General features: G+C 39.7%; 1 protein-coding gene across 2 annotated transcripts; it reads right to left on the bottom strand.

The window, feature by feature from the left end:
* Nucleotides 1-12,827: 12,827 nt before the first annotated feature.
* Nucleotides 12,828-31,326, bottom strand: MLN (motilin). 2 transcript variants are annotated; one of them, XM_081949237.1, is made up of 5 exons: nucleotides 31,284-31,326; nucleotides 19,336-19,459; nucleotides 18,501-18,587; nucleotides 13,761-13,970; nucleotides 12,828-12,965 (listed from the first exon to the last, which is right to left on the bottom strand). In XM_081949237.1, exons 2-4 carry the CDS (start codon nucleotides 19,450-19,452, stop codon nucleotides 13,809-13,811), a joined length of 366 nt encoding a protein of 121 aa, XP_081805363.1. In that variant the 5' UTR covers nucleotides 19,453-19,459; nucleotides 31,284-31,326; the 3' UTR covers nucleotides 12,828-12,965; nucleotides 13,761-13,808. The 2 variants fall into 2 exon arrangements, with proteins under 2 accessions (XP_081805363.1, XP_081805362.1); XM_081949236.1 differs by lacking the exon at nucleotides 12,828-12,965 and having other exon boundaries at nucleotides 13,684-13,970.
* Between the last annotated feature and the right edge of the window lie 40,763 nt (nucleotides 31,327-72,089).

Raw genomic sequence — 72,089 nt, forward strand, 5'->3', positions numbered from 1 at the left:
AGAGCTTTGATAAATTATCAGCATTCAGCATCTTTTCATTTGCATTCACTAAAAGTGCTCTGAAATGATGAGTTCTCCCACCTATACATTTTATATTTATATTTAAAATTGGGGAGCTTAGTTTTCTGTCAGGTTTTTATTTGCATTTATTTATGGGGTTTTATATTTTATTCTCTTTCTATAAATTTAAATGCTTACATTTTTTGAGAATGATGGACTCCTGATAATAATTAGATTATAGGAGATGTTTAAATTGATTCGTATTCTTCATGAAAGCTATTAAAGCTATGAACTATGAGTCATTGTTTGCAGTCTGCATTGTCAACACAAAGAAAAAAATGTATAAAATGCATAACCTTAAACCACTAAATTGCATTTTCTTTTTTGTATTAGGTAGAGATGTTAATATGTACTATTCATTACCCTGTCTTGCTATAAATCTTAGCAAAAGAATTATTGGGGAAATATATAAAATATATACGGTGGATGGGTCTGAAATCATAAATGACTCTTAACATACAAGTTTATTGCTATTATTGATTAAGTTGTCAATCTGGAGATGAATTGCTCCATGCTGGGATACAGAACTGCTGGTATTGTTTCTATCACTGGTATATGGAGAAGTGTCTTTCTACACTATCTAAGGCCCCTAAGAAGGATTGTGGCTCAGTTCTCATGATTTAACCAAGATTCATGATTTAACCAAGATTCAATCCCCTGTATCCCCACATAGGTGTAATAAAACTCCAGCTTAAAACCCAGAGAACTGTTTCCAATGGAGTGAATGGTTCTGACTTGTTATTAGGCAGTTAATAGATTTTTATGCAAGAGTCTGCTGAGATTTCCTGAATCAGTGTTTTTCAACCTCAGCAACTTTAAAGATATATAGACTTCAACTCCCAGAATTCCCCTGTCTGGGGAATTCTGGGAGTTGAAATCCATACATCTTAAAAGTTGCTGAGGTTGAGAAACACTGTCCTGCAGGTTAGCTATTGAGGTCACAAAATCTGACCTCTCTATGGAATTCAGCTCCTTTAAGCCTTGCCACTTTTAAGTCCTGCCAACAAAAGTGTGTATAATCAAGGTTATGGTTTTCCCAGTTGCAATGTATGGCTGTGAAAGTTGGACCATAAGAAAGGCTGAGTACCAAAGAATTGAGGCCTTTGAGTGAGTCCCTTGGACTGCGAATCCCTTGGACTCTTGGGGATCCCTTGGAGTCCTGCGAGTCCCTTGGACTGCAAGGCGATCAAACTGGTCAGTTCTAGAGGAGATCAACCCGGACTGTTCTTTAGAAGGCCAAATTCTGAAGATGAAACTCAAATACTTTGGCCACCTAATGAGAAGGAAGGACTCACTGGAGAAGAGCCTAATGCTGGGAAAGATTGAGGGCAAAAGAAGAAGAGGACGACAGAGAATGAGGTGGCTGGATGGAGTCACCGAAGCAGGAGGCATGAGCTTAAATGCACTCCAGAGTATGGTAGAGGACAGGAAGGCCTGGAGTAATGTTGTCCATGGGGTCGTGATGGGTCAGACACGACTTCGCAACTAACAACAACAAAGTCTTGCCAAATGAGAATTCAGCACTAATATTAGGCAGAACATTCATTAAGTAAAGATTGCTGGAAGCTTACCCAGGCAATTTCAAAAGCATACTAGTTTGTTCCCAGCATATTAAAAGAGGAAAAAAAATTAAAAAAGAGAAAACCTTGCATTTTTGAAAATATTCAGTCTTAGAAACATAGCAGTAGGCCATATTGCCTCATTTTATAGATTCTTTTCAATTATTCATTTAAAACATCCTCTATCTATTCTCCCAAGTTATATAAATTGTAATAATTTTAAATGCTGCCTCAGGGGGAATAGAATTGTACATGCTGTATGTATTATTTAGCTTTTATATAACACCCCTTTGAGTCATCAGAGCAACTCAGACTTTTAGCTGAAAGGTATCACTAGACTGTTGTAATATTCCATCAGCGGAGAAATATCCATCTCCTATTAATATAGTTTATATTTCTGTTTAAGAAGTGTGATGATCTTCGAGGCATGACAAATGTCATTGCATTTTGCTTGACTCAATTGTAAGATGAGAACATAGAGGCTTTATAAAATTACATCAGCTGATTAAAAGCTGCTTGTTGATGCTACTTTCATGAATAGTTCTCCCTTCAACTATATGAAATACATTTAGAATAAGAGGAGGTTGGCTGTGTGACTTCTGATTCCTTAGGCCCACTGGTGAAATTCAATTTTTTTTAGTATCGGTTCTGCGGGCGTGGCTTGGTGGGCATGGCAGGAGAAGGATAATGCAAAATCTCCATTCCCACCCAACTCCAGGGGAAGAATACTACAAAATCTCCATTCCCACCCCACTCCTGGGGAAGGATGCTGCAAAATCTCCATTCCCACCCTACTCTGGGACCAGCCAGAGGTGATATTTGCCGATTCTCCTAACTACTCAAAATTTCTGCTACTGGTTCTCCAGAACTTGCCAGAACCTGCTGAATTTCACCCCTGCTTAGGATCCCTTTGGTCTTAAGTTGTATTCTGATTTAAGATATTAGATCAAGCCTTATTTCAACTTTCTTTACCAAAGGGAGTTTTGAAAAAAAAAAAAACTTCAAATGATACACTTAACCATCAGTTTTGTTGCTATGTTAGTATACTTCAGGGAAGCTAGCTTAAATATTTCTTCTTGTTTGAGGGGTAACCTAGAAAGAAGTCTGAAGCTTGTAGGCTTTTGTTAAAATTACAAAGGCAGCATCAAGCTATTGCAACATGACTTCCTCCCCTTTAGTAGAGTATGCACACAATTCAATAACAAAAGCTGTGAAGCTTTCATCATTTAACTGCCTCTATTCCTCATGCCTCTGACCAGCCTAAACCTATATAATATCAAATTGGAATAGGTAAATGGTGACAGCTAATAATATGGAACAATCATGCTATACATGTAAAATTAAAATGCCTCTTCCATTTCAATAAGTGCAATAATTAGACCTACAGCCTTCTAAGAGCCGGAGTTAAGCAGAGAACTAGAGCCAAACTAGCTATTCAGTGTGGAAGAAGATGATGACCAGCAGCAAGGTGTATGGATTCAATTTCAGTGGTGGTAGGTGTACTGTTGGAAGACCTCAAGTAGTAAGTTAGGGACAAATAATCATGTGCTTTCTAAGAATCAACACTGACTTGATGGCACCCAATCAATCAAATATGCAGTATGTTTTCATATCTTTTCTTTTTATGACTCTGTAAATCTCTTAATTCACGGTAGAGTTGGGGCAGTTGAATGGAGCTGGCTGTTTATTGGCCAGATGCCCTTCCTGATGTCTACACAGAGTTTGCAGTAGATAGTTTCTCTGCGTCCTAAGCGAGACACATCTGGCACTATCTAGGATTGAATTCACAACCTTTCGAATGGGAGGCAAGTGTCTTCACCATTAGGCTACATAGTCACATGTTTTCAAATCTAATAAAATTTTATTCTAGAACTTCATTCTTTTTTTAATTGAAAAGTTTTAGTAGAATTTACAGATATTTCCCCTTCCCTCCCTCCACCCCAACCCTGCCACCCCTCCACCCCTCCCTCCCCCCAACTTCCCAGAGCAAAATACAGGGTATAAACATTTAACAATCAAACACTAACATAAGCTAACTAACTATAACATCTTACCTCTCTTTTATACTTTAACTCCCCTTTTATTAAGCTAAATTTGGATAAACTATAACATTCCTTATTCATTCATAAGCTAATTGAAGTTTAGTCCAATGTTTATTTGAATATAGTCAATCCATGTTCTCCATTCCAACTTGTGTTTCTCCTCTGAATAGTCTTTCCAATTTGCTGAAATTTTAGCCGTCTCTGCTAAATTAACTACTTTTAACGTCCAATCTTGAATAGTAAGCAATTCTTCCTTCTTCCAGCAATTTTGTCGCCATTATCAAATTCAGAATCAAATTAGTCTCTATAATTGTACAGTCTGTAATTATACCTAGCAAAAACAACTTAAGAGTGAACTTTATCCTCTTTTTAAGAATATTTTAAATAATCCACCATATTTTTATCCAAAATGCTTTAGCTTCTTTACCAATCCACCATACATAATAATACATACCATCAACACAATCACATTTCCAACATTTAAATTATAAATTGGGATACACACAAGCTAACTTTTTAAGATCTAAAGACCATCTATAAAACATCTTATAAAAACTCTCAATCAAGTTTTAATCTTGCATACATTTTTCATTTCTTACCCAAATCTTTTTCCATATTCCCATCATTATTAGACAAAATTATCAATACCTTTCTACCATTCTTCCATATTTGCATCTTCTTTTTTTCCCTTTTTAAAAAATCTTGGTATCATTTAAAGAAAAAATAAAAACTTAAACAAGAGTTTCATTTTACTACTATTATCCTTCCCAGCAAAAACTATTGTAAGTTCTCCCATTTGTCCATCTCTATCTATATTTTGTGCCATAATGGTCATAATTATATAATCACCCATTTAAAATTGTAATATAGAGTTCTAAGTGGATAACCTTTTTTACTATCTCATATCCTGTTATTTTTCTGATTCTTCTTTTGGATTTATCCTGGGGATGGTGGATGTCCAGCCTTTAGTACATTACTGTAAAAATCTTTTGCCTTCCAAACTGAATTAAGACAATATCTTTCTTCTAAATAATTCACCACCAATCCGGCTGGGGCATCCCATCTATACTGTATCTGGCGATTTCTAAGTTCATCAACTAGGAATGCATAATCCTTTCTGGATCTCAATATTTTATAAGGAATTTCCTTCAGTACTGCCACCTCCTGTCCTGCCACCCGTAGTTTGCTTTCGTAAGTCGCTTGTAATATTCCATTCCTTGTTTTCCTGGTAACAAAGTAGATTACAATATCTCTTGGTAGTTGTCTCTATCTGGCAATCCATGAATTAACATGATACATTTTTTCAATCTGCCAATCATATTCTGCTTTTGGTTCACCACTTAACTGAGTGAAAGTTTCTGTAAAGATTTCTTTCAAATTTTCTTGGTTATCTTCTTTCAGGCCTCTTATTCTCAAAGCAAATTCCATCGCTCTGTATTGTATCATTGTAACTTCTGCCTCTGATTTTTCAATCTTGATTTGAATCTCATCAACTTTATTCTCCAAATTCACATTAGACTGAGTAGTTTCTTCCACCCTGTCGTCCAATGATGTTACAAAAGCAAACAAACCCTTAAACGCATCCAATATATCCTCTCTTATTTGTTGATTGCGGGTTTGAATTAAGTCCTTAATTTCAGACATTTCATCAGACACATCTTTAAGGGCAGATGTAATTTTTTCTTGCAAAAATGAGGCTTGTGCTTTTAAAGGGCCTTGGAGAGTTTCAAATGTCACTGTTTGTGTATCCGCTAAAGATAATAAAGACTGCAATTTAGGTGGCTGGGCTGGGTGACTTCCAGCACTCTTAGAGGCACTTATTTTAATTTGTTTTGAAGGCATTTCTGAATATTCAAATCACACTTTCCAACAACCAAATTATTGAGTCCAAAAAGTCCACTTAATCCCCAAACTTGTTAAATCTTATAGGTCATTAGTAAACCAAAACTGTTTTCTTTAATCTTGAACTCTTGAGTCTTTTAATGATGTTAACAAACAATTAACAAATACTTTCCTTTTAATTTTTGCTTTAATCACACCCTTTGACTTGCAGAACCCATCTTTATTACCCTTTGTTCTCCTCAATCTTCACAGAAGGAAGTGATACTGTGTCGGAGTTAAAGTTTATACTTGCAATTATAATCGCTCCTGTCTTTGCTCTGCCTGCTTCTTATTCAAATGTAGATTAAAACATTGATTGCAGGGGTGGTCGTGGTGTTTTGTTTCTGCTGCAGCAGAAGCGTCCCGAGATGCGGAGCCTTGTCGGGCTGCTGGGGGGCTCTCACCCTTCGAGCCCCAGAATTGCTCCTGGGGGTCTATGGGGAACACTACCCTTGCCCAACTGCTCTTCTCCCCCTCTTTTCCCGGGGGAGAGTTTTCAAGCCGCTTGACAGCTGATTTACGCTGTTCTAGCAGCTTAAACGCGATCACGAGGCTGGCGTTCCCAAAGGAACGTCCTTCAACGCCTACGGTGCCACCGGAAGTCAACTTCATTCTTGACATTATAAATTGTATTTATTATTTATTTATTTCATTTGATTTCAGTTCTGCCTAACTCCAAACCAACTCTGAGTAGCTCATAATATAATTCTGCACATTCTACACAGAAGCAAATTCTATAAAAGTCAATAGGATTTACTGCTGGATAAACATATTGAGTAGCCTTCTCAACCTTCAACTTCCTTGGCCACTGGCCCATTTACTGTAAATAATATTGATAATTTGAAGCCCATGAAGAGAAAAAGTTAATAGATTGGCAGATCCAAGGTCCTTTGAATAAAAGTATATCCTTATTAGTATGCAGTCTGCTTTGATGTATAATAACTGACAGCATTTCATTAAGCTGACTGATACAATGTGTTTCTTTTAATTGGAATATACTTGTTTTAAGTAGTTTTGATCAATCTTCCTTGCAAACTCCTGGAAAAAATTAACAAGCTATTATTCCTGAACTTTTAGAGATATTTCCTTTCCTAGTCTGGGCTAAGATAAGCCTTGCCAGGAATGAAGAAATAGTCCTCTATTGTATAATATAAAATCAGTATTCAAAACAAAACAGCTGCCTCTGCTAAAGGCAGAGGTGGCCTGATATATTGTGGAAGTACCAGCAGTTGTAGGAGCCAGCCTGCCCTGACTAGTTTTTGGGCAGAGGTGTCCAGCCGATGAGAGAGAATATTCTAGCAATTCTTCAATACAGTGCCTCCAGACAATAAAAATAGAAGATGAAATAATGTTTTCATTCAATGTCACAGCACTCTTCACATCCATAGATCCAGAACTAGTGAAAGAAAACATGATAGTGGTACTACAAAACAAATACAATCTAACCAAATACATTAAGATTGAAATATCCAGAATCTCATAAACTTTTGCTTCATTACCTGTTTTCAGGTAATGGACAGGTGGACAAAGATACCACAAATCGGAGGAACATCATGGATCACTACTCTCAAGATTATTAGCAGAGATTGTAATGCAACATCTAGAAATTAAAGTACTTACCAAGCGCATCTAAATTATATTAAAGAAACAAAAATTTCTTTACAATCCCCAAGGCATGTCACAAGTTTTGAGCACCCACAATGTTTGGAAATTGAAAATTGAAAAATTTGACACACCCTAAGCCAAAAGTATGAATCTGGTATATAAACAAGGCCTATAGCAAAATAAAAAAGGAACAACTAGAGAAGACACATGTTTAAAGGAAACAAAAATCACAGAGGAAAAAGAAAACACTATGCTTATTGGATATTCTCAGAAGAGGAGATGATGGCAAATTAAACATGCAAATCTACTTAAAAATAATCCACACTAACCAAGTGCTCTGTTACCAAATTAACAACCCACTCTTCCACAAAAGGGACCGTGTGAGAACATTATTCAGACAAGCAGCAACCTGTCAATTGAAGATTACCTGTATAACCTTTAGCCCTTGCCTACTTCTTCATGAAATCCCATTCATGTTGCACTTGAACACTGGTAAGTTGACAAAAATGAATTTACAAGTTTCTCCACGTTTGTTGTATCATTTCATTTTGTTGGAAAATGAATGCTTTGTGTTGCAACATCAGGCTCATCTAAGACGCACATGGTAATTTCTATGACCATTTGTTCTGGTACTATTTCTCTTTCACTTTACCATCATTTTTCAGATCATTTTTATTGCTTGTTTTACTAAGCAGTATTGAGTGAGATATATTCTAATCTAATAGTATCGCTAGATAATAAAACCTCCTATTTACAACTGTAATCTCTTAATTTGGGGTACAGTCGGGACGAATGCATGGATATGAGCATTTACTGACCGGATGCCCTTCCTGAAGCCACACAGAGTTTGCAGGAGATATTTTTTTCTTTGTGCCCTAGGACAGGGGTTCCCAACTTCCAGTCCATGGACCGGCATCGGTCTGGAGCATGTCAGTAACTGGGCCACAAAATAAACAAAGTCCCATCTGCATGATGCAGGCAGCATGTGAAACCACTCCCCCTCTGATCCTCTCTCCATGGAACTGGTCCCTGGTGCCCAAAAGATTGGGGGCCATTGTCCTAGGAAACATTTGCTACCTAGTATTGAATGCTCAACCTTTCGAATGGGAGGTAAGAGTCTTTACAATTTAGGCCACCATGCCGCTCTATCAGTAGATATTACTCTGGGGCAAAAAGCGTGGAAAGTATACAGTATATGTCAGGAATTTCATGATTTTCTCCATTTTTCTTCTTTGACAATAAGGTGGTGATTTTAGGGAAAAGCAACTTGTAGTCTGCTTGAGCACAGATGAACTTTACATTCTCTTCCTCCACTTGAAATCTCAATGCTACTCATTGGTGTATGGAATTGGATTGTATGATAAACACACTGAATATTGTACTGGGTTTAGTAGCAAAGCAACAATTGCGAGAGGCAGGGGGAAAAACAGTGCCTCAAAAATGTGTAGGTCTTCAGTATGAATTGTATTTAACTGGAAAAATTACTGAACATTTGGTATGCTTCCTATGTTGTGTAACCCTTCACATACGACATAGAGGGGAAGATGTCTCTCTGATGTTTTGCTTTGTCTGATTAATTATTTTTAAAGCTGACGGTGAATGAGATTTTGCTTTTGTTTCCGTCTCCTCAGTTTGCTTTAGTGACATTTCTCTTTTCTTCTCCTTTGACTATCTGGTCTGGACAGAGGAAGATGAATTTCTTCAGTGGCCTGTTTGCAGCTACCCATGTATATCTTAGAGTAATGGAGTTTGCTAACCTGGAAACTGGATGAGCTGCTGCTGGTGAAAAAGAATGATTGGAACTGATGGGAGGACAATTGAATGCTGATGATTGGGAGAGAGGAAAAAGGAGTTTCTGAACAGCAAGCTGAGTTGCTTTGCATACAGATGGGGACTGCAGTCTGCTTTCTGCTGTGTCTCATTACAGGAAAAAGCACCAGAAAGAGGCAAATGGCAAAACTCAAAGGAAGAGGAACATTATGCTTATATACAAAAATGGCTAAAATATGACATCTTAAAGATGCAGTCAAGCCAACCTAATCTGAAGGGGCCAGCTGTAGCCAAAGAATTGCAAAAAAACCCCAACCATTTATGTGAAGTAAATAAGGATTAATATTGCTGGGCAGATGCACGGCTAAAAGTGATATTGTTTTATTAATTTCATTACATTACAATTTTTTTAAAAAAAAATATAGCATTTCAAATTTTTCTTCAACATTTAGTGATTTATACTTATGGTGCTAGATCCCTCCCCCCAATAAAAGCCTCAATTAATGTAAAAAACATTTGGGGGTATTGAAAATTTGGGAGTAGGGAAGATAAGATCAGTGATACAACTGGCTTAGATCAGTTCTGAAAATCTTAACCTGCTCTCCATGAGCTCCTTGCAGATGAGAAGTTGAGAAGAATAGGTGGGATTTCTTAGAAAAAAAGATTCAGAAAGATACAGGATCTGCAGACCAGGGGTCACCCAGTGTTCAGAGCCTGCAGGCACAGTTCAAATTGGATCTATGTTGGCAATAAAAGCTTATGCTAGAGGAAAGAATAAGAGAAGGGGCATTTCTTCACATTGCAAAAATCATTTATATTCATGAGAGTGATTAATTATATTCCTAATAAAAACTCTCTTTGTGAGGTAGGAGTTGGAGGAGACTCATATTATTTCATACTAGCTGATATTCAACCTGGCATTGTCTGGGTATTTATTTATTTATAGGGGAAAAATATTTGGACCAAATGTAATTTCTAATGTTGAATTTTCCCCCTTATCAGAGGGAGCCCTCTTGTGGAGTACTGTGAAGCCGTTACCATGGCAACTCCACTGCACTGTATAGAAGAAGCCATTTTACGGCATTACAGTAGAAGCCATTTGAAGGGACAACAGGCTGTATTGTAACAGAACACACACACCAGGGGGTGTTAGGGGTACCAACCAGTTGTCATCTTCAGGCTGGGTTTTGGGCTAAAAAACCCAGCCTGAAGATGGCGAGTGAGACCTCGCTGAAACGTTGCCAAGACAATCTCAATCTTACACGGGAAAAGATCCGAATACAACAAGACCAATATGCCTACACCCATGAAAATCTACGAAAACAAATATATTGAACATGGAAACAGTGCTATCACTGGTAATTACAGCTATCAGTTAGATACAAGCATTCCCTGAAAACTAGCATCCATACTAGAGAGCAAAAGTGCTGGGTATATGCTGTTCTGGCAGCAGTGCTCTGATTTCTCAACAATTCAGAATGACAGAAGAATTTACTTTAACTTGAAAGTATGAAATTGGATTGATTTAATCTGTGGCACCCATGTAATTTTTTCAAAGTTTGCTTTCTGTACCTTTCAAATGTTATTGCTGTGAAAACCGTGCCACCTAGATGGTAACAATTGTTCATCAGATGTCAAATAATGATGGTGTCAGCAATTAATATAAAGGGAAGTATTGATAGAAGAGAATATTTGTAGTTTAGGGTTGAACTGAGGGTGTCCTTGGTGATCTCTGATCTTAGTTGTTTTCTTGCAGATGTTTCATTACCAAACTAGGTAACATCATCTGTGCTAGTTCAGCCTTTCAAGGTGCTCAAGAGTGATGGTCTGTTCAAGCTCTTCCTTGAGATTTTCCATGGCGGGTTGATATTTATTTAGTCTTAGTGTGCATCCATGATCATGACCCGTATCATTTTTTGCCCACTCTTAGGCTATTTTCCATTCTGCTGGGCAGTTTATGGGAGGTCTGTATCTGACATTGATAAAGTTACCTAGTTGGTAATGAAATGTCTGAAAAAAAACCATTTTTTTCTAGAAGGTCAGACCTGAAACCAAAGAACTTAAAAGGAGAGGCACTGGGCTGTTTGGTAATAAGAAGCATGGTCGAGAATGGTGTAATGCTGTTCTTGAAAAGTTTGCTGTTCATTTACTAATTCTTGAGCAATACATCAGTCCCCACCTATCTCTATCTTTTAATAGAGTTGGAATACTGGTAACTTATTCCTCTTTTAGAAATTGTGTTAAAGACAAAATTTTTGACAACAATAGTTTTTGAGTAGCAATGCATAGTCTCGGAGTAACTAATCAAATCATATAAGACTTGGTTATTTTTAATTTTATATTTTGGTGCCAGCATCACTCTGTAAGATTGTATGATGCTACCCACTGGCTGAAAAGATTGCCTCTTTCTTAGAGGCTTGGTGTACATACTGTAAACTATAATGGACTCATTATAGTTTACAGTATGTATGTCAAGTCTCTAAGAAAGATCTGTTATTCCTGTGTTCATCATATCTTTGCAAGCGTGTGCCCAATGATGGATGCATGTCAAAGGCACTTTATTCTTTATACAAAAGCTTATAATTATTAATAATAAGTCAGTAAGCAGAACAATGAGCCATGCCACATCATAATCAGTTGCACTGGAAAACACTCAGATCTTATCTGGAAAACAACACATTTTTCTCCCCTATTGCCCCCACTATTCCTCTTTTTGAAACAGGAGCCTTCAGATAAAGCACTTTCAGTGGGCTTTGTAAATAATGGCAGTGGTATTTTGGTCAAAACAGACCAAAGGTCTTGAGCAGAACCAGCACAATAAAGTATGTAGCAATCAGTTCTAAATATGAGCTGCATGGCACATCTTTAGAGGCATGAAAAGTTTGGAGGAAACTTTCAATCAGAGTTGAACTTCTTGTTCTTTGGGAAATGTGTTTACCGCAAACCAAACCACCCATTACAATGTCCTTTGCTCCCTTTGTTTCTCTCTAGTCTCCCAAGAGGACTACCTTTCACTGCTATTCCATCTCTTTCCTCTCCTAGTTCCTCATTTGTTGGCTGAAGCTGGAAAAAGAAAAAGTCTGTTTTACAGATTCATGGGAATCTAGTATATGCAACCGGAATGCTGTTGGTGATATGCTTTGGGGCAGGGCATGTTCATAAAAAAAATAATGTGTGGGGTTTTTTATTAGTTATGTGAAAGTTTCATAAATTAGGGATTTTGAGGATGCATTGTCTAGTGAAAGAAAAAATGACTGATTCTTCTGTTTCAAATGTTCTATGTTGTAGCATAAATAAATAATTTTATACATACAAAAATACATACATTTTATATATTGTAGTATAGTCAACTGGGCATGTGTTAAGAGAAGGGTAGAATAGAAAATGTATAGTTCAAATAAATAGCAATGGAAAATAATTGTTGATGGCTGTATTATTGCAAAAAATTAATCAACAGGGATTGTATGAGTAGAGGGTAACAGAAGATCAGAAATGTTATTTAATTTGGGAAATTTCAGAATTATATGTAACACACCATATTGTTGGGTATTATCTATCAGATTAATTGATTTCATTGTCCTAGAAGTACAAGGCTATGAGATGACTGCTTAGAAATACAACCCATTGAATTATTGTAAAGTGGTCTGATTCAGTTATGATGAATTAAATATATGCATAAACAAGAATGCATGGGAATGCACCTGAATTAATATGGGTTTACAAGAGTGATGTGTTGAGTAAAAGTTATCTAGAAAAGAAATATAAAACTTTCTTTTGTATCCTTGGGTGCCTTTTTAATTTTGTCTGACTATAGACTGAGCAAAATAATCATATATTGAAGCTTCACATTTTATTAGTTTGCGTACACATTGTTATTTTGCAGTACAGTGCTTTACAATAGCATTTCCAGTAAATTGACTCTTGTATATTTGCATAAAATCTTCCAGTCTTCTAATTCTTAGAATATCAGTTAGCTACAGAGATGAAACAGCCAAAAGCCATTATTGTGAATTAATTCTGTGAAGACATCAGCTTGACTCATCGTGATCTATCAGTTAAAAAAGCAAAACAAAAAAGTACATGAAATCAGTGACATTATGATAGGAATCTTATGTGTATGATGGGCTGTAATTTTCCTTCTTTAGACTATTTTGCATACATTTTTAATTAAGAAACCATCATTATAGTTTAGAAGATCTTGCTCTGGCTATGGATCTGCTTAGAACACTTTGCTACAGCACACTGTAGAGACTTTTGATATAATTGTCCATCTAGTATTTCCTGATTCCTGGTTTTATACAATTTCATACCATTTGGATTCTAGTATACTGGCTTTTTAAATGATCATGTTTATGCCAAAGTACAGGAACTGAAAGATAATCATATTTTATTGTTATTTCCTCATCAAATGTATACACAATCTATAGCAACCTGCAAGCTTAGAGTTCATTTAACTTCTAAATTTGGTAACAATTTCAGTGAGAAAATGCAATATCTACTCTGAACCAGAAGATACCAAGTCATAATGCATTGTAATCACAGGTTTTAAATTTTCTTATAACTTTAGTGAAAGTTGCCTAAAATTACCTAGAAATGCAGTACAGAAGATAAAAACCGGCAGTACAATGTCTTTCATCAGACATATGATTTCTAACAGCTGAAAATCTTCCAAAGCACAGGGGCTTTCTGTTACTGATACAGATCTACACAGTTTCTACTTTTTATGCTTATACAACAATATATTTTCTAGGGGTGTACAGTAAGAAACAGTAAGTAAGTAAGTACAGTAGGGAAGTGGAGATATTTATTTCTTAAAAAGAAAAACACAGAACCTACATAGTACCTTATAAAATGTGACACAAGGCAAAAGGTATTTCTGAAATCTCAGGACTTAAGATAACTTCCAAGGAAAGAGAAATGCCAATTTTAAGATTTCTGTAGTGCCATTCTTAGTATCTGACAACACCTCTGTCAGGAGCTCCTTCAAGACATCTTGGTATTTTTCCAGCTGCTTGGAATTCAGATGTATTCCAATTTCCACTGGAGCAATCACCTATGAAGGAGAAGTTGGTTAACATGTAAGGCAAGCCAACATTTTAACCACTCATGTATACTAGATAGAATTCCCATAAATGGGAATTTATTATTGATGAATATTATTGGTAAAGAGGTTTCTCAATTTAGATTTTAGCTTGATGATGTTATCTGTGAATAGGGTTAAGCTGCTTTTCTCAAAGAGTGATTGTGAAACTCAGCTTCAGTATTTATTGTTCTTACAGGTTTTGATAGTTTATCCCTTTTTGAAGCCCTTGAGGCCGTAGTCCGTAGTCACAATGAGGTATGCATATCAATGACTGTTGAACTATTGGACTGTGATTGATTCAAACATCTGGAATAGCAAGAACATTAGATTTCATACACAAGAATATGGCGTTCCTCAAGTGGCATGGAAAAATCTCTCCTGAAAACAAAAACTCCCAATGTTCAGAGAATAGAATGCAAATAAAACAAACATATTTGCTCCTGTTGCTTTCTTTAATGGTTTTTGAACATTTTTAATAAGTAACACAGAAGGATTAAAGAGAATCATGAGAGATGCAATAATTTTGGGGTGGATTGGGACATTTTAAAGGGCTCTTGTGATTTGTATGCAGTCTTTTGAGAGAGAGAGACAAGATTAATTTTCATAATTGCATAATTGCACCCTTTGGATGTTATCTGCTGGGACTTGCTAACAGTGAACGGTAGATAGTATCGTCATTTTCAGAATAGTGTTGCTGGTGTTGCACAGATGAAACGGGAAGGAAGAAATAATGGACATAAATTTGGCCTTTGAAATGAAGGCATCGGAATTACCTTTTCAACATTGTTACAAATGTTCTATATCTTCCTTCATAGTGCTGGAAATGGTGTGATATATGTAAATGTAATAGTCTAGTGGCACAAAAATGTAGAGTAAATTCAAGGTGCATCACTTTTTCATCTAAAGCAAATATACAAAAAATAGTACAAGATGCACAAGTTGTCAGCTGAAGGCAATAGTTACAGGTTATCAGCATATTGCTGGTGGAAGAGAAGAATTGGTATGCCAAGCTTAAATTCAAATTGCACTTCCTTTTCCCTGTTCTGATTGTAAGAGAGCAAGGATACATTAATCTGAAGTGATATGGTTTGATCAGTGATGTGTATACCTTGATATGCCTATGTAACATCTTTATTCAAGAGTTGTAGTCAGGGGTGGCCTGCTGGGGGTTCGCAGGGTTTTGGGAGAACCTCTAGCTAAGATTCTGTTCAGTTCGGAGAACCCCCAACTCCCACTCCTGGCTGGCCCAGCCCAGCCCGCCCCTCCCAGGAATTTCCATGTGGCCTGTTTTGGATACAGGTAAATGCAGGGCTTGCACGGAGGCTCGTGGATGGCCAAAAATGGGACTACTGGAAGTTCGGGAATGCTGGAAATAGGCCCTTTTCTGGTCTCAAGAGGGCCTCCAGAGCCTGGGGAGGCTGTTTTTGCCCTCCCGGAAGCTTGAGGAAAACCTCCGGAGCCCAGGGAGGGCAAAAATGCCGGCCGTGGTGCAGGAGGCTGACTAGACCACGCCCACCCAGCAACTGGGCAGAGAACCCCATGGTAAAATTTTTGAAGCCTAGCCCTGGCTATTAGTTGATTTCTGGGTGCAATCCAGGGTATTGGTTTTCCCTTCATGGTTCAGGGCCTGGATATCTGTGGACCTCCTTCTCTCAGTAATGTCTGCATGCCCAATAAGATTAAGAGGGCCAGTCCCTTTTCTCATGAATAATAATCTGCGGGGATCTTGAAAGCATTCCTTTCTTCTTGTGGCTGCTGCACTTTGAAATAGCTTGCCTACTAACATCAAAATGGCCCCTTTTTCCTGGCATGCAAAATGTTCATTAAACCTGGTTACTTATCAGGGCATAGGGATTGGAATTCTACGACTACTTGGGAGAGAAATATAGTTTCTGTTTCTAATTTTGAATGCAGTACTTTTGGAGTTTACATCTACCTCCTTTCATTTGTCTTCAGATTTCAATTCCCCCCACCCCCCCGAAAAAAAAGATTGTTAACTGATAGAGGAAAGTCAGAAAGCAACAGTCTAAGGCAAATTAGCTATTTAAGAATAATCAAGTAAATGATCCAGTACAGACAAATGAAATTAAAGGAAAGTGGAAAGTCAGTATGGAAACCCTTTATAAACAGGATAAGAGTGTGATGGAAACAGTAAAAGACAGAATCTATTCCTGTGCCTGCTGCATTAGAAACCGAAGCACATGAGGCAGTAGATCTCCTGTCAAATAGGAAAACAATTGCTATAGATGAATTAGCAACTTGGCTGTTTAAAGCTCAGTATGGAACAGGACCGTGTGGCCTAAAGATTGTGAAAGAATGATGTACATACCCACACTGAATAATGGAGATACAATAGAATGTGCAAATTAGCAAGCCATTGCACTAATTTGTCTCGCAAGCAATGTTTTGCTTAAGATTGTACAAATAATCAGAGAGGAAGAGATAAACCCCACATAAACAAGCAGATTTTAGAAAAGGCAGAGGACATGAGGAAATTATTATTCATAAGATGGGTACTGGAGAAAGCAAGGGAATTTAATTGGTTTTACCTTGGCTTTTTTGAATAGAGTGAAGCATTGTTTTCAACAGCTCACGATACACTGCAGAATAAGGAATGGCTAAGGGGTGTGCCAGAACACATATTGATATATGAAAAATATATAGCATGAACTAGAAACTATTGTAAAAACTTGAGTTTGAAGACAGAATGTTTCACAGTAATGAAGGGAATAAGGCAAGAATGTATATATAGCAAATATGTTATAAAATGTACAACTGAACAAGACAACTGGCATTGAAATCAAAAGTCGTGTGAAATATTTGAAATGACTTCTCTTAATTGAAAATGTGTGTGTGTGTGTGTGTGTGTGTGCCTGTGCATGAGTGCATGGGCACACACAGGTGCACCTTTAAGTAAGCATTGACTCCTGGCAACTGTCTGGACAAGTCCATGCATTTTTCTTGGCCAGATTTCAGAAGTGATTTGCCATTGCCATCTTCCTAGGGCTTAGTGAATGTGACTGATACTAGGTCACAACAGCTGGCTTCATGCCTAAGGTGGGACAAAAACACACCAAACTGCCATTCTAGTTGACAGTAGAGAAATTTGACAGAGTTTAAGCTGAAAAGAAAAAATGGAAATATTCTGGTTTGATATTAAATATTAAGAGGACAATAGTAAAGTCAACCAACATTTGGTGCATCACAGTTGACAGTGAAGGTAGCAGTGTCAATGATAGTAGGGTTGACAATATAGAGGCAAGGGCTATTTGCTATAAATTCATATATTTTATATAAGATATGCAAGTCACAGACAACTGAGCAGGTGAAAGAGATGCAGTATTTATATCCAGTCATACTGGATTAAATTCCCTTAATTCTTTAGCACTCTGACTCCAGAAAGAGAAGATTTTGGGTTTTTTGGTATTCATTCACTGTTCTCTTGTTCTTTCAAGATGGGTGGATGTTCATATCTCTCCATTTCTGCTATCCTGTCTAGATAGTTTTTTTCAAGTTAGGCTGGAATTTTCCTGTCATTAAGGTTATGTGTCCGGTAAATAGTTTTCTTAGGCTGAAGAATAGTTAAAACAGAAACTTAGACAAGAATATGAAGGATGAAGATGTCCCCATGGCTACAAGACCAGAATGGTTGGTATTATGATTTTTCTAGTCATGATTTGGAAGATAAACATCTTCAAATGATGACTTTGGAGACAATAAAATAAACAACAAATGTAACAAACATTATTCCTGGCCGGATAAAGACTAGCTGCTCCTCTAAGATCAGCAAGTCTCATACTTGGAACATAGGATTCCAGAGATGATGGACTAGAAGAAAACTACAATGGTTAGTAAGACAGAAGATAGAAACAGTGGATAGGCAGGTCCAAAGAATATCCCTGGAAGATCAAAGGATTGTTCAAGATGGGGGTATTTGTCCATATTGTTGCCAGATTATTAACTGGATAATTCAGTATTACATATAAACGAACAAGTGGACTTTCTCCCCTTCTTTCTGATTAATGGGGGAAGTAGACTTTTCTGTCCCTGATTACTTGAACTCATCAATGATAACATCTGAGTCAAATGAACTGAACTTCATGTGAGCTCAAAAGAAAAGAAATGAACATTCATATTTGACTAGTGATTTATGATAATCTTTCTTTCAATCAACTCAAGTATATCTCATTTTGAAGACTAGAATGGTATATAATAATAATAATAGTATTTGTACTGCAAGGAAACTTTTATCAGCTAAAGTGTTTTTGGAAACCTACAGGATATCAAGTTGTGCAAAAAAGAATAAAGCAGATTTTGCCTGCAAATGTCTCAGTCTAAGAATATTGAAATAAATTTGGCTTGCATTAGGTTTCTCTGCATGTCCCCAGATACACTGTATGTAAGCCCCCAGATACACTTTCTGATATTTCAGAAAAACTGTCTTGCTATATATACAGTATATCTACCTGCTTAATTGTCATAATCCAAAGAATAGTGTACCTTGATAACTTGCCCTTCATCTTCTGCGAATTCAACAAAATCTCTTGTGTCAAGTGATTTCTTCTGGGCTTGATTTTTTTCTTTCTCCTGGAGATGTATGGAAAGACACAATAATCAAGTAGGCCAGCTTTTCCCTTGTTTTCATTATGACACTTTAGTACATATATCATACATGATTTAAAAATATATCATAATAGGCATTTCCTGAGAAAGTAAATTAAGCTTTGCTCAGAGAATTTAGACAGTTGGTCTGCTCAATTTTCCAGCAATTTTTTCTTAAATAAATTCTTATTATCTTGTCTCCTTTGAATTAATTTGGTAATGCACATGGGTTCATTTGGATGGTGTGACAGCTGCCTCAGAGACTGAACCCAACAATGCCAAGAGCCGAATAATCATAACTATTTAAGAAATAGACAATTGTTCTACTTCAGTGAAATTTGAAGGCAGGAAGCAAATCTAAATTATTAACCTCAAAGCCAAATTCTGATTCTATATTCTAGCTGGTTTCCAATGTTTAGAAAATAAAAATAGTAAAATATTGCTAGAGGAGGACAAAATAATGCAGTAAAATGTTGAACAGATGAGATTAGAAGAAGCAGAAGGAAATCCAACCACTAGAATATAAGTAGATATCCTACTCCAAGTCAGACATTAGTCCATTTAGCTCAGTATTGGCTAAACTGACTAGATATTAACCTTTGGCGTTCTGGATAGAAAAAGGACGGTCTTATTGTTCAGATCTTCTCAGAGATCCCTGGAACTGGATTTAAAGCTCAGCCACATTCAGCTACATATAGTTTCTGGTCATTGACTCATTTCTCAAGAGGCTCACCTGCATTCTTCTTAAATCTTCACGACTATAGAAGGCAAGATACCCTTCACTCTCTTTAGCCAACATGGCTGTTATGTAGAGGAGCAGAAGACTAGTTATCACCTTCTTTGGAACCATCCTGAAGCTTTAAAAAAATAATTTAAAGCATGTTAATAATAATGAGAAAAATGACACATCACAAAAGATAATGATCTTTCTTTGACTTCTGAGTCCATATTTGCCTAATATTTTCAACTGTGGCTGGATATTAGCTAGAAATTATTGTCTTAGTTAAAGTTAAGCAATTGTTTCTTGTTCCTGGCTGGAAAAAACCTTCCACAAATGTGATAACTATGAAATATACTTCTATGGCTTCAGTGCACTGTTTCACTGGGGTTATTTTATAAAAAACCCAAAACTTTTCTTTAGGCCTTTGGAATCTGCAATTTACAAGTCAATTGGCACATCTTTCTAAAGTAAGTTTTTTCTGTGCTCTGGATAGTGGCAGGGGCAAAAGAAGAAGGAGGAGCTTCCGGCGATGGCGGTCGCCTGTTTGAGCTCCTAGTTCACCGTGGAGCGCCCGATAGGGGTAGGAGGTTGCCGCCAGCCCCCATGGCAACGGGGAGCTGAGACTTGGATAGCCCGACCACCCTGGCATGTTTGGGGCTTATTTTAGTCCACCAGGGGTGGTCGGAGAAGCTTGGAGGCAAACAAGAGCGGAGCGGAGCGGAGCGGAGCTGAGCAGCCGAGAAAGGAAGCTGTGAGGCAATGGCGGCGGCGGCGGCAGCGCGGCGGCGACGGCGGAAGCGCGGCGCGAAATTTGAAAGTGGAAAGGGGAAAAGGCAAGACAGCACCAGGAAAGGCAAGCCAGCGGCACCAGAGAGGATGGGGAGACAATGGAACCTCTGGAGCCGCCCTACAACGCTAAAAAACACCAGAGGACATCGAGTGGTGAGCAGAATGGGGAGGCAACAGGGAGCGGCACTGGGAGATGGCTGCGGTATTGGGTGTGTGGAAAGAACCGCAGCCAGGGACTCCCAGGGACTCCCCCATAACAGCTGGCCATATCCTGGCTGCCCCCATGCTCCTAGGAACTTGCTCTGGTGTCTTGAGAATCCTGATAATTTTGGAAGCTTTTCCCAAATTGCTGCAAATGTTAAGAGAACTGAGAACTGAGACGCCGGATGGGGGGGTCAAGGTGAGGATGTTGGGGAACCAGTAGAAAGAAGAAGACCTAAATAATGATTGGGGATGACCTGGAACCTTAGAGGTCACTGAAGACCCGTGTTAGGGCCATGGATGAGCCCAACTGACTGCCCAGACTAAGACCAAAAACAGCTGGGCTTAGAAGGCCACCCCTCATTTACTAAGGAACCCTCATCTGTACTACATTTATTTTCAATCCACCTTGGACTGTCACCTCATTTTATGATATCTCCACCTGCTTCACCTTCACGTCCCGGAAATATTTGGAACATTTTCCCCTCCAGCTCCCCAGTAACATCTCAGCCTCCGGCTATTAACTATTAATTTTTACCATCTGCACCCTTACCCAATTGGGTTTTAATACTTCATCAATTTACTCAAGGCTAGACCTGCTCCGCCTGCGGGAGGCCCCGCTCTCGCAGGTATGGCCCTTGGCTCTCTCAAGGGCCTGCCTTGATGACGGGTTTGTGAACCCCGAGAGGTGGAAGAAACGGAGGCTGAGGGGCTTTTTATCCAAAAGTTTTTTATTGTTATTAAGGGGTTCCAGGGAGGGGGGGTGTGATAACCAGGCCGGGAGAGGCGCCAGTGCCAGTGCTGGACGGACAGGTGAGTCCGGGAAGGAAGTGAGCGGAGCGGGGGGGGAGAGGGAACAAGAGATTCCAATAGAGGGTTGTTTGATTACAACGGTCGCGGGGAGGGGGGGATGCGAGGACAAGAGAAGATCTCAAGGTCGGTTGGGAGACCGTGGTTGTTGGCTATGCCCGGTCGTCTGTACCAACCCCCGCAACCTAGGTGGCCAGGAACTACAGAGCCCGGGCCTACGGCTGATGCTTTGCAATGCAAGGTCCGTAACCAACAAGGCCCCCCTCATTAATGAGTTGATCTCTGAGGGGGAGCTAGACCTTGCAGGGATAACGGAAACCTGGTTGGGCCACGAGGGTGGTTTACCCCTCGTGGAAATGTGCCCACCAGGTTTCCGTGCATTCCATCAGCCTCGGGCCCTGGGTAAGGGTGGTGGGGTGGCGGTAGTTATACGGGAAGGTCTAGAGCCGAGGGAGTTCACTGTTCCTCAGATATCCGGGTGTGAGTCCCTTGGTGTGAAATGGGGCCCACGGAGGCAGTTGGGTTTGCTGATTGTATACTTGGCTCCTCGCTATACATCAGCAGCCCTGCCCGAGCTCCTCGAGCTGATCTCGGAGACGGCGGTTGAGATCCCCAGGCTTATGGTCATGGGAGATTTCAACCTGCCGTCGACGGGAGCAGCATCTGAGGTAGCTCGGGAGTTCATGGCTTCCATGACAGCCATGGGCCTGACCCAGTTAATTCAGGGCCCCACACACGAAGGAGGCCACACATTGGACCTTGTCTTTGTATCTGAGCAGTGGACGAGTGATCTGGGTAGAGGGGATTTTACTGTTACACCCCTGTCATGGTCAGATCACTCATGTCTCCGGCTTAACTTCCCTGGCGCTACCCCCCACCGCGAGGAGGCGGGACCAGACGGTCCACGCTGGTACCGCCCCAAGCGCCTGATGGAGCCGGATAGGTTCCAGACGGAGCTTGGGCCATTACCTGTAGCCCTGACCCGCGCTCGGTCGGAGGACCTAGCGGCCGCCTGGAATAGGGCGGCGGCTGGGGCCTTGGACCGGATTGCGCCTTTGCGACCTCTCCTGCGGCAGCGACTCACCCGGGCTCCTTGGTATACCGAGGAGCTGAGGGTGATGAAGCGTCACAGGAGACGTCTAGAGAGCAGGTGGAGGTCCTCACGCTCCGAATCTGATCGAACACAGGTAAGATCCTACTTGCGGACCTACCTGGTGGCATTAAGGGCGGCCAAACGTAGATATTGTGCCACCCTTATTGCGTCCGCGGATAACCGCCCTGCTGCCCTGTTTAGGGTGACCCGCTCCCTCTTGTCACAGGGGACGCAGGGGGCACCTTTACAGGGCAGAGCAGAGGAATTTGGGGAATATCTGCAGGACAAAGTCGCTCAGATCCGGAGCGGATGGGCCCCACTCAGTGGACCAGACGAGCCGCCAACAGCGAGTCTTGTGAGACCATCCTGGGAGGAGTTTGATTCTGTTGCCCCCGAGGATTTAGATAGGTTGCGTGGACGGCTGCGACCCACCACATGTTTAATGGACCCGTGTCCCTCCTGGTTGGTACTGGCATCTTGGGAGGTGACACGAGGCTGGCTTCTGGGCCTGGTGAATGCCTCATTGGGTGAGGGATCCTTACCAACCGCCTTGAAAGAGGCGGTGGTGAGGCCCTTACTTAAGAGGCCCTCACTCGACCCAATGGAGCTAGCTAACTATCGTCCAGTCTCCAACCTTCCGTTTCTAGCGAAGGTTGTTGAGAATGTGGTGGCCCAGCAGTTTCCACGACACCTTGACGAATCCGAGTATCTAGACTCACGCCAGTCCGGCTTCCGACCTGGGCACAGCACAGAGACAGCCTTGGTCGCGTTGGTTGATGATCTCTGGAGGGCCAGAGATAGAGGTTGCTCCTCTATCCTGGTCCTATTAGACCTCTCGGCGGCTTTTGATACCATCGACCATGGTATCCTATTGCGCCGGTTGGAGGGGATGGGAGTCGGAGGTACCGTTTTGCGGTGGTTCGGCTCCTACCTCTCCGACCGGAGGCAATGTGTGTTGACAGGGGGACAGAGGTCGACCCCGAGGCCACTCACTTGTGGGGTGCCACAGGGGTCGGTCCTCTCGCCTCTCCTGTTCAACACATATGTAAAGCCGCTGGGTGAGATCATCCGTGGTTTTGGGGTTGAGTATCACCTCTACGCTGATGATACTCAGCTGTATATTTCAACTCCAAACCACCCCAACGAGGCTGTCGAAGTAATGTCCCGGTGTTTGGAGGCCGTCGGGGTCTGGATGGAGGACAACAGACTTAAACTCAACCCCTCCAAGACTGAGTGGCTGTGGCTACCGGCACCTCGATTCAGCCAGCTGATTCCATCGCTGGCCATAGGGGGCGAGCAGTTGCCCCCTGTGGAACGGGCGCGCAATTTGGGCGTCCTCCTTGATGCCCGGCTGTCAATGGATGACCATGTGGCGGCCGTGGCAAGGGGGGCGTTCCACCAGGTTCGCCTGGTGCGCCAATTGCGCCCCCTACTGGACCGGGATGCCCTACGCACGGTCACTCATGCGCTGGTGACGTCCCGCCTGGATTACTGCAACGCTCTCTACATGGGGCTGCCCTTGGGACGCGCCCGGAGACTGCAGTTAGTTCAGAATGCAGCCGCGCGGGCTGTGATGGGGAGTACGAGGTACTCCCACGTAACACCTCTCCTGCGCGAGCTGCATTGGCTACCTGTGGTTTTCCGGGTGCGTTTCAAGGTGCTGATTACCATCTTTAAAGCGCTCCATGGCACGGGACCTAGTTACTTGCGGGATCGCATCCTCCCACATACATCCCTGCGGCCAATACGCTCACACAGGGAGGGACTTCTCCTGGTGCCATCCACTGGACAATGCCGGCGGGCGACACCGAGGAGTAGGGCCTTCTCTGTGATGGGCCCAACCCTCTGGAATGACCTCCCCCCCGACATTAGAACCACTTCTGACCTCCGCTCCTTCCGGCAAAAACTGAAGACCCACCTGTTCCGATTAGCAGGCCTGGCATAATTCAACTGTCCCTCCTGGCAAACGCACTATATCTGGTTATTTTAGGGGTTTTTTAATTCACTGTATTTGTTTTTAGGGGTTTGAACTTATTTTAATCTGCTTTGTACAGTTCTTTTAATGACATTCTTACCTCCTCCATGTCAACTGTCAATTGTACATACTTAATTTTATTGTATCTGATATATTTTGTATGAACTGTACACCGCCCCGAGTCCCTTTCGGGAGAGGGGGCGGTCTAGAAGCATTAAATTAAATTAAATTAAAATTAAATTTAATCATACATTTGAGTGGGGAAAAAGAGGTTTCGGTGACTTCATCCAACATGCTAAGCCCAAAGCCATGTTTTATCAGCTAAAATGGCTGATAAACACAACCTTTCTTATACAAAAGCAAAACAGTCACTTTAAGACTTGACATGCAATATGTGTACAGGTCAAAACTAGATGCTAGTTCCCAGTTATGAGATCAGTGTAGGATTATCTGTGTGTATATATAGCTTGCAGTCACATCAGCTCTTTCTTTTAGAATTCTAATTGTAGAGTCCCCGATTTATTGCAGCACATTAAAAAAAAAGAGTTTTAACTATTTCCCCACTGTTTTACAAAAGGAGGAAAATCTTCTCTTGTACTTTGGCCTAAATCATTCTCTTTTTCCTAAAAATAAATAAGATAAAATAAAAACCGTATGACTGCAAACCATGCTCTTAACAAAGCCTGTCATTAAGATCTTATTTATAGCTTTTATTGGAGTTAAATACAATGTAGGATGCATCCTGAAATTGTGATGTTTTTGGTTTTTATTTGCATTATTAGAATTTATGATAAAGCCTTCTTTGCTAATAAAGGAAAATATTTGTAGTTCAGGGATGACATGTGGGGTCAACCCTGAGCAATCCTTGCCCTTGCTTTCTGAGCAAGAAAAAAGGCAAGCTCAGACAGCACCAAGAACCCCTCATGCCTTGTTTGGTTCAAGTTTAGCACAGTGCTTCATTCCAACTATTGTTTTTTACAGTGACATGCGGTGAGGTTTATGGCTGGTGAGGCTGGTGATGTCATCAGGAAGGTGGGGAATGGGACCACGTGTGCTGGAGGCTGATGCTGCCTCAGCCTCCAGCACACGTGATCCCATTCCCCGCCTTCCTGAGTGCGCTCTGCCGGCTCGCGCTCTGCGATCCCCAACAGCAGCTGCTTTTCAGTGCTTTTCTGTGCGTCTGGTGTTTAGGACATCCGGCTATCTACCTAAACGCCAGACGCACAGAAAAGCACTGAAAAGCACTTCACCTCCAAGCCACTTCGTCTTGATGACGTCGCTGACGTCGCTGCTGGGCGCGGCCGGACGGAGGTAACCAGAGTGGCGCCGAGGGGTCCGGGTGGACGAAAGAGCGAGCAGCCTGATCCTTGGTCGCTCGTCCGCCGGACTGCCTCGGCGCCACTCTGGCTACCTCCGTCCGTCCGCGCATGGCAGCTGTGGCGACGTCATCAAGCCCCTGCCACTTCTGGATGTCTATTGCAGTCGTGAGGAGCGCGCAAAGTACAGCGGAGGCAGGAAGGTTATTGGCGCTTCCAAGAACCCTCCTGCCTCCGCCGGTTGCCCAGCTGGCACCGCCCCATGTGCGCTCCTCCTCCTCCCTCCTCTTCCTCTTATATATATGAAACTCCCTCGTGGATATTATTATTATATATTATTATTTCATGATGAGAGGTGAGGCTCTGCCTCTCCTGACCGCACGTCCCTGGTTTTTTTATAAACCATGTTTGCTTGCTGTACTGTTAACCCAGCCAAGAATGGGCTCTTTTCAGTACACCATGGTTAAACATGGCTTAGCATATGCAAACTAAATCTGTATCTCTTGTTTAGAATGGTCTGTTCAACCAGTGAACTCTAGATATTTATGGACTTCCATTTCTATTATTCCCAGTGAACATGACCATTTCAGAACTTAATCTGTATTAACATTTATTTGAACAATGCAATTAGTATTTTGATGACGCATGCATAATGACTGAACTTTCACTAACCAATCTTCAGAGGCAACAACGTCTGCCAATAGATTTAGGTGCTACTTTAGACTCAGGAGTTCAGTTCTTCCCAGTCACTATCATTCATGTACATAAAGTATTTGTATTATGTATGTATGCATATGCATCTACATGTGAATGTCTCTTTTACAACCACTTTCTCTAGTCTGGCACTGTCAAAATGTGCGGACTACTAGTCCAGGTTGGCTGGCAACTCTGAAAGTTTTAATCACAATATGTTTGCTTTTCAGTATAGATTAGGAATTTAAAAAAAAGATGAACCAGAGTTATTTATAAGGACACTTTTTCATGTTCTTCCCGCATTGGTATTTGTAGTCCAGGGGGTAAGATGTTAAGTGCCAACTATTTTGAGTATCAAATGAATAAAAAGACAAAATGTAAATACATTAAACAAATTGCATTTTCAATTGTAAATAGTTCAACACATAAATTATGATTTTGATAAATTCTTATTTAAACTCAATAATACAAAATCTCCTTTTTAGACTTGTTAATCACCCTACTGATATGCAATTGTATCCCTTTCAGATGTATTTAGAAAACATTCTTCTCAGAACTGAAAACAAAGTGAAAAGCTCCAAGAAATATTTTCTCTAAACCAGTAATTTTTCTAAATTGCTGAGGGACATCTGTGTTTTCCTCGTACCTCAGTCATATTCCAATAATTTTATAAGTAATTATTGAGAATTTACCTTAAAATTGAGCCGTTCAACAACTAAAGTGCACTTTCAAAAACACCCAATTGTTTCTTACATCTGTTCATTCTTGAAAGATGACTAGAGGGAACCAGGTAGCTCTTTATGGAAGGCAGCCTATCTTCTAATTAAGGAGCACCTGATAGTGTGATTAGCTTAAGCAGAAGGCTACTTCTAGGTCCTCACATCATTCTACATTTTTTTGGGTTGCTTAACAAAACAGAGTGAGTTAGGTCACATTTACTATTAAGCTATAGTCCATGCTTTACAAACTGTAGTCTTTGAGTTAACATAACTCGTTATTCCAGAATCAAACAAATCATATAAAAGTTTAGTGCGATATATAATTCCACCATGGCATAATTCACATGTAATTCTAAGATTGTGATCATCCTTAGACTTACCTGTGAACTTCATCATGCTCCAGCCTTCAATTTTCCAATTCCCTGTTCATTTTTGGGTCCAGGCAAATGGTTGGTTATTATATCCAAATCAGCAAACTGTTATTTGGCTGACATATTAGACCAATTTACATTATGGTCCAATGTGTTGTGTGAACCTGGTTTATATTTTATGTTTGTCCTCCATACCAGAATAGGAACTTATTTCAAGCAAAGTTCATGCCTGGCTTGGTGGGCAATCAAGCCTAATTTCTCACAATCCAAAGACACAATGTAGAGTGTGCCAAACCTGAAAATCAGGGTATTGGAAAACTCAAGGAGATGAGAAAGGAAGAAGTGGAAATTATCCCTAGTATATATAAATTGATCCATGCCTGTAGTTGGGACAAGTGATTAGAGGCTCTGTTTTCTTCTCTAATACTAGATTATTCGTTGATGAAATAAAGACTGAGGGATCTTGCAAACCCACTGGACTGCTACTAAGAAATAACCACATTTATAGCTGAGTTTCAAGGCATTTGAAACTGTCACTCAGCATTGCTAAAATGAAATATTTATTGTAGTTTTAAAGCTGTATTTCAGAATATTTAGGTATTTAAATGGAGAACTTTGTAGCATGGATTAGTCTTTCATTTTTCTTATAATTCATCCCCTGAATTATAGTTTTTGTAAGAAAAGAGAATTTTGTTTTGTTGTTATTATATTTTCAAGTCTCTTCTTCCTTCCATACATTTTGACAGAGGGATGAAATCAGACAGCTGTAGTGAGAAGAAATTTAAAAATGCATTTGGTCCATTTACATTAGTGTGCTTAATTCCTTAATACACCTTGATAAGTTATACTGCCAAGAACATAGTTTATCACTCCCACTCTATAAGAACCTCAGTTTAAAGGACCGTTGTAAACTACTTTCAACATGACTGGACAACAATACTGCATTGCAAGGAACGATTATGTAAACTATTTTTAGCAATTGTTTTAATTATTAAATGCTCTTTCATGAATAAACTTAATGAAGTGTGGTCAAAATACTTAGAAGCTTTAATCCTGAGAGTTAATTAATTTTTTAAAAAGTGCTTTCACCATTATATGGATACTGCTCTTGGGTCAGATTTAATTCCAATCAAGCCTTCATGTACTAATAATGCTGTGCAGTTTCTGAAACTAATATTCTTAGTACTTAAGTTATGGTAGAAGAAAAGGAATTAAATATATCATGTACACAGTATTTTTACTATACACACACACACACACACACATAAAATTGGATGTGGACTTACAGTGCATTTAAAATCCACACTATGTATTGCATCCAAGCATCTTTCCCCCCACTTTCAAAGACCAAGGTTATTTCTGTTGAGGTAAGGCAAGAAACTATGTTTAATTTATTGTGGTGATTTTACTTAAGAGCATATATTGGACCTGAATAATTAGATACTGGACTCCTGTACTTACTCTCTTGTTCACTTTAATTGATTGAACCACACAAATATCAAAGGACTGGAATTTAGCCATTATGGTGGCCATCTATAAAAAATGTAGTTGAGAATTACCTGCAGCTATTGGCCCGTCAGCTTTTAAAGCATACAGTAATAAATAAGATATAGCCTAAATATCTGTGAAATAAATTGGCTGATTTATCTTTTCAGAAACACTTGATAATTCAAAACTATTTTTAACTCAACATTAATAGTTTTTGTTACTATTCTGCAGCATATTTATCTGTTCCTAGTTCTCATGGACACTGTTTTCACTGTGTGTCGCAAACTAGAAAATATCAAATTTTACTTATTATCAGTTATATAGGGCACACCCATCTATTATGATTCTGGGCAGTATATGAAATAAACAGTTAAAATACAATAAAGACACCCCACTTCTCAAATGTCCAGAAAGGACCAACAATCATTTAGAAAAACAAGAAGATTATACAAGGAATTCTGTCTCCCACTCTGACCCACAGCCTGCAAATAGGACTTCATGGATCAGAGTGTAAGCAAAAGCTTTTCCCTTCTTTGTGGTAAAAGAATAAAACTATAATGTAATAAAATATAAAACAAAATAAACACCATTTCACGAGCAGCTGTTACATGTCTGAAAATGGATGGTAGTGCCCAAAGCATCAGAGTGAATTTCTGGATATTGCTTTGAGCCAAATGTACCATAAAGCTCGGTGAACCAGAATCATGGCTTCTGGTTTACCATGATTGAAAAGGGGATACTCATAATTAAATAATACAACCTTCTTCCTGCTTTGAACAGTGATGCCTATCTTTGCATGAATACATTATTGCATTTGTGATCTCATCAGGGTTCAAAATCAGTTTACCTCTTTTGCTTGTTCTGGATTTTCCTTGCAATTTCTTTGCTAGGGCAGGAAAAGCCTTCCAGTTTCCTTTAGTCTGATTGGTTACGTTTTATTTATTTCATTTTATTTATTTTATTTATTTGTTTTGTGAAGTGTGTATAAGATAATAGATATAAGTATATACAAGATTAAGAATACATGAAATGGATACAAATAAATGGGGTTGTTAGGACAGGTATGGTAGGCATATTGGCAGACCTCTTAGGAATGGGGCGAGGTCATCAATAGACAGTCTAAGGTTATTTATTTATTTTATTTAGTTAGTTTTTCAAACATGTACGAGATAACAGGTATAAGTACAAACATGGACATGAGCACATGAAATGAATACAAATAAATGGGGACAGTAGGACAGGGACGGTAGGCATGCTGGTGCGTGCCCCCTTATAGACCTCTTAGGAATGGTATGAGGTGCTCTGTAGACAGTTTAAGGTTGACACTATGGGGATATAAGGAAGTAACAACGGAGTCAGGTAGAGCGTTCCAGGCATTGACCACTCTATTGCTGAAGTTGTATTTTCTGCAATTGAGTTTGGAGAGGTTTACCTTTAGTTTTGTATCTATTGTTTTCCCTTGTATTATTGGGGTTGAAGCTGAAGTAGACATTGACAGGTAAGATGTTGTAGCAGACAATTTTGTGTACTATGCTTAGGTCAGACCGTAGGCGGCCCTGAATGCCCCTTCATTGCTTGGCTACCTGGACCCAACTTCTCTACATTAACATTCCAATTATACCTTCCAAGCAAACAGTGTGTTTCCTGTTTGTAAATCAGCAATACTTACAAAACAAAAGAGTTTAAATTGTTATATTGGGAGCCGGATCCACTTTCATTACTCTCTTTTCTGATCGTTTAGGACAGAAAGAGTGGGAAAACAATACAAAGAGACACAGAGGCTCAGGAAAAAATCTTTCTGTCTTGTTTCACAATTGCTTTTGCCTCTATAATTTGGTCAGCCTAGAGAGACCCAACAAGGTGTTGTATTTGCCACTCATATTTTTTGCTTTTTATTTGCCTTTTAAATATTCATAGGTTTCATGTTTGGTGAAATATCCAACTGGCTGATATATCTCCAAAGAATAGTTGGTGCAGTTGTGTTTTCTTGATCCCACCCTGATCCAGAGCAAATTTTTTCCCATCTGTTATATGTAATGGAAGTAACTGAAGAGCTTTCTTTCCTTAGTGAGCAGTAGGCACATACAGTAATAGAGAAGAGCTTCCAACTCACCCAGGGCTATAGCAGGAGGTTACAGCTCCCAAGCCAGCTATTTGTTAAACAAAATTAAGCTACAGTATAAGAGAAACAGACTGCATGGCAAATATCATTCCTCCTTTGGCTTTGAGTCATATCAACTATTTAGAGATTTTTGAGAATCAAGTACTGATTAATATGGCATTAGATTTTATAAATTTACTTTTGTCAGATATATATACAAGATTTGTATAACTTATATGAACAAATGTGGTTTAACTTATATCTATGATACTTTTAGCATACTGTTTAAATTTTGCCCTACAAATGTCACAAAACGTTCATATAAAGAGAAATAGAAGACTAGCAAACACAATTGTTTTACTGAAAGGCTTTCTAGCATAGAAACAAATGTATAGAATGCTTACCTAATGAAAGTCTTGTCTTCTTTTTTGCAGATGTTTGTCTTAACTGAGGTTCTCTCCTATCTCTTCTCTGCAATCACACAGCTTTTTTATAATCCCTCTCAGCACCTCATGACATCAACAACTGCTCTTGTTGGCACCCAGAGCCCTTAAGGAATCTGGGGTGATTGGATACACAGGAATATAAAACTGGCCTGTTTAGCTGGGTTTGGTAAAATATCTGAGTTTCCAATTCACATTGATTGCTGCCAGTGGAAATTCTGAGCTGTGTTTTCATTGCTTTTATCTTCCTCCGTCTAGATAACATAATCAATTTATCTTTGTAACTGCAGGCCACAAAGCATGCCCAACAACATTAGAATTTAAACATCTTGATGTATGTCACAAACCTCTTCCATGAATATTATCATTAATACTTTTAATTTTATGTTAGCTGGTTGCATGGTTAAGGAGTTAACTTGACTTCCAGACTACTGTATATGTCAGGTTTCTCTCTCTTAAATTATACAGAATCCCCTGAAGATAGCACAGCTTTCTTTTAAAGCAGGCACTTAAATGTTTATCAATTTTCATGCACTGTAGAAAATTATAGCTTTTAGTGTATCCAAGCATTTATTCAAGTTTTTGGTATTATAAATAAGGTGTCACACTGTAATTATGTGAACAATAGGATTCTACAAGTCAAATATTTACTGCTGTAATAAATGATGTCCTAGATTATTGCCCAAAATAGAATATGCCATATAGACATATTTAATTCTGTATATCACTAGGAATATACTTATGTTGCCCAAGTATGTACTTAATTTATTCTTGACTATTTCTGTTCGATATGCTATACCTATATAGGTATGATAAGTGTGTGTAAAAGGCTAGCTATAGTTCTTCAAATTATTATTTATAATCTATATTCATAATTTTAAGACCGAATCTAGAAGTTTTAGTATCTGATTTATTTGTTTCATTACTATAGGCATGTATAAGCAGTCCTGATTTTTTTCTAAGCATGAAGGAAAAATGCTTCCTTTAAATAGCTGTAGACATTATGGAAAGCTAGTGTAACCTTTCTAATTTACCACTAAAAATGGAGGAGGCTGCATTTTGCATTTTGAATCTGGAAAATAACCAGCACTAATATTATACATACAGACACTATTCCCTGCTGGGAATAGTCTCTGTATGTATAGGATTACTTCAGTGATGGGTTGCCAATATTTTTACTACTGGTTCGGGTGTGCTCCCGCACATGCGTGACACTTCTGCGCATGCACAAAAGCTTCTGGGCATGTGCAGAAGCATCCAGGCGGGTAGGCGGAGCCTCCCACCACTGCTACTACCGGTTCGCCCGATCCGGGTCAAACCGGGAGCAACCCACCTCTGGATTACTTACCTGAAAGTCCGAGAGAGAGAGAGAGAGCATTAGGATTAAAGGGAGAAAAAAATACTGAGAAATATATATTTAAAATAATAGGTGAACTTTACATTAGAAATGGCCCTTTGAAACTCTCCAAATTCTCTACTCTGTTTATGGGCTGGGAAATTGGGGTATCTTTCTTGAGAACTGCTAAATCAGTTTTCAGCCTGTGGCTCAAATGGTAGTGGAATATAAGACAGGTGAGTATGGTAAAAACTGTTCGCTTCTTCTGTGATGGCTGTCAATGGCCCAGATCAAAGAGCTCCAACAGTGGAATTTTACCCAGGTTTTATGATCAGTTTCCACCTATCTTCCTAGTCAATAATGTGATGTTTGACATAAAACGCTCTCTAAAAATGTATTGGTAGCTAAGGCACTCCCCAGAGCCTTTTGCATTTATTGTGGTTTATTGCAAATCTTATAAAGTAGCCACAGCTGTAAACTTCCAAGAAGGGCCAAATAGCTTTGCTCCTAAGAAGTTTGTATCTTCCTCTGACAAATTTGTGACACCAGTTTTCATTTTAATTGAGTTTTAATTTTTTACAGCTATGATGGATGTGGTTGTGAGACAGCAGATGGTGTTGGGAACAGCAAATTAATTATCAGGAAAGGTCATTCTTTGAAAGCACAAAATCTTTCACATCTACCCCCTCCCTTTTCTGCCCGAGAAATGTGTCTGAAATGTGTCTGCCATTCATATCAGGGGCAGTTTTTAAAATAAGGAGAAAATAGTAGATCAATCATGTTTGTAACTATTTGTGTCGGAGAACAAATTCACTATGTAGATGCTGTTTCCATAGCATGTAATTTTGGGGCAAAATGAGCACTTTTGTTACCTGATGTAATCTACTGAGGAACCAGTCATTACAGTAACACAATAGTTATTTGTAGCATGAAAGAAAGAAAAAAATCATAGCTTGCAAAAGTTGCTAAGAAGCCAGAATTAAATTTAATGGAACAAATTTTTTTTGTGTCAATGTGATTCTTAGTATCTCCTCTTGATGTCGTTAGTAACAAATGTTTTTGGTAGTTTCTAAACCATGCATAATGTTCAGCTAGCTATTGAGATCATCTTTGCAGGTTCTCTGTGCCTTATTGACATCGCGATAGTTGGAATAAGACACTTTTCAGTGTCTGCATCCTGGTTTATGAAAACGTGGATGGGCACAATAGCTGTGTGGTCTTCCTTTTCTGTTCCCCTGGACAGAATGATCAGCTTGAAGAACTTAGCTTGCATTACAGGTAGTCCTTAATTTATGACCTTTGACCAAGTTGAAGTTATGATGGTGCTGCAAAAAGGGACTTATGACTGGTCCTTGCACTGACAACTGCCACCACATCTCCACAGACACATGGTCAAAATTTTGGCACTTAGCAGCTAGCCTATATTTATGATGATTGCAGCATTTTGGGGTCATGTGATCACAGTTTGCAAGCTAAGCCTTCTAACAAGCAAGGTTAATGCAGGAAGCCAGATTCACTTAATGGCCGTGATGATTTGCTTAAATGACCTCAGAAAAACAGGTTGTAAAATTGAATGCAACTCATTTAATTCCCACCTCACTTAATGACAGGTCCCAGTCCCAATTGTTGTCATAAATTGACAGTTAGTTGTAATTCTTTATTACATTTAAAACATAAACCTCTAGCTCAGTGTTAGTATACAAATCATGGAAGCATCCCATGGCTTCATAAATCACAAATAGTTCATGCATTTATGCAAGTGCAAGTGTTTAATATGCAACAAGTGGTACCGAAAACCACTGCATCAAATTAAATACAATGTTGTATTATATTGGGGCTGGCTGGGTGAGCAGCAAAAGTAAGTCAGAAAAATCCTGAGACATTGTTAGGAAATGAAGGTAGTGGAGATACTTTTCCTTGAACAACACACAACACACAGTTTAAAATGTCTGAAAGAAAGGGAAAGAAATCCTGCTGCCAAGCAATCTTCATGGAAGGAGCGCTGGGAGAACATCAAAAGTAGAGGGGTCAGGGATCAACAGGTTTGGCATCTGAGAATGAAATGGGGGGTATGTTTATATGTGGATACATGTGGATGGATGGAAGATAAATTTGCAGGAAAAAGAAGAATTTAGGATGCAAGAAAATGATGTGACTTTGTGTGATTGATCCCGAGATAGAAATAATGTAGCTTAATTAGCTATATGGTGATCCTGAATGAAAAAGAGGACAGGGAATGACACCTCTCCCATCTTACGAGGAACATCTAGCTTTAAACAGATGGTTGGGAAACAAACTGATCTCTTCTGAAAAGCAGACACATTCTAATCCAAGCAACATTTGCAGACGGTGTCAGCGAATGCATAGATACATTCTGGACAACAGCACATACCGCTTTATCTGTGGCTGTTCAGCTTTGCTAATGAAGAAAAGTGCCCTTGGCAACTTTTAATACATTTTTCTTAATATTAGATTTTGTCCCCTTGCGTACATAAATATTTGAAATTCAGTGGGTTTTAACATAGGCCCATTTACATTATAAATATTTTAAATGTGCAGCCTTTAACTTGTGTTTCTATTCTTCCCTACAGACTGCTTGCATTTCTCCCAATTTCTGTGCAAATGTAATTCATGTTCATTCATTGGAACATAGCAGGGATGGGAGACACAATCAATAGTAAGATTTAACTCCTGCTGGGTTTGGACCACAATGCTATCTACTTGTTTTTTTTCCTCTTTTTTTGAGAAGGAAAGCAACATTAGAATAACAACACTCGGAGGGGGTATTGTTTTCTTGCTGCACTGTGTTATTTCTTCTGCTTCTTTGCTTCCAACTTCATCCCAGGACTATTGTCCAATCCTTATCTGGGAATATTATCACTTATTTCAACAAAAGCCAATTCAGTTTCAAGCTGAGCCTCCTGTGACAAACAATATAGTCTTGATATCATTCCTCCCCTCTCTCCAATAAAACAGCTTAATGATCTTGCTAAAGTAGATGCCCTCTCCTGTACCATGAAGCAGACATAAGGCCTGTTCAAATGCAAGCTATTTTTGCAAGTCAATAATCTCATCCCAGCCTAGTGCATCTCTTTTGTGCTTTTACTAAGCAAATCTTCTTCGATGAGAGATTCATTACAATCATGTTCACAGGAGATGACAATAGCAGCCATTTACCTTTCTGGAAGCAACTAGAGACACTTTATGACTGAGGTGGCATACAAGTTGATAATAAGCAAACAAGCATTTTATTGGAATGGAGATATACCTTCAACTCGCTACTGATGGCTCAACCCTATGAAACGTGGATCCTCTCTGAGTGAATCAGGCCCTTCATTTTTATTGGTGTTCCTAGGTTGTATTTCTTCGTCAATATGTTAAGAATTAGTATATATCTATTAGTGCAGTGCCCCCCAACCTTTTGGGCCCCAAGGACCAGTTCCATGGAGAGAGATTTTTTCCACAGACTGGAGGGGGCATGATTTTGCATGCTGCCTGCATCCCGCAGATCGGGCTTTGCTTGTTTGTGCAGCCTGGCTACTGTCATGCCGTATGGACTGGGCATTGGGGACCCTCGTATTAGTGGACCACACTGAGACTTTTTGCTCAATAGTGACATTTACCAGGCTAACTTGCTTCTCATTTACTTTCTCTCTTCACCTTATCTTAAAGGAATATATCAAGCTGACAATAATAGTATAAAATACTGCAGAGAGTGAAGGAACCTTACTATATCTATGTAAATTACAGATACATTCAAATCAGCAAGACAGTGATGCAGGATATCTGAGAGACATTGACAAAGATTGAAACATTAGCTCTCTAAAAGTTAAAAAAACCCCTAGTATTTCTGACAATGCTTCTTTACTCTCACAAATGTCCTATCCTATAGAAGCCAACTGATGCTTTGTCTTGGTTTTGAAGTCCTAGATGAAATGTTCCTTGTCTTGTTAAAGAAAATTAGCTGCCAGTATGATAAGTCTAACATGGGGGAAAAAGCTGCTCATATTTTTGTAAAATTACTGGGGATTTTTGAATAACATCAATGTATTTTTTTTTCTTAATACTTTCAATATACAGATGCTGGTTTTGTTTCCCAAATCTTCATGCAGTTAAATCTTATTATTTATTTGTGACTCGTGAATGATATTTATTGGTGTTTGATCAATTTTCAACTTTGACATACAAGTGACTTTAAATACCATCATTCTCCAGATGGCACAGACCTTCCATAGGGCAATCATAACACAACTTTTCAGACTGGTACTCAGTTTTGTAACAGGTAATTCTCTAGGGAGTAGTTTGATTGTTCAGCTTAAAGACAACACATTTACAGAACATTTAATAGGGAGTATCCAAGTCTAGTGGGATAAACTAGAAAAATAAGCTGATACCACTGGTCCCAGATTTTGATCCAATCTTCTTAGAGCAGCTTCTAAGCCTGTGGAGAGCAATGACAGTGTTAGCTTAACTTCTGTTTGTCTATTGTGCTTGGAAGAAATTTTGGCCATTTACACTCCTGTTATTTCCAGTGTAGCTGGTCATATTGGACTAGGACAAGAAGGCTAGTGGAAAGGATAGGTTTCTCCACCATTGTTGGCAAAATATTGGCTGACCTATCCTAAAGAGTATCGAATTAGTGGTGGAAGCATTTGCTTTATATGAGTGCAGAGTATAGAGTATAATGGGTATAGAGCTGTCTGTTAGAAAGACATACTCTATACTCATTACAGAAGGTTAAAATTGTATGCCACTCACTAAGGCTTTTGTCCAATCCTACAGGTTCTTGAGTCTGTTAGTTTTTAATGCAAAAGACCCAAGTGCTAATCTAATTGCATAGAGGTGGAAACACTATAGTAAATAGGGGATATTGAAATCACAGTGTAGTAATAGTCACCAATTTGGATTATTTAAAAGGAATTCAAATAAAGAAATAATTTTAGAAATAATCTTTTTTCTTTGAACAAGAAAAAATCTTATATGAATTCATACATATTTTTTACACTTTCATCTACAGATATATTATTTGGTTGCAGCATTGCCTGATATACATAGCTTTGCAATTAGCATGCATTTTTGCATATTGTTTGCCGTTATATGTACCCTTGATGTGAATATACAGCTTTTTGTAAACATTTTTATTATAAAGTATAGCAATATTTGGAAAGTGCAGATACTAAGTGATAATTGTTGTTAAATGTGTTCATTGGCTTAGAAATTGCCATATTAGGTAGGTTTGCACTAAAATATATGTTATATTAAACAAGAAAGCAGTGCAATGTATTTAAACAATAGAAGCTAAAAGGTAACAATCTTTATTCCAAATTCTTCCCATTCCCTTAATACACATAAAGCCCATTGTGCAAGTTTATGAATTGTAAAGCACTGGGCAAAATGAAATTTTTGGTCTGCACTGAATCCATGAACTCTACCATGTAATGGATGGGTGGAGAAAGGACTATCTGAACTGCCTAGGTACTTTTTTACTTCTTCTTCCAACCATCTGTAAAATAGCTGCTCATTTCTTAAGTCTGCTCGGGCATTATGCCTGCTTATATTTCTGTGACCATTTGCTGAAATGCAGCACTTGGCTGAAGTTTTCTTACTGAGCTATGAATGGAAGGATTAACTTTCGGAAGTCACTTTGATTTACTCTGTGTGGATGTGGATATTTGTGTATGTGTGCAAATTGCAGAAGGCTTATTGCTCTATAAAGATGGGTGGGTTCCTTCATGAATGCAAGTCACCAGCTCAGTTCAATTTACTATTTACATATTCTACTAAAACTTTTGTTGTCATGACGTGTAACTGGGTGATATGATGCATCTTAAAGATATAATGTTTGAACCAAGATGCCTCAAGTGGGCTAACTTGAATGTACTTAAAATCTAGGACTCATCGCTCCCAAGAAAACAAAATTTTGGAATGTGCTATTGACTTTTGCTGTGCTGTTGTGCTGCTGCTGTGGTCATGCGGTCATGCGGTCATGCGGTTTCCCAGCCAGTTCTGAAACTCCTCCCCCCTCCCTCCCTCCCTCCCTCACCCAGCGGCAACCACTTACATGCCTGCTGGAAAAGGAAGGGAGGAAGGAGAAAGTAAGGGAAGGAGGAATAGGAAGGGAGGAACCCCATATATACTTTCTGGACCATACCCCCCCCCCCGTGTGCTCCACTGACCTGCACCATCCCTATGTGTCTTCTCTTACCTACGTGGCACTTCTTGTGCACTCCCATGCACCCTCTCCAATCCATGCCCCTCCTGTACATCTTTCTTAACCCATGTGGCACCTTTTGCAAGCCCCCATACACCCTTCCCAACCCATGCTATCCTTCTACTGTTTTTATCTTTGGACATCCTTCCTAACTTTATACCACCAACCCATGTAGTTCCCCCATGTGGAATTTCTGATGCACCCAGACACCCCCTTCCCAACCCTCATGCACTTCTTGTGCACTCCCATGTACTATTCCTCATTCACATCCACTTATTCTCTCCCTCACCCAGCAGCAGCTACTTACCTGCCTGCTGGCTTTGGATGTATAACTTCCTGCTGGCTTCCCCACTGACATTTTCCCTCCAAGAGCTTCCCTCAAGCAAAATAAATGGGGAAACCTGCAGAAATTTAGGGGAAGGAGGGAAGAAAGAAAGAGAGGAAGGATGTGGGGAAGGACAGGAGGAAGGAAGGAAGGAAGATTTCTGATGCTACTCATCAGCTTCCCACAAGAAAATTCTGTGGGGAAGCCAGCAGGGAGTTGGAAGTTTCTATCATTCCCACTCCTCTCCCCCCTCCCCATGGGCCTTCTGTTTCTCTGAAATGATAACCCAACAGAGCACAAGTTCCCTAGTAATCCCTGCAAAACTATGTTTTCCTATAGCCAGTGGAGGGCTTGGAACACTGAGCTGAAACAACTACCTGAGGCAGTTAATCCTGACTTCAGGAAAAACAGCAACAAAAACAACCTAACTGTAAATGTACCTGGGCCTTACCTCTACTCTGTCACACACTTAAATCTGTTTGATCCACTCTAATGGATTGATCTACACGTTTGTGCACACTCATCTGGTTTGGGTCAGTTGCTTGATAGCAATTCACAGATCATGACCTGTCACATCCACTCAAGTTCACCTTAGCCTGAAGCTGCTGGGAATGAATCCAATTATAGGATAAAGAGCTTTCTTCTCTTTCCTTTCAGTAACTAGCACTCTCCAGCTTTATTTCCATTTAACCCTTTTTCCTTTTGAGTGATATGACAAACCACTGATAAAACAGTTCAGCTTCTCAGTCATGTGTATGTATGTATGTATGTATGTATGTATGTATGTATGTATGTATGTATGTATGTATGTATATATATATATGTATATATATATATATATATATATATATATATATATATATATATATATATATATATATATATATATATATATATATATATATATATATATATATATATATATATATATATATATATATATATATATATATATATATATATATATATATATATATATATATATATATATATATGTTTGTGTTACAACCCCTGGTATGACCTAATAACACAAACACATACTTATTTCCCTGGCTCAGCTGATAAAGGAGGAGAAGCCTGTGGCATAGTGGCTAAAACTCTTGCCTAGTGTATAATACAGCCCAGGTTCGAATCCCAGTAAGGGTATGGCTAGCTGATGAGAGCTAAATAGCTCGAAATGGATCTATACTAGTCTCCCTTTATTTTATCAGCACAAATACAACATATATATATACTATATATATATAGTCTACTGGGGAAGAAAAGAGTCCAGGAGAGAGGCAAGAAAGACCGGCATAAAATGAAAATTCTTTCTCAACTTTAAAGGAAAACAGCAACACTTTCTGAAAACAGGAAACTAAGTCAACTCAGAATATAAAGACTTGAATAACTGCTTACCCTGGCAGTTTAGCTCTTTGCTTGATCACTGGTTTCCATAATGACCTTAGGAAGCATGTAATGTCTGTATTCCAATTATTTGGTTTTCTAGCACCCTCTTCACATTGCATGTTCTGTGTTAGGACAACTGCCTTTATTTGTTATTTATATAGATTGGTTTCTCTGAGCTTGTAACCAATCATCAAAGGATATATATATATATATATAGAGAGAGAGTAAATTGCCATATTCGACATACACGGTTATTTTGAGGCTGGTTGTCAGTTTTTATAATTTTTAGAAAAGGAAAGAGACAAAATAGTGGTAGAATTATGACCACAAATATGTAAAGCATATTAAAGGGCAAATGGTTTGGAGAACAATACATTCTGCATAAATAAGCCAGAAAGATGGGAGTATTTGTTGAAAGTATTACAATCACAGCTCATCAGTTGCTGGAAAATGACATGTAGGTCTTTATGGGAGCTGAGATCAAGAGAATCTTCCGAGGAGAAGGAGGCAGAATTGGTAACTATTAAAAAAACAGGAATACAACAAGTCTTCTAAGATAAGAATGTAACAAATTATAAGGGCAGAGGTCCTGACTTGGAGAAAGTTTGCTGCTTAATATCTTCTCAGGTGGTTACTGAAGCTCCATTTTTGGGTGGCCAGTGCTAGACACAGAGACTATTAGTTCTTTTTCTCATTCCTATCCACAAAATGACAAGGGATTATTGTTTGACAATACTACTGACCTATAGTGTTTCACAGGCTTTTACTGCATCACCCATGCTGTTCAACATCAGCTATGTGAATTATGAAAACACTGGAACATACTATTCAGATTTTGGGAAGACATCTGGATCCACAAGACAACCAGTGCCCTTGAGCACTGCTTAAGTTCAAAGTGAGCAGCACAAAAGAGATCTAATAAAATTAAATGCTGTCAAGACTAACTTTTTTTGGGAGGGGGGAGCAATAAGAAATTAAATTGGGATTTGAGGTTCGTCCTCTTTTGGATGGGTGACTAACAAAACTAGCCCATGATTTAAGAGAGTTGTTTGATCATCAGTAGAAGATTTATAGGTGACAACTACACTGAAGAACTCCTTTGCAAATTGTGGCCAGTATGCTAGCTATTATCATTCCAGATCTGGTCAGATCTGGCAATACATATTGATATTTTGGTGATATCAGTCTTGACTACATTACAAACTTAAGGTAAACCACTCCAAACTCAATTGCAGAAAGTACGACTTCAGCAACAGAGAGATCAATGCCTGGAATGCACTATTTGACTCTGTTATTACAACCCCAAACTCCCATACCTTTAACCTAAGACTGTCTACTGTTGACCTCACCCCATTCCTAAGAGGTATGTAAGAGGCGTGCATAAGCGCACCAGCATGCCTACCATCCCTGTCCTACTGTCTCCATTTATTCGTACCCATTTACTGTGTTCACATTTATGTTTATACTTATATACATTATCTTTTACATATTTGACAAACTAAATAAATGAAATAAATAAAATAAACATGCCTTATAATTTTAGCCCTGCAGGTAGTATAGACAAGAAGCCCAACCAGGAATACAAGCTCTACCTTTATTGTAAGATTGCATTAGCAGAATGAAAGTATTTTCTCCCTCATATCCATTTATTCTCTGGAAAACTACAGAATCCTTTCTGAAAAAGTTTGCAGGTCTTCCCTCCTGTGAACTGAAATAACTTTTCCACACTGTTTGTTCCTCCTGTTTCCCAAGGTCATCCACATATACCATTACAACATGGGATTAAAAAGTGTTTGAAATTACAATTTCTTAAATGTGATAATTAGGATACTAATAGTTGCAACGTGCAGGGTTCATAAGGCTCCAATACAGTGGTGGGTTCCGGATCCTGTTGCAACCGGTACGGTGCAACAGGGCCCGGCGTCCAGCTGTTCAGCAGACGCAGGTGCCGTATGCTCTGTGGACATGCGCAGAAGTGCTGAAGAGCTCAAATACAGGTAAGGAGGGCGGGCAGGCAGGCCCTCCAGGCAGAGGTGGGTTTCAAATTTTTTTAGAACCTCTTCTGTAGGTGTGGCCTGCTTTGTAGGAGTGGCTTGCTGGCCATGTGACCGGGTGGGAGTGGCTTGGCAGTCATGTGACTGGGTGGGCATGGCCAACTTGTAAAATGTGGTGAAACACACTTAACAATGCTCTTGCTTAGCAAATGTTGACTCAGAAACTCTGGCATTTGAAGCACGCAAGTCTTAAAGCTGTCAAGTTACAAGACCCTTGCACCCCTAACCCTTTAGGAAAAAAACCCCAGGGTGTTCAAACTTGACAGCTTTAAGACTTGTGGATTTCAACTCCCAGAATTCCTCCTCCAGTCATGTTGGCTCAGGAAGTCTGGCATTTGAAGCACACAAGTCTTAAAAGCTGTCAAGTTACAAGACCCTTGCACGCCTAACCCTTTAGAAAAAAAAACCCAGGGGTGTTCAAATTTGACAGCTTGTGAACTTCAACTCCCAGAATTCCTCCTCTCACTCTTCAGCTTCATGATGTGCAGATGGGCAGGGGGTGGGAGCTGGAACCGGTTCTAAATGGCACTGTAGATTTGTGGAGCCTCTTCTATAGAAGAGGTTAAAACTGGCAGGAACCCACCCCTGCCTCCGGAGCACCGTACCGGAATGGCTCCCGACAGGCACCGGTATGCCTGTACCAGGGCGTACCTGTTAGGGGTATCTCCGTTGGGAGACAGAAAATAGCACAGTGGAATGTACAGCTAGAGAGAACGTTGCTAGTAGAATGATACACATGAATAGAGTTTCAGACACTGCTAGTAAAAAACAAGTAGCTTTACTACTAATAATTGCTTCTCAAGCAGTGATAGTAGATATATGCCCAAACACAATTCAAAAACAAACAATTGCTTGCAGTCGCAGTTCACATTCCAGTCATCAAGCGAGCAAGTAGTTATCAAGCATAGGACAAGCAGAGAAAGAGAGAGCTCTCCTGACTCCCTCTTATTGTAGAGTTAATTACAGCTGATAAGTACATTCACCCATTTAAAGCAACAATGACCATTTGTTATTGTATATAGATATATGATGCCTACCCAACACTAGGAGTATACTCCCAGCAGTACCACCTGCAACCCTCCACTGCTCCAATATCAGAAGATCTGTAGAACTTGTTACTGGTTTACAAAGTACAGATTAAATTGATAGTGATAATATCTAAAGTTCTAAACAAATTCTAGAGGGTTTAACTATTTCAGAGAAAGACTATTTAAGCTCACCTGTATTATAATAAACATTTCTAGTCATTTAGGTAATTAGAGAAGCCCACCTGAAGATGCTCTGTAGGCAGAGGCACATTTGGTTATGACCTCTATTCTTGCAAAAGGTCTCCAAATCTGAAGATTTTTCCATCTTTAACTCTGAATGGGTATTCCTCTAGATCAGGGCTGTCAAACTCCCGGCCCATGGGCTTGATGTGTCACATGCTGGCCTTGCCCACACTCAGTTTAGCGAAGGGGAAAAAATCCTGATACGTCATGTGATGCCACCATGATGATGTGAGTTTGATACCCTTGCTCTAGAGAGGTGGTGAATAATTTGGGTATCTTCCTAGACTGTTTAAGGAACAGGAGGCAGTTATAGCTAGGAAAGGCTTAGGACAAATCCCTCTCATGCATCAATTGCATCCACTTCTAGGTGAAGAGGGTCTATGTATTATCACACATTCTGTGGTCATCTGTTTGACTACTCAGTGTTGCTTTTGAAGAGCATTTGGAAGCTGCTCAAAGTGTTACTTGTCATCTATAAAATATAAATACTATAAAGCATAGGCCTGGTCATCTGTGAGGCCACCTGTCTTGAGTAGTTTCTGCTTCTCCCACCAGATTTGACCGGACGGGACAGACATGCTCCAGTTCCCTTCTAGTAAACAATGGTATATTGCAGGATCCAGGAAATGAGCTTTTTCTGTTGTTGCATCTACCCCTGGCACAGAATTTTCCCCCTATTGCTCTAATGACCTTCTGCTAATCATTAAAAACCTTGTCTTTCCCCCATAACCACAAAACATAGCATGGTCTTGTCATGTTCAATAAGTCTTGTTTGCCGAGGTGCATTCTAAATTGTGCCATCTACCTCTCAATTTCTTTCTTTTTTCCTTCTTTTGTTCTCAAAGCCATTTTGTCAACCTTCAGCTCATGGCCTGAGATAAGGACAAGTACATGGTGCCAATGAGCTTTACAAGGAAACCCATTCCCCTTCTGAATGGGCCCCCGAGTTAGGATAAAGGTGAACAGATAACTTAGAGAGAATTAGTTGCAGTCTGGGAACACAGAGAATAGCAATAACTTTTGACAGGAAAGTGATTCATTGTTATGATACAGAAAGAACTCAAATCCTTTCCTCACAATCCTCTTGACCTTTGACAAAATAGATTGACCTCAATCTCAGCAAAGTTTTGTGATTTGCCAAGATTTAACGGTATATTAAATCTTATGCCAATTGCAATGGGCAAATTTGCCGGATGATTTGAGTCTGGCAAACGAAGATATTTCCTCAAAAGATGAAGAAAAAGTGCTCTTTACTTAAAGCTCAGTTCCAGCTTTCAAAATCCTGTTGCATTCTTAATTAAAGTTCTTTCAGACACAGATTGAAAATTAAAGGCTGAATATTATCAACAACTACAGATGAGGGTTTCTCTTTTATAAAATTATTACTATATTCATAGGAAGCAACATTTCTATAAAAGAGGTATTTTTGAGGTATCTCTGTCCTATGAAGGAAGATAAGTTGCATGACATTTGCAGGATTATCATGAATGCTTTCATAATGCATATATTTTTGAAATAAAAAATATACATGAAATGTCTAAACCCCATACTATTTCTTATTTTAAATAGACTATCAAATAAACGATAGTAATAAATGTCCAACATGAATTTTTCATGTTTGAGAATTTTCATGTGTTTGAAATTGGTGTTATTTATTTATTTATCTTACTTTTGGCCAATGAAAAGCTGCTTGTGTTTATATGAATAGATTTGTCTCTTCTAAGTATCTATCCTGCTTAGTTTCCCAAAAATAAATCTTGCTATGTAACTCATACATAATAATCTACTAGAGATTTTAAAAGCAAGGTATATATTAAAGCATATAAAATATACAGCAGTACAATAGAATAGGAATTAAAGCATTGAATTTCTAAAGCTTGAAAAATACTTTCTAGGGTTTGATAATAAATATAGAAATATCACTAGGTCTTAAAACTAATTTCAACGGATAAAACAACTCTAAAAATCTGCTGTGAAATACTCAGTTTAATGAATTGATAAATATAAATTATGTCTTATCAAAACTACTTGGGTGTTTTCTTAAGAAGCTGTTTTTATTTGATAGTGGAATGGAATAATTAGTTTGCATTTGTAGTAGACACTAAAATTTTAAATATCTATAGACATCATTAATTCTGTCCTTTGAAAACTATGTGTCCAACTGTGGAAATGACCAATGAATTTTTGCAACTGATAAAACAACAACTTCTCTGCCAAAGTAATGGATGTGAAATAGTCACTTCATTTTCTTGCATGTCTAAGAATTCTTCAAAATAGTGTTCAGTCTCAAAGTTTTTTGAAATTGTCCTTTCATTTAGAAAAATTAAGAAATGTTATTGCTATTTATTTATTAAATCTATCTGCTGCCCACCTCACCACAAGGTTACGTAACATATAGTAGTTGTATAATTAAGCAAAACCTAAAAAAAGACCATGTAGATTCATTTCCTTACTAAATGTAGATTACAAGCTTTTTTAAAAGAACTACTTGGAAAGAGAATAATCTTTTTTTACAAAATTAAAATATTAGATTTGATTGTTTGAAGAGATATCTGAGATATCAAATATCTTGCATGTTATTGACAATATAAAATAAAAATAAGTAGGTGATATAATCTTCCTTGATGCAAATAAAGCTTTTGACAGTTTAGAATGGTTTTCATGGTTATAGCTCTGAAAATGATGAATTGTAGCTCAGGTTTCTCACATGGATCAGAGAATCTATAAGAAGCCAAGATAATAGTGAAAGTGTTTTTTTACACAAAGGTATCATAATGAAAGGGACAAGACAAACTTGTACCCTATCTCCTTCCTTATTCTTATTTGCATTAGAGCCATTGGCAAAAGACAAAATTTCAGGAATTAAGATGGTACATGAAGAATTTAAGTGGAAATTATCTTCTGATAATGCTGTACTTGTAGTCATTCAATCAAAGGATTATTTTTATTGTAGTATCCCAGGAACACCAGAGCTCTCTGTTCTGAAGACTGCTGTGCTAGGAACAGCTAAACTCCTGCACAGACCCCCCCCCCGCCCCAAAAAACTCCCAGGCTTCTAGTATAGAACCCAAGATTGAGGAAGACACATACCACACATAAGGGTGAGAAGCCTATCTCACTGAAAGTGACTTTGTAGTGCACAGCAGATATAGTGCCCACGAGAGAGAGACAGAGAGAGAGAGAGAGAGAGAGAGAGAGAGAGAGAGAGAGAGAGAGAGAGAGAGACAGAGAGAGAGACAGAGAGAGAGAGAGACAGAGAGACAGACAGAGAGACAGAGAGACAGAGAGTGAGAGAAAGATTAAAAATGTTTCAAAGTTCAAGAAAGACAAAAAAATAAAAAATCACAAAGAAATTTTCTCAGTGGTGAGGTAACCAACCAATTGTATAGATTGCCAATTTAATTATTTAGTAGAGAAATATGAAATCTTTTAAGATTTTGTTTTTGGAATGACCAGAATTATCTTATTAATTTCAATAGCTTCAAATAAGCAGTACTCTATAATTTTAAAAGAACTACAAAGCCAAGAAGAACACCAAGGGACTTGAATGAATTTAAGATATTTGTTGGATCTGGGCAACGAGAGACAGACTGCGGACATGTAGTGACTTAACAGCTCTTTATTAGTAGTAGTAATGATCCAGCTTGCTCTGTGGTCGGAGGGTTCCCCTTTTATAGGGATCGGGTACGCCCCTCGACCAATCAGAACGATACCGGTTTCCCGCTGTAGCAGCGGACCAGAGGGGAGACTTACTACGATATATGCTAATATCTAACACCCCTCCCCTCCTAGATGGAACGTTGCGGTAGGTAACATAGTCTTTTAGGTATGTGGGTGTTTGTCTTGCTCGGGAGGAGCGTCGTAGTTCGGGCTGGTTAGAAGTGGTTGCAGGATCGGGTGCTTTTCCTGTTTCACGTTCGGGAGGTTTTGTGCCTTCGTTGCTAAGGCGTTCTGGAGTCTGCTCGGTTGCGTTGTCTGGGGTTTGCTCTGCTTCGTGCGTGTTTTCTTGTTCCAAGCTTGGTTCGCAGGTGTCGTAGTTTTCTATGATGGGGCTCTCGCGTGGTTGACTTCCTGTAGGCAGGGAAATCTCGTCTTCGTTTCGAAGGTCTGAGTGTGCTAGGCGACCCCGAAGTTGATCGATGTGCCTTTTCCAGTTCCGCCCATCTTCTAGTTCCAGCAAATACGATCATGGACCCGTGATGCCAATGACCTTTGCCGGCATCCACAATGTTCCCCCTGCATAGTTGTGGGCGTATACTGAATCCCCTATGCTGAAAGACCGAATTTTACTTGTGGAGTCTGGGGGAGCTGTGGCAGAGTAATTTGGGTGAAGACGGTCCAGGTGAGACCGTAGACAGCGGCCCATGAGTAGTTCAGCAGGACTCCTACCCGTCGTTGCGCTTGGGGTAATATGCTGAATTAGGAGGTAATGGTCAATGCGTGTTTGCCAATCACCTGGACCCATCCTAGCGAGGGCCTCTTTTGCGAATCGCACCATTCTCTCCGCCTGTCCGTTTGATGCCGGATGGAATGGCGCGACGAGGGCATGCCGAATTCCCTGACCTGCTAAAAACGTTTCGAAATGCATGGCCGTGAATTGGGGCCCGTTATCGGAGATTAGGAGGTCGGGCAGGCCATGAGTGGCGAAAAGTCGCCGTAGAACCTTAATGACTGCCTCTGCCGTGGTTGAAGTCATTATGACTACATCTAGCCATTTTGAGTATGCATCCACAACTATAAGGAAAGTCTGACCTTGGAATGGCCCTGCGAAGTCGATGTGTATTCGCGACCAGGGTGCTTTAGGTTTCTCCCATTCTGTGGCGGGCGCTTCCGGGGGTGCTGGTCTCGATTCCTGGCATGGGTCGCAAGTGGCCACCCACTCCTCTATTTCTTTGTCCATGTTTGGCCACCAAACGTAACTTCTTGCTAACGCCTTCATTCTAACAATCCCCGGATGACCCACATGTAAAGCCTCTAATACATTCTTACGTAAGACATACGGAATAACAACTCGATCCCCCCACAATAAACAACCTTGTAACACTGAGAGTTCGTCTCGTTTTGACCAAAACATTTTGAATTCCGGGCCCACGTTTCCTTTTGGCCACCCCCTCCAAACCCAAGTTTGAACTTGCTTTATTACATTGTCTTTAGAGGAGAATCTTGCAACGTCGTATGAAGAAACCGGTCCAGAGTCCAAACAGTCAATGAGCAATACTGGTACTTCTGGAGTGGGGTCTGGCAGAATGTCAGGTAATGGGCAACGGCTGAGTGCGTCTGCGTGTCCGAGAGTGGAGCCCGGTCGATGAATCAATTTGTATGAATACGCAGCCAGGAAAACAGTCCACCTGGTCATGCGTGGAGAAAGGGAGATCGGGGTGGGGCGGTTTCCCGCCAAAAGTCCCAACAACAGTTTGTGATCTGTAATTAGTTCAAAATCGCGGCCGTAGAGGTATTCGTGGAAACACTTTACTCCAGCTACAGCAGCCAGCGCTTCCCTGTCCATTTGGCTGTAATTCCTTTCGGCCGATGAAAGAGTTCTGGAGTAGAAGGCGATGGGTGCTTCTTTTCCGTCGGGCATCCTGTGGCTGAGGACTGCTCCAACTCCGAAGGGTGATGCGTCGCAGGTCAATACCAGCGGTAGGGTCTGGCTGTATTGAACAAGCAGTGAGTCAGTGGTGAGCAGGCGCTTTACCCCGGCGAAAGCTGCAGCTTCGGATCGTCCCCATTTCCATGGTGCGTTCCTCTGGAGTAGACGGTGTAGTGGCTCAGCAACGGTCGCCTTCTGCCTCAGAAAAACGCTGTAGAAGTTAAGTAATCCGAGGAAGGCCTGCAAATCGGTCTGATTTCGTGGTGTGGGGGCGTCCTGGATCGCCTTAATTTTCTTTGAAGTGGGGTGTATTCCCTGACCATCGATTCTATAACCCAGGAATTCTACGCTAGGCACGTTAATTTGGCATTTTTCCTTTTTAAGGCGGAGACCCTTTTCTCTGATTCTGGCCAAAACAGTTCTGACTCTTTTATTTAATTGCTCCTCGTTTGCAGCGGACACCAAGATGTCGTCAAAATAGGGGACGACTCCCGGTATCCCTTGCAAAAGTCGTTCCATGACGCTCTGGAACAATCCTGGGGCAATGCTCACGCCGAATTGTAGCCGGTTGCATTTGAATGCTCCTCTATGCGTCACTATAGTTTGGGCCTCCGCTGTGGCGCTATCAACTGGCAGTTGCTGGTAAGCTTGTGCCATGTCTAACTTAGCAAATACCTTTCCTGGCCCCAACGAGTGCAATAAGTGCTGTACTACAGGCACAGGATATGCGCTCTGTTGTAGCGCGACATTAATTGTGCATTTATAGTCCGCGCAGATGCGGACTGATCCGTCTGGTTTGACTGGGGTCACGATGGGTGTTTCCCAACGCGCGTGATCCACTGGCTCAAGGATTCCTTGCTCCACTAACTTATCTATTTCCTTATCTATTTTTGGGCGGAGTGCAAAAGGCACTCGTCTCGGTTTAAGTCGGATTGGCGCCACTTTGGGGTCTAAATTGAATGATATTGGTTTACCCACATACTTACCAAGACCGGGGCTGAACACATCCTCAAACTCCTTAAAAATCTGATCAGCGCTGCTGTTTCTCAAGGCGTTGATTCCGGTGACTTCTAACCCCAGGGCTTCAAACCAATCAAGCCCCAGAAGGTTCTGTAATGGCGCGCTGGCGATGGTCACGGGCAGCTGGGCTTCAATGTCCTTGAAACGGATGTGGAATGTGCCTTGGCCCACGATGGGGACTTGGTTCCCCTGGTAGTCTCGCAGTAGGACGTCTGGAGCGCAGAGTTGGCTCTTTCTGAGGCTAGGGATAGCCTGTTTCATGGATGCCCATGAAATAATCGTCAGGGTCGATCCTGTGTCAACTTCTAGCTCGCAGGGTGAGCCCTCCAAGAGGACTGTGACTCTCAGCCTTTTTGGTCGCTTAGGGCGGACCTGATGTATTGTGGTGAGATACGTTCGCAACTCCTCTCTCTGGGTCAACTCTATCTCATCGTCTACATCCTGAAAATACTCTCGTTGAGTGTCTTGATAGAACGCTCTTTCAGCTCTTTGTGTGTATTCTCTCTGGGGATACGCTCGCTCAGCTCCTTGTGAGTAATCTCTCTGGGGATACGCTCGCTCAGCTCTTTGGGAATTTTCTCTCTGGGTATACACTTGTGGATTTCTCTCTGGGCGCCCTTTCTGATTCCGCCAAACCCCTGGGTTGGGCTTCTGTTGGCGGTACATGGGTGGCTGCCATGAGGCAGGGACTCCGCTCCGGCACACTCGTGCGATGTGCCCAAGTTTGTTGCAGTGCGAACAAACAACGTTCCTGAACCTACAAGTAGACCTGGGGTGATTCCCTCCGCAACTTGCGCAGGGCGGCAAGCGGGATCCGGGTCTCCCCCCAGGCCTCATGTGACTGCTCCGCATCATGTGACTGTCCTCGAACTCGGGATTCTCGTAGTCGGGGCTTGTGTCCTTGTAGTGTACTCTGGTTTGCCTCGGTGCTGGCTGGTTTACGTTGGCCCCTCGTTGTATGGTCACCGATGATTTCTCTGCTGACTCTGACGCTCTTGCTTCGTTCAGCGCTATCTGTAGGGTTAAATTCGGGTTTGCCAACAGCTTCTTTTGTAGAGAAATGTCTCTTAACCCACAGATGAGCTGCGCTAAGATGTGCTCGTCCAGATCCCTGAACTCGCAGTGAGTTGCTGCTTTTCGTAGGGCTGCAACATATTGATTGATGGATTCTCCCGCCTTCTGGTTCCTCGTGTTGAATTCCTTGCGGCAGACATGGCGGGAAGGTTTTGGAGCGTAATGAGTTTGCAGGGCCTGTTGCAACGCCGTCCACGATACTGCCTGTATTGGAGTAGGCGCGGTGAGGTCTCTGGCCGTATTGAAGACTTCCTTTCCACAGTAGCCGAGGAAGATGTTTTTCTTCCTCGCGTCGGTGATCCCCGTGTATTCGTTCGCTTCGAGGAAACACTCGAAACGAATCATGAAGGCTTCCCATTCGTCGTTTGCTGGGTCGAAAGGAGCGGGGGGAGCATGCATCGCCATCTTCTCTGTTTGAATTTGCCGCGCTGCGGTGATCTGAGATGGCTGCCGGAATTTCTGCCGAATTCCTGGGCTGGATCAAATCCGGAGATTCTGGAGGTAGCGTTCTTCGTCCTATCTGCCTCTCAATCCCACCCTCGTCGCCAATGTTGGATCTGGGCAACGAGAGACAGACTGCGGACACGTAGTGACTTAACAGCTCTTTATTAGTAGTAGTAATGATCCAGCTTGCTCTGTGGTCGGAGGGTTCCCCTTTTATAGGGATCGGGTACGCCCCTCGACCAATCAGAACGATACCTGTTTCCCGCTGTAGCAGCGGACCAGAGGGGAGACTTACTACGATATATGCTAATATCTAACAATATTTATATCTCAAAATTCCTGATAGTTGCTGGGCCTTATTTATATACTGTTGGTGAAATCTGAATCAGAACCTGAACAAGTTAAAGTCTACATTTAGAGAAAGGTTAGCATAAAAGTTTTTACAGCTGGTATATTACTTCACTATCAATTGCTAAAATGATTAGTTCACTTTCTAAAAATGGTTGGAAATGTAACAATGGGGTTCATTTTTTTATACATGTTGTGGAACTCAGCTTGGAAAATTATTTATAGTACAATTTTAAATTTCCTTTTCAACTTTCAATTTTTTTTAAAAAAATGCAAGAAATATTACTTTATATTAAACCTTATATTTCCACAAAATGTACTGAAATATTTTTAATGCATGCTAACTGCTTCATGGATAATTTATGTTTTCTACTGTAAAGTGTGTATAGTCAGCTCCTTCTGGAGAAAAATGGCTAAAATAAGTTGCGGGAGAAGTCCTCAGTGTCCAAAATTACATATTTTGGAAAAAAGTGCAACACGACTTGGGAACCATTTTTGGATCAGAATTCTATGCATGGGCCTGAAACCGATCTGAAATTTGGTTTCTTCTAAAATAAAGTCTCCATAATCTTCATTTAGGACAACATTAACCTACTAAAACCTCTTTCTATCCATACTCAGACATTTTTTGGGCAACCTTTAGTGCTGAGACTGTATCTATATCCTGAACCTGGCAGCGGTGGTTTTGGGGGTGCTGTGGGAGTAGGAAGAGTTTACAGAAACTGTAGAATAAGACAATAAAACAGGACAGATGCCACAGCTTGGAAGGAGAACACTAACAAAAAGATATTTTCATCCATTGTATGAAGGCAAGCAGTGGAAAAAAGTAGACTGGAGACAAAGCAGGCAAATGGGCAGACAAGAGATGAATTTGGAATTGGCACTCAGTATGGAACTGTCTGGGCTCTAAGTCAACCACTTAGAAATTGCCTTCTCCTTGGTGGGAATGCTCAGATACAAGTTGCCAATTTGCAGCAATTGAAGGAGGAAGCGAAGAGCTGAACTCGGGAGCTTCTTCTACAAAGCAGCAGAGTGGAATCCCACAAGGGTTTTCCCTTGACTCTTCAGCTACAATGGAATTATCCCTTTCTGGACTGATCAGAGGAAAAAGAGAAGGCTGGTCTTGTTTTAGCTTAACTCCATCCAGCTATCCATCCATTCTTCTTCTTTATTTCCTGTTGGGACCCATGTGACCAGTCTTTATCTACTAAGATTAGAACAGAGTAAATCAAATTTACCTCTGCCTGAAGACCTCAAGTCAGCCTTTATATTTGTAGATTTTTGGTCGTCTTGTACCTTCAATGAATGAGGTGGGTAGGAGGAGACTTTAGAGCTTTGCACACACATATATCTACGCATTATAGAGGACAGAAAAAGGAGGATTGGAAAAAGAATAAAGGGAGAAGACAGAGTGGTGCAACACAGAGGGGAAAAGCATGGGAGCGACTGGTTAGTATTCATTCTGCAATTGGACTGATTACTAATTTACTACAAAAAGTACATGATGGATAAGTTAATTTACTGCTACAAGCACAAGATGAATGAGACTGCAAATATATCCAGCAATAAGTCCCACTGAATCAAACGAGACTTGCTTTTGAATAAACATGCATGCTTTGGGTTTTTACACTTGGGTGGTTCAAAACATTAAGTTATTCAAAATAACTCTAAATAACTCTAAAGATTTTATAGTCTTTCCTCTTTATATGCTGCTGCTACTTAATATAGGCCAGTCTTTCCCAATTTGATGGCCTAATAGTTGCTGGTCACCTTTAAAGCCCTCCATAACTAGTTCCTGACTATCTGATAAATCACTATCTTCAATTGTCTCTGCTCATCAAGTTTAGTCCAGTGGCTGGGTGTACCCTAAGTCCCACCAGTTAAATAATATCAGCTTGTAGGATGCATGGCTACTCTATTGCAATCCCTACCCCTGGAAGGATATACTTTTGAGCTTTTTCTTGCTCCCACCCTTATGTCATTCAGGAAATGGCTGAAGACTTGGTTGAGACCAACCAGTTTCCTGGTTGAAGGAATTGGAGAGTTATGGAGCCCCATGTTTTGTATTATTTTTTGTTTTTTTGTACTTTTCATTGTATTTGTTGTATTTTTCCTTTAGTAAGTTGTAGGATACCCAATGTCATTTTGGAGTAGCACCTGAGGTAAAATTGTTAATTATTCACTTAATGAATTGTCTAAATGGGTCTAATTCATCTTTTTGTGTTCAGTTTCAAAGTTCAAGACAACAGAGCTGCTTATAGAAGTAGAACTTAAATGGAGGATTACCACCAAGCCTGTGGGCAGAAACTGATAGGTGTTGCTAGCTGCACTTACCCTAAGCCAGAGGCAACTGTGACATCTTTATGATGTGTGGATGTCAACTCCCAGAATTCCAGAGCCAGCCATGCTGGCTTAGGATTTCTGAGAACTGAAGTCCATAGGTTGTAAAGGTGCCATAGCTTCCCACTCTTATCCTAAGCCAATAGAAATCAGGCTATTGTCCTTCTCTCCCACCTTCTCCCTTTCTCCAAAATGATTCTGGATAATTTATGGTGAATTTTTTTAATTTTTTAAATTTTTTAAATTTTTAAGACAAACAAAAACAACACAACACATACAAAAAGCTTTCCTCAATTTCGTCAAGCATGTCGTTTGGTTACAGGTTTTTGTGCATCAGTTTTTACAATTAGAAATAAAATCACTGGTTATCCATCGAACATGAGTAAATACATCGCTATCATTGAGCATCTTGTGTTCAGGTTACCATTACTAATCCTTCATTTCAAACAAACTTTATTTCCTTAAATCCTTAATTATCTATTAAGCAACAATAAATCTTTATAAAATTATAAAATCACCTATCTCTATCTATTGGCCTTACAAAAAATAAAAATAGTAATACTAATAAAAAATTTTTTCCCATCGACTCATATTGTACATCATTACTTTCAATTAACCACAATGTCACCAATCAACCATAGAATATAGAGTACTTATAGTGTAACATATTCAACTCCAGTAATAATTTTCCATTGTTAATCCAAGTAGTTATTGAATATTTCAATTCATGTATGTATCAATTATTCATTACATCAACATTAGTCCATTTAACATACAAAAATCCTTCCAGTATAACATGATCATTACTTACAATTATACATAACGTTCAAGTCATCCCACTCTTATACATTAGATTCATTATTGTCCTTTGTATATCATGGTGAATTTTGAACAGCCAGGATTGCTTGATTTTATGGTTTTAAATGTTTATTAGAGCCTCCCCAAGGATATTTTCATTTTTAGGTCTTGTTTACTGTTTATTGTAAACCATGAACAGACTTATTGTGGTAGGCATGTTTTTATAGGTAAATAAAAATAAGTGGAGTCTTCGTATTAAACTTGTTGCTTGGAAGAGCAATGCTAGATCTAAAAGTATTTACCAGCAGTGCATTTCTCCCTTCAAGGAAGAGTACAAGTCACCTAATCTGGTAATCCCCTTGACAATTAATATTTCAGTCCTGTTTGGATTAATTTTCATCTTGCCATCAGACTTCAATGTGCCTGGAGCCTAAAATAACAGATCAGAGCAGTCACCGTGGAAATCAAATTGGAAGGCGATGCTGACCTGTCTCTATGTTGCAAATCCTCACAACTTCTCACAGTAGTTCCATGAAAGTATTAAAAAGCAGAAAACAACCTCAGTATGATATGTCATGCAAAAGCTGTAAATCAAAACTATGGCTCCTCAGCCATCCCTTCTAGAAATTCTTCTCTGAGAAAACTTAGATACATATTTCCCAGTCTGTTGTCAGTGAGAATGCACTGGGGCATTCAAGCATCTTTCAAGTGTTTTACAATATTTGAAACTGTCACCAGAGTTATATCCAATTGCTGAAAGCTGTATTTCTACCCCCCCTCCCCGGAAGAGGTTTTATTGCGATTTAGAGTCATGTGAATTCCCAGTTTGGTATATTGTGCTGAAGTTTGTCAATATTTGATTTCCTTGTTATGTGTTCAGTAGGCACTTACCAAATGGATTTAAGAAATATCTACAAAGAGTAGTAGACGGTGCATCATTTCCAGAAAACCCAATGACCTTCTTCGTGTATCTTTTCAGTCACTATGCTTGGAATCTGGAGCAGTGTTCCAATGATATTCTGAAATACTCTGAAAACCTGACTATGTTCCTATGCTTTGAATGAGGGTGATGAATAAATCCCTCTTAAGATTTTCTCTTGTAAGATTTTGTTTTGTATCATTTTTCTGGATTCATACTATTTGTTTATTGTTTTGGCTTTTTATAATGTAAAGTGACTAGAGTTTGTTAAAGTTATATATATGTTGTATTTGTACTGATAAATAAATAAAGGGAGACTAGTATAGATCTATTTCGAGCTAATTAGCTCTCATCAGCTAGCCATACCCTTACTGGGATTTGAACCTGGGCTGTATTATATCTTAGGCAGGAGTCTTAGCCACTAAGCCACAGGCTCGCCTCCTTATCAGTAGAGCCAGGGAAATAGGTATGTATTTGTGTTACAACCCCTGGTATGCCTAAATATGGGAGGAAGGTCACTACTCCCTCTTTCTGTTCTTCGGCTTATCACAGAAGACCATGCAGGCAGAAAACCATATTTTTATTTTTAATGTTGCCTTTTTATATTTGTGTTGTATTTGTACTGATAAATAAATAAAGGGAGACTAGTACAGATCTATTTCGAGCTAATTAGCTCTCATCAGCTAGCCATACCCTTACTGGGATTTGAACCTGGGCTGTATTATATAGTGACCTTCCTCCCATATTTAGGCATACCAAGGGTTGTAACACAAATACATACCTATTTCCCTGGCTCTACTGATAAGGAGGCGAGCCTGTGGCTTAGTGGCTAAGACTCCTGCCTAAGATATAATACAGCCCAGGTTCAAATTCCAGTAAGGGTATGGCTAGCTGATGAGAGCTAATTAGCTCATGCCACATCTGATGCCCACCACGGAGATGTGGCACGACCACAAACGTGAAGCCAACAACAGTAACACAGCTCACCAGCTCAAATCCCTCTGCAACTCAGAGTAACACAAGCACAACCAGGCCCCCACCCAAACAGAACACGCCCCCATCCAATCAGAGCACAGCCAAACTCCCATCCAATCAGAGCACAGCCAAGCCCCCTACCAATCAGAATACACCTCCACCCAATCAGAATGCAGCCAAGCTCCCACCCAATCAGCTCAAACCCCCACTGGCAGTTAAAAAGAGGAACCGGCTGAGATCTCACATTGCTCCTGGAAGCACCAAGCCGGAAGCACTAGCCTGAAGATGATGAATGAGACTTCATCGAAACGTCGTGAAGATACTTCCAATTCTACACGGGAGAAAACCCGAACAACCAAAGACGTACATATATATATATATATATATATATATATATATATATATATATATATATATATATATATATATATATATATATATATATATATATATATATATATGTATACACACACACACACACACACACACACACACACAAACTGTTATGTATTGACTGTATATAGTTGTGTTAACTGTGCTAAAGTGAAAGTTTAGTTAGATGACCCTAACTGTTTTGGAGGGAAATGTAGAACATTTTATATGCAGTTATGCTGGCCTGGTTCTTGCCTACTGAAGCCCAGTACATAATACAAACAAACAAACAAGCAAAACAAACAAACATTTCTCCAAAGAAATGGCCAAAGCTCTGGAAAGTGCTCCGAGCTTTGGAACAGAGCAATCTTTCTGGTTGTTTTCATTCTGGTTGTAAGATCAACCCATTCTGCAATTCATGACATTTCCTCAGTATTCCATCAGGGGTACAAAATAGGACTTCTGAAATTTAGTTCCAAGAATTGACTGCTTGGACCCTTCCTGGCAAGAGATTTACATTTTCTACCTAAGTATAGCCATGATTCCTATTTTACAAGGACAGTTCCTCTGTTTCAGACTTTCCTCATTATGTTTATGCTGAATCTATTTCACAGTTTGCTTGTCTCTCTACATATAAATCAGGATGTGTAATTTATATGAAGTTCAGTGCCCTTGTTTGCATTTTCTAAATGATGCATTAATGGCAAACCTGTATATAATAGAATATTACAGCTCACCAAAAAGAAGTTCCTCTATTCAACTTGGCGACTAAGCCCAGGAGCAAATAATAAGCAACAATTGATGGTATCCTCATTGCGCTTTCATTTTGGGGAAAGAAAAAGGCATTTGCACAGTGAGGCTTAAATGGATTTAAACAGCAGTCAGTTTAAAAATTTAAAGACAAAAGATTGGGTTTTTCTACCATTAAGCCTCAAGGATATAGTTGTAATGGTAGTTAGCTTGCTACTTGCTTTAAGGGAGGATTATGTATAATATTGAACATCTCTCAGATTTCCTGTGATCTTCTATCAGAGATTCAACTCTGCTAAATTATGCTAAAGTATTATCCTAAAATGTAGGTTTTAAGATTGCAAAGTGCAAAGCCTATCTCCAGAAAAGAAAACTGCTGACCCTTGCCAGCAGTGCTTTATGAAATGCTGAAGTAGGTTATAACAAAAGCTCATTTCCAAAGGTGAACAATGCACTATTATCACCCAGCTGGGTAAAGAAATAAATCAGCCTGTTTTGCCACAAGCTAGGTGGAAATAATAGTATTTATGAGAAATGGGACTAGAGGTACCAACTTGTTCTTGTTTTCTAATTTCTACTGAAATGTATTCTTTCAAAGGGAAACAAGATTTATTTTTAGAGTTAAGATGTTACATTTGCTCAAAAATCAATGTGTGTTGCCATTTCCTCTCCCCAAAACATTTCCTATCATGTAGTTTATTTCTAATTGCTTTGTTTACAAGCAGGGGATTATAGTCTCTCAGGACCTGAATACTCTAAGAATCAAATATTTCTCTGTATACTGTTCAAAGTGAGACCTATTTCTGAAGTTTTGCTTCAGAATGGGTCTGTGTTCCTTTGGTGATGAAGAGAAGCAGGATATTAGGAAGTCTCTGCCAAAAATCTGGGCTCCCACCCACCCACCCCAGTTTTGTGTTCTGAAGCAAAAAGTAAATAAAAATGTGGCCATAGAAGCCTTAAAGACATTTAAAGTACTTTAAATGGAGGATTAAAAAAAATGAGAAGAAAGCTCTCTACCTCTTTTTAAAAATGTATTTTTCCCTGTAACTTTATACAAGTTGTAGGAAAGCAGAAGGAGTGATGCTTCTATCTGAACCATCCCATAGGAGGCCTGAGTATTGTGGCTCGCCAGCAGCCAGCAGTGGTAGACTCAGACAGTGAGGAGGTTGAGGAGGAACGTGGGCCAGTCATGGAGTCTGGGGAAAGCTCTGAGGAGTGCTCTGTGTCAGAGGCAGAGATGGGGCCAGGGCCATTGAACAATTATCAGCTGCCTTCGGAGTCGGATATCAGTAGGGCAGAAGAACAGGTGGAGTCTGTTCCTGATGTGCATATGCACAGAGCTTCCAGGAGAAGGAAACAGCTAAGGAACAAGGGCCAACTTGGGAATAAAGGCACAGGTGGATGGTGAATGTCCCCTCCCAGAGGAAATAAAGAGGAGCAAAAATGGAGGGGAGTTTGCAACAAACAGTTCATTAGAGTGAAGATCTGTTCCTGACTTCTTGCCAAGTAATTGCTGCTAAAACGTGGCATTTGAAAGATATCGGCTGGCAACTCTCCAAGCCTGATAAAGGTCTGTAGATGTGAAATCTCATGAATGACTGTTTGCAGAGACTTTGTTGGAGAGGAGTTCCATTTAACCTAAATAAAAGAGGTTTTATAGGGACAAGGAGGCGGCTTCATGCTCTTGGGAAGGCTAGGTCAGCACACTGAGAAAAGACACGAATGTATCATTCATTTACTTAGAAAGCAAAAGGAAAAAATAATATGTAAATATATTGATATGATTTTCTTCCTACTGACATATAGGGACTGATCATTGAATTTTCATCCAGTTTTAGTCCAGAAAGTACACAATGAACACCAACTTTTCAATTGCAACAGATAATTTGCCAGTTTGTTCACTTTAAGAAAGCAAATGCCTATACTTCCATATGGTTGCAGAGCTTCTTCTCTTTGCCTTTTCTTTACATACTTAGCTATCATCAAACTCAGTTCCTCATTTCTAAATAAACCAAAGGGCTTATATTAAATTCTTAATGGACAATATTGTATAAGTGTCAGGGCAGCCTCCATCAGTAACCAAGAAAGAAACCACTCAACTCCATTTTTCATAATTAAGAGTACTTTTACTGGTTATGAGTAGAAAGCAGCTAGCAAAGCAAGATCTGAGGCAAAAGCGCGCGTAATCATAGATATCAATATGTGACCCAACTCCCTCCCCCTAATTGAAAGGCCTGAATTCTTTGGTGCTCAGCCTTTCTTATGGTCCAACTTTCACAGCCATACATTGCAACTGGGAAAACCATAGATTAGATTACTCTTTTCTCAATAGAATTGGGCAAAGGGTTCCCTCCAGAAGAAAGCACTTCTTAGATCCTGGCTTCTCTACCTGCAGGATATACATGAAGTCAAGTGAGGCAGCTCTGAATCCCATGATGGGCTTTTCTATTTTTTTTAAAGAGAGGGTCCTTTTTTAAAAAAAGAAAAAAAAGATCACGGTTTAGATTTACAACAAGCTCAAGGAGGTTTTTCACAGAAGTTTCTTCCTTTCAGTATCTTTGTGTTTGGAACTGGTATCACTTTGTGGTTGAATCAAGACCTCAGAGTCCTAGTAAATTACACTAACCGCTCTTAAAGTATAGTAAAAATGTAATGGATTGGATTTAAATAATTTAATATCAAATAAAATAGTAATAAATATTTTGAAAGGAATTACTAGCACCCATCAACAAATTTCCTTTCATCCTGTTAGAATGATATTGGCAAGTTTTATATATAACATATATATATGTTCTGACCCCCCCTTCCTCCGTTGCCCACACAGAACACACTCCGGAACAGTACAAGGGAACAAGGTTTATTGCACAAACAAACAAGAGGTTCCGTGGCAGCAAGCCACCAAGACAAAACTCACAGGAACAGAACACAAAAGCAGCTATCCAGCTTGCTAGAATTCCAGACTAGAACTTCTGGCATAAGTCTTCTGTTGACTGCTGCAAAGGGCGTATGCAGAGTCAACCCTTTTTATAACCTGGAAAGGAGCCTCCCAAACAGCAGCTGAGAGCTCTCACCGCCGGTAATTACGCCCACGCTCCTTGCGTCTATGGGCGTGGCGGTAACGAGCGTCCAGAAACTCCCTGCTGAGTTCTGACTCACTGTCTCGTGACTCTTCCCCACTGCTCCAACGCATGGCATCGGGAGCCCCCCTCCTCTGGCTCTCCCCACTGCTCCATGCCTCAGGCGCCTCCTGGTGGCCGACCAGACTCTCGGATCCCTGCTCAGTGTCCGAACCCTGTCCAGGGTCCCCCATCTCCTCTGGAGCTGACTCGTAGGGACTCTCACTCTCGGAGTCTGGTGGCACCGGCACCGGCACCGGCTGGGCCACAACATACATATATATATATATATAACATACCTATATATATATATATAACATACATATATATATACATATACATATACATATACATATACATATACATCATATACATATACATATACATACACATACACATACACACACACACACACACACACACACACACACACACACACACACACACACATATATATATATATATATATATATATATATATATATATATATATATATGTACGTCTTTGGTTGTTCGGGTTTTCTCCCGCGTAGAATTGGAAGTATCTTCACCTTCAATTCTACGCGGAAGAAAACCCGAACAACCAAAACCATGCAGGCAGAAACCCATATTTTTATTTTTAATGTTGCCTTTTTATATTTGTGTTGTATTTGTGCTGATAAATAAATAAAGGGAGACTAGTATGGATCCATTTCAAGCTATTTAGCTCTCATCAGCTAGCCATACCCTTACTGGGATTTGAATCTGGGATGTGTTACATATTAGGCAGACTTGCTAGCCACTACACCACCAGTTCTCCTCCTTAATCAGCTAAGCCAGGGAAATAGGTATGTATTTGTGTTACAACCCCTGGTATGCCCAAATATGGGAGGGAGCTCACTCCTCCCTCTTTCTGTCCTTCGGCTCATCACAGAAAACTATGCAGGCAGAAACCCATATTTTTATTTTTAATGTTGCCTTTTTATGTTGCCTTTATCAGCTTAATGTTGCCTTTTTATGTTGCCTTTATCAGCTTAGCTGATAAAGGAGGAGAACCGGTGGTGTAGTGGCTAGCAAGTCTGCCTAATATGTAACACATCCCAGGTTCAAATCCCAGTAAGGGTATGGCTAGCTGATGAGAGCTAAATAGCTTGAAATGGATCCATACTAGTCTCCCTTTATTTATTTATCAGCACAAATACAACACACACACACACACACACACACACAGAGACACAGACACAGACACACACACAGACACACACACAGACACACACACACACACACACACACACATATATATATATATATATATATATATATATATATATATATATATATATATATATATATATATATATATATATGTGTGTGAGTGTGTGTGTGTGTGTGTGTGTGTGTTGTATTTGTGCTGAAAAAAAGTTGTGCTGATATTTGGGCATACCAGGGGTTGTAACACACACACACACACACACACACACACACACACACACACACACACATATATATATATATATATATATATATATATATATATATATTCGTAGATTTTCATGGGTATAGGTATGCTGGTTTTGTTGTATTCGGGTCTTTTCCCGTGTAAGGTTGAGATTGTCTTTGCAACGTTTCAGCAGGATCTCACCTGCCATCTTCAAGCTTGGGCTTAAGCTTTTTAATATATATATTTCATATATATATTATTTTTAACAAACAAAAACAAACAAAACATAAAACCTTCTTCAATTGCATATAGAGTGTCGTTTGGTTACAGACTTTTGTGCATAGATATCAAATATTTGTGCATAGATATCAAATTTTGAACAAAGTATTCCAGGTATTGGGTTCATATATATAATAACATTTCATTGCATCATTCTTAATCTATTTAATAATAATATAGCTTTATAATATCACCTATATCATTTTATTATTATTATGGTATGAAAAATTCTCCAACCTTTTCCATTTCCATTTCATTTTTTTAATCTAACCACTTATAGAATAAATTCCATACCTTATAAAATTGTTCATCTTCTTGTTCTCTAATTTCAAATGTCAATTTACTCATTTCAGCACATTCCATTATTTTTTGAATAACTTTCTCCTGTATTGATGTTTTCTCATTTTTCCAGTTTTTTTGCAAATACAATTCTAGCTGCCGTTAACACATTTACAATCAAATATTTCAAGTCTCTATTGTATATTTCCGGTATAATTCCTAATAAAAAAAATCTCCGATTTAAAGTCTATGTGTTTTTGTATCATTTTATCCAACCATGTGTGAAATTTTGTCCAATATCTTTTAGCTTCTGTACAAGTCCACCACATATGGTAGTATGAACCAGTGTCTGATGACATTTCCAACACTTTTCCGATTTATTCTTGAACATTCTTGCTATTCTTGTCGGGGGTAGGTGTCACCTGTAAAACATTTTATACAAATTTTCTTTATATGCTGTTGACATTGTCATTTTATAATTTTGAGACCACAGTTTCTGCCACTTCTCTAGATCAATCCCATGCCCAAAATTTCCACCCCAAGCTCTCATAGATTCTTTAACTTGTTCTTCTAGTTTAATCTTTAGTAAGTGTCCATATACATTTTAAATTACTTTTTCATCAGTACCTGTCAAAATTTTATCTAACTCAGTCATTTTATAATAAAAACCTTCCATTTTAAGATCTTTACTATATCTAGATTATATTTGTACATATGAAAACCAATTCATCTTTATCCCTTCTTGTTCCAAGTCTTGCATAGATTTGAGTTCACCCTCTGCATTCAATATTTCACCATATCTAACTGTTTGTTTCTTTTTGTATATTATTGGATATGAAAAAGCTTCAATAGTTGATAGCCAGACTGGAATTTTAAAGTAATGTTGCTTTTTTTTTGTAATAATTTTTTTAAATTTTCAAAACAAACACAACACATCCTTATTTACATACTGTAGAAAGTGTATCAGTTGGTTACAAAAAGGCTTTCGTGCATCTCTTCCACAGACAACAAACATAATTCATATTGACTCAAGTATTTTAACTCAGATATTTATACATGTTACCATCATCATACCTCCATTTTCATTTGACTATAATTGTTTAAATGTCCTTCATCATAAAATATACCAAGATTTAATACATAACCACATACTGGCATTTCATTTACTATTTATAAAACCCTCCAATAACATTGAATCCTTATGTCCTATTCTAGCTAAACATCCATAATATTTAATAACAAAATTTTCTAACCCCCCTTTCCAAATCACTGTTTACAATTTACATCCAGTTTCCTTATGTTGTACCCATACCTATATATATATGTTGTTGTCATTATCCCTCCTTTATTTAACTATATCCTATGTCATAAGGTGACCAACTTTTTTACAATGAAAAGGAGGACAAATAAATTGGAAAAAAATATATCGTAAATAAAAGAAATATTTTATTCATTGCAACAATAATACACTAAAATATGATATATGCATAATAAAAACATTTGCAACATTTTATATTGTAATTATGCTTACATGCCTGTTAATTATTATTTAAATGAGTACTTTTCCATTGAATTAATATTTTTTGTCAATGTATCATCTTCTAACAATATATTGGAAATATCTGAACAAGAAATATCCTTCATATTGAATTTTACGGCAAGTGCTGCAGCTAGAGTATCAACATTCAATCTCGATTTCTCACTTGTCGAAAAATCATTGGCAATTGAAAAAAACCTCTTTCAACTGCTGCATTAGTTCCAGGGCAGCACAACGTAAATTGAACAAGTATAAATAAATGTTCACATGGAATATGTTCATTTTTGAAATGGCTGAAAATATCCACCCATCTTTTATCAATTTCAACATGTTGATTTTCCCATTGTATTAATTTTTCAGAATTTAAATATACATTCAATGTTCTAATTTCTTCAAAGAGACAATTGTCGTCTATTTTAATGTCTAACATTTCTTTAGATTAAAATTCAACACAAGATTCAATATCTGTTCAATATACTTGCGATGAAGTAAAAAAAACACCATTAAAAACTGTTTAATAAAATACGTCACATAACACGCAACAGATTAGCCTTCAAATATCGAAAAGGAGGACATGTAGGAGGACACTTTTCAAGGGAGGACAGAACTTACAAAAGAAGGACTGTCCTCCCTAAAGGAGGGCGGTTGGTCACCTTATATGTCATAACATTTCCCCCCTAATAATCAAGACTTAACTGTATCTAACAGTTCTTTTTTATTAACCTTTATATATAATCCAAAAGGATTTCTAATCTTCCTTTCATGGGTACCATTCAATATTCATATCCAATTATTACTTATCATAACACTACACATTGTATACATTATTATCATTATCAATTATTTATTTAATTATATCTATTGTCACTAAATTTCACTAAGTTTAACTAGTTTTAAATTATACTCTTCCATCTATCAACCTGTATCTTTCCAGTAGCAAAACAGTCTCATATCTTCTGCCATTTGTGGTGTCAGTCCTCTAATTATCTCCTTAATCAACTTTGTATGGACTCCTCTTAGCAACTCCTTGCTTGTAAAATCTCTCATGTAATTTCGATGCCCTTCTTCTGTTTCCTTAATCAGCTTATCTTTGATTTTTGGTAGTATTATCAATTATATTGCTAACAAAATTTCTCTCTTTAAATCCATAAATTCTTTTGTTTCTTCTTCTTTTGTATCTTGCCATCTGGGGTAGATTTCCCCTCCATTTAATTTCTCTTTCAGTATTCCACTCTTTCCATTTTCAGAGACAAACCAATCACCATAAATATCAGCAAATTTAATTTCTTTATATTGTTTTGTTTGTTTGTTTTATTGGATTTATATGCCGCCCTTCTCCCAAAGGACTCAGGGTGGCGTACAGCATTTAAAAAACACATATTACAAAAGTTAAAAGGAAATTAGAAACAATCCAAAAAACAAACCCAATTAATATAACACTAACATTTAAAAAATTAGATAAAATTAACAGGCCAGGCCGGCTTGCTAGAAAAGCCAACTTTTTAGGGTGCGTCGGAAGGACCGGAGGTTGGGGATTATGCAAATCTCTGGGGGCAGCTCATTCCAGAGGGAAGGTACTCCCACAGAGAAGGCTCTCCCCCTGGGGGTCGCTAGCCAACACTGTTTGGCCGACGGCACCCTGAGGAGGCCAACTCTGTGGGATTGCACTGGACGGTGGGAAGCTACTGGTGGCAGTAGGTGGTCTTGCAGGTACCCTGGGCCTAAGCCATGGAGCCCTTTAACGGTCATAATTAGTACCTTGAATCGCACCAGCAAACAACCAGCAACCAGTGCAGGCCGCCTAAAAGGAGTGTAACATGGGAGCACCTAGGTACCCCCATGATAACCCGCGCAGCCACATTCTGGACCAGCTGAAGCCTCTGGGTGCTCTTCAAGGGCAGCTCCATGTAGAGAGCGTTGCAGTAGTCCAGGCGAGAAAGGACGAGGGCATGAGTGACTGTGCATGGAGCATCCTGATCCAGGAAGGGGTGCAACTGACGTACCAGGCGAACTTGGTAAAAGGGCCCCCCTGGTCACGGCCGTCAGGTGATCTTCAAAACTAAGCCGCGTGTCCAGGAGGACTCCCAGATTGCGGGCCCTCTCTGAGGGGGCTAAAATTTCTCCCCCTATCATCAAAGATGGAACAAGATGCACAAATCAGGATGACGGAAACCACAGCCACTCAGTCTTGGAGGGATTGAGCTTGAGCCTGTTCCTCCCCATCCAGATCCGCACAGCCTCCAGGCATCAGGACATCACGTCAAGAGCATCGTTTGGGTGGTTTGGGGTAGAGATAAAAAGTTGGGTATCATCAGCATATTGATAATACCGTACTCCAAAACCACGGAAGATCTTGCCCAGCGGTTTCATATATATGTTGAACAGGAGGGGTGAGAGAACCGACCCTTGGGGCACTCCATAAGTGAACCGCCTCGGGGTCAATCCCTGCCCTCCAGTCAACACGAACTGCGACCGATCCGACAGGTAGGAGGAGAACCACCATAAAATGATGCCCCCCACTCCCAACCCCCCAAGCCCCCCCTTTCTGTTTTGGAGCCACCCAAACTTCATCAGCCTAATGGCTGGATTTTTTTGTCGCTGGCTTGAAGAACTTCTCTTGGATCAATCAGGGACTTTGCGATGTCCCTGAGATCAGCAAGACGTATTCTTCCTGTTCACTGTCTCTGTGGGACGGTTCAGGTCCGTTTAGACCACCCAGCGGCAAAAGTATCGATGGCGATCTCAGAGCATTGCATGTCTTCTCGTCGTGACATTGGCCAGTAACATTGCTTTTTGATCTTTTCCCAATTTAATAACAAAGCCTCCTGTATACAGTGTCTTCTGAAATACCCCTGCGTTTTAGTTCCCTTATACCATAAAAAAGCATGCCATCCCAACAATAAATCATGTCCTTCTACTGTTAGTAGTCTAGAATCCTTAATGTTATCCACTTTGATATTGGCAAATTTTTAAACATAGTAAAAATTATGTTATACTTGAAGCAGTTTTTCCCTCAAAACCTTGTGAATGTGGTGATATTTTCTTATATAATACCGTAAGTACAGGGATGGGATTCAGCTGGTTCACACTGATTTGGGCAAACTGGATGTTAATTTTGCATCAGGTTCGCCGAAATGGTTGTGGCAAGGACCGGCTGGCCTCACCCACCCCTCCCCTCTCCTCCCAAAAGTCTCCATATGTCCCATTCATCGCCAGGTAAATGAGGAGGCTCTGGGAGAGCAAAAAATGGGCCTATTGGAAGCACCTGAAGTCCAAAAACAGTCCTGTTTCCAGGCTCTGGAGGGTCTCCAGAGCCTGGGGAGGGCAAAAACATCCCGCTTCACCATGGTGCAAGAGGCCAAGTAGGCCACATCCATCATGGCCACACTTACCCAGCAACTGGGCAGAGAACTGGTTGCTAACATTTTTCAGTCCCTCCCCTGCCTAAGCAAGTGATGCAATTCTATCTGCAGTAAGACAGACATAATTTCAAGGAGTAAGTGTAAAAAGCTTAGATCTAGAAAAGAACTAAAATTTTCCTGCTAGAAAGGAACACACTGCTTAAACAGAGCTTTATCGCATCACATGTATAGAGAACCCGGGAGGCAAATTTATACATCCAACTCCTAAGACGGGATATTGCCATATGCTGATGACAGACTTCAGACCACAAACATCCAGGAGCATAAAAATGAATTGCGCATCTCAAACTCTATCCTTTGGCAAATTCACTAGACAGTATTTATGAAATAAGGTCTCGGATTGCAAGTTTGAAAACATTACCATAAACAGCATGTCTCTATAAAGCTGCATATTGCATTACCACCCTACCAATGATACCAATTGAACAAGGCTGAATCTTCATCCTCCCCCTTCCAAAATTCTTGATTTTTTTTTGCTTCAAGTACAAAGCAAGTCTTGTTGACATACATAGAAAAATCCATTTCCAGCAAAACAGCACCATAGTCACTCTCTGTATACAGAGAGCTGTAAATATTTGAAGTTCTCGGGGCTCAAAGAAACAGGCGGACAATGGGGGCCAAAATAATTGAAGGCAAATTTATCACTGATAAATTAAAGTCTCTTTATCTCTCCCCTAACTTATTATGAGTCAAGTCTGGGTTGTTATTTCTGCTGCTTCAGAAAGATCACAGGTACTGATATCCCCCCCCCCCCCCGCATCTGCCTAATGTTCATGTAGATGAAAAGTGTCACTTCTCATTCTGATGGACACATTTCCAGATGGGGCTCTGAATGAACATTGTCAGTGCAGTGTTATCTTACTGCATCAGGAAATTCTGATACCATGCTTCTTATGAATCTGGAAGCAATAATGAAATACCCTGACCACTGACATGATTTGAAGGTGGGGGATTTCATTTGCATTAGACTTCTTTTCTTAATGTGACTTAAATAGACAACTGCAAGAACAAAGTATGTTCTACTTCTTGTAAGATTCTGGATTCTTACATGCTCCTGTGTCAGCCTCTATCTTGCTTGCTTGCTATCGGCTGCCATAGTAACTGGGGGAGGGGGGCTTAGGTATTTGGGAGGGGAAGCATGCTGGTGGAAATGTCTCCTGAAGAAGAGGGAGGATTACTCCCATCATCTACTGCGCAGCTGAATGGACTTGTTTATGCCCAGTCAAGGTCAACCGTCCCTGCATACCAGATGGATGAAGCCACCTGAAGATGCTCCCCATATAATATCCATGGGGGCTGGGGATTGGTTATTCAGCCTGTGAGTGGAGGGATCTGGCAATACTTTCAGTATGTAATTTTTCATGCCTCAGACCTTGCTTTACTTTAGCTGCTATCACTTCATATCCAGTAAAAGTACATTTTCTCTAAAACCATGTAGTTGGGGGTTTCCTTTCTTGGATTTTGAAGGAGCCGCGTCTGACATTCTGCAAGGGAAATTTCCTCCTTTTCCGGAAAGTCTTCCAAGTCATTAAAATTGACCTTACCTCTAGAGAGCTGCTGTTTGTTTGTTGGGAGATGATGGCGATAGTAGTGGTAAACATACCTATTTAATTATCCATGGGAAAGTAGATTTTTGCAAAATGATTTTTATTGCAACATCTACATGGGTGAGGAGAACATATACATTCTGAAGCTATTCATTATATATTTTTTACAAGCAAAGAAAGAAATTGCTGCAGATTCTTATCATGGAATTCCTTATATCAAATCTAGTTAGGCCAGGAGATGCTAGTAGAGCTTCTTGCAACTTACTCTGGCTTGGTTTGGTAGAGAACTAAGCATTTCCTTCATTTAGGAAATAGTTCTCATTTCAAAAAACAACACTGTTCTTAGTGTCTGCCTTTGAAAATGGTTTCTATACAAACAAGTGAGGTAATTCTGCCTATATATTTGCTTATGGATTCTTCCCCAGACGTTTTCTGGAAAATTACTATTGGGATTGAGTCAAGGGACTGAGCAATCATTTGGTAGGTTAGGCTAAATGTTTGAGGTAGGACTACAAGGCTCCATCAAAATTATATGACCAAGGCAAGAAATATGTGAACAATTATAAAGCATGTGTATGCTCATCGTTTAACAAGGAATAATAAACAAAAAATGTTCATATATACAAGTAACCACCTTTGATCTATTAACTACTGGAATAGCTTGCTTCCAGAGGTTGTGGGTGCTCCCCCATTGGAAGATTTTAAGAAGAGACTGGACAGACAGTTTTCTCAAATTGTATAGGGTCTCCTGCTTCAGCAGGAGGTTGAACTAGAAGACGTCCATGGTCCCTTCCAAGGTCGTCTCCTCCTCCTTCTCTTCTTCTCCTTCTGCCTCCTCCTCCTCCTCCTCTAGTCCAAGAAAGATCCTGCCAATATAAAGTGTATTGCTGTATTTCAAATGGAAAGTGAGAAAGATGATTTAGTTTTCAAAGTAAATGCTGCTTTCCCATTATGAAGGCGTCTCTCTTATCACTTGATAATCACATACTGTGGATTTAACAGATATATAACACAGCCTAACTTTTACACAATCCTCTGCATTTTTATAACTTTTAATAAAGAAAGTAACAGACGCAATCAGAACCACAATCAGAGGACTGCACATCTAGCATGGCCGTTTCATCAGTGCTATGAATGGCAAAGCTTTTAGATCATCATTCCATGTTATGGGGATGTTCTTGATGAGTATCAGTTTTACTCATTTTTTAAAGAAAAGGAAAGCACAAACCTTTTGACTCATTTCTGAATTGTAAAAGAATAATGTTCGTCCATCGTGTTCAAAGAGGACCTGGATATCTAACAGCTTGTGGGCTGTCCACAATGTGTCCCCAGATGGCTGGTAAGGCCTATACAGGCATGAAATGTTCTGCCACATGTTGGGCAGACATGTGTGGGAACCATCGTTGCAGCATTTGCAGCTCTGGCTTTGTGCAGTGCTCGCTTCTCTTGTGCCATAGTTGTTCTTCTGGCCTCGGATGTCTGGCAGCCTTGGTGGATCAGCCATGTTGATTGATCTTGTGCCAGGGTTTCCCAGGAAACCCTGCGGTGTCAATATCCAGAGACTTGAAGGAGGCTTTCAACCAGTGGTGGGTTTCAATTTATTTTACTACCGGTTCGCTCATGTGCACTTGTGCGATGCTTCTGAGCATACACAGAAGTGTCTGGGTGGGTGGATGGAGCCTCCCACCACCGCCACTACCGGTTTACTGGGGTGAAATGGCAGAAACCCACCTCTGCTTTCAACGAGCCTTTGTATCGCTTCCTTTGTCCCCTGTGTGATCGCTTTCCTTGAGACAGCTTACCATAGAGGAGCTGTTTAGGGATGTGATAGTCTGGTATCCTTGCAAAATGGCCTGCCCAGCATGTCTGGGCTTTCATCAACAGGGAGTGAACTGATGGCAGGCCTGCTCTGGAGAGGACTTCTGGGTCTGGCACCTTGTCCTGCCACCGG

The sequence above is a fragment of the Natrix helvetica genome (assembly GCF_964273705.1).
Source record: "Natrix helvetica genome assembly, chromosome: 3".
Taxonomy (NCBI): Eukaryota; Metazoa; Chordata; class Lepidosauria; order Squamata; family Natricidae; genus Natrix; species Natrix helvetica.

Bases quoted from the DNA above. Each gene is read 5' to 3' on its own strand.
- MLN (XM_081949237.1), bottom strand. From the start codon at position 19,452: ATGGTTCCAAAGAAGGTGATAACTAGTCTTCTGCTCCTCTACATAACA. The intron at 18,588-19,335 runs GTGAGCCTCTTG...ATACATCTCCAG, and splicing joins AAGATTTAAGAAGAATGCAG to GAGAAAGAAAAAAATCAAGC. The intron at 13,971-18,500 runs GTACACTATTCT...TCTCCTTCATAG, and splicing joins ATGAAGGGCAAGTTATCAAG to GTGATTGCTCCAGTGGAAAT.